The sequence below is a fragment of the Misgurnus anguillicaudatus genome, chromosome 18 (assembly GCF_027580225.2).
Source record: "Misgurnus anguillicaudatus chromosome 18, ASM2758022v2, whole genome shotgun sequence".
In the NCBI taxonomy this organism is placed as follows: Eukaryota; Metazoa; Chordata; class Actinopteri; order Cypriniformes; family Cobitidae; genus Misgurnus; species Misgurnus anguillicaudatus.
Window position 1 is genome coordinate 27,125,454 of NC_073354.2, and position 72,089 is coordinate 27,197,542.

The window sequence follows — 72,089 nt, forward strand, 5'->3', positions numbered from 1 at the left end:
CAAACTAAGCGAACTAACATTAGGTATTAAATTTTTTTGTCAGATGCACATTTTTGCTGATGCAAGTCTGGGTGGAAGTCTCATATATTAATATTTATGACTGCATTATAACATCCCATGTTTAATTCCTCTTGAGAAAATCCCTGTCATGATCATGGTAGTCCATTACAGTATTTAGGCTCAACACCTCAGTTTTGACATCAAAACCACCAGCTATAATGCAAAGTTACATGGACAAAGCAGTTTAAAAGAATTGCATATTAGAGTTTAACTGCATAATACTTGAAACTACCTTCAGTCATAAGCTGTGCCCAAATCAAAGCCGGGAACATGGTCTTCAAAGGACATAGACTGTATTTTAAGCACCCTTCAAATTCGGACTTCAATCAGTCTTGGAGTGCAGCCTTCGAAATGGGACACAGCCAAAGTCTGTGTGTTCACTGTACTATTACGTTTGCATGGGTTGCACCGGTAACAGGCATAACATAAGGGGTGATCGTGGCGTAGTGGTTAAAGAGTCGTGTACCCAGACAGCAGACGACTCTGGGCCGGATCTGCTCCGGATCTTTGCTGTAGTCGGTGCGGATCCTGCTCAGAGTTGTCTGCTGTCTGGGGAAGGTCACTTGTTCGATTCCCAAGACCAGCAGGCAACGACTGAGTTGGCCTTGAGCAAGGCATCTTTCCCCCATTTGCGCCCCAGGTGCGCACTAGGCTACTTCGGTTGTTCACATGGGTGTTCTGCAGCAATAATTTGTAAAATGGGTACAGTAGTACAATATATGTAAAATACAAAACAAGATGAGAGTAAATAAAAAAAAAAATACACTCTTTTATTAAAACATTTAACATTTTATTTTGGGCAATTGTTAGAAAACAAGAAAGTGTAGATAAGACTGAGATATATCTTGTTAAAAATGTGAATAAGTGGCGCTGTCCCGCTCATGGGACACCTAAGTTTACGTCAATATTTTCCATATAAATTTTATGTATATCACAACAAACTATATATTGTTGGAAAGGTCTAAGCCTCTAGAATACATATATCAACAGTTTTTAATAAAATAACTTATGTAGGGAGAGTGATTGATTCAATTTTAAAGAGAGTGTGCCTCAAAACATTTTTAAACTGTATTTAATTATAATACCATAATTATTGGCATGATTTGACTTTCACTTATAACCAAAAAATGATACCGTATCAATAATATCTAGAGTCTACAGTATTTGCACAGCTTTGCTTGTGTTTTAATAAATGAATACCACCCCATACACTTTTTTGTATTTATCATGAAAGATCGAAAGCAGGTAACATACACAGAAAGGAAACACTTTGGAAAGGTTTTCTGGCATTAGATCATGAAGTAGTTAAGGATTAAATGAATTATATGCATCACTGGTGCTGTTTGAAGATGTAACTCCTGAAGTAGCATTTGGTTCAGATACGTTGTACACATCTGCAAATAACATTTTTATGTTACATCATGTATGCAAGTCTACTTGTATTAATAATGGCTTATTTAATCCATCGCAAATTCACACACACAAACATTCACTTACTTCTCCTTGTCTTTGGAAACAAACCCGGTCCACTTGAAGGTTGTCCTCCAGTAGTGCTCTGTAATGTAGACATATTAGATGTGAACTACAGTAAATACATTTATAATGTGGCAACAAAGCTGAGACCATTAAAGCACATGAGACTGATGTTAAGGAGAACTGATGGGTGTGTAGTGTTTTGACATTTACCCTGGTACGGTCAGAGCTGGTAAGGTTCCTCAGTGACAACTTTCCTGCCAATATCTCGCGGATCTGCAATTATAGAATGACAATATGGTTTAAAACTACTTTTCAGACCAAATTTTTAAAACTAATTCATTAAGGGGCAGTTTCCCGTCAGGGTTTTGGTTAATTAGGACTAGATCTTAGTTATATTAGGAAATTTAAGTATTTTTAACATACCTTACAAAAAAACAATAACTTGCACACAACACAAAAACTTGTGTTGTGTGCATCTTGAAAAAAACAATGTCACTGATATATGTTAAGATATGTCAGGGCAAGTATGCCCTGTCTGGAAAACCGCCATTAAAATGTGACCTGTTCTGGCAAATTGAGTTGGAATGAGGCAATAGAAAGTATAAATGTTGATATTGGTTGAAATTAAGGTTCTTATAAACATAAGTAAGCCATTGTCAAGCGATCCAAATGCTCTTAATAGTCATTAAACATCTAAAATAATGTTTCTTCATTTGTACGTTTTCTGGAAGGCGTACTGTCCTAAATGCTTAATCTAATACAATGATGCGTGTCTTTCCACGTGCGCGTCTGACATTTTGGTTTTAAAACATGCAGGAATGAGAAAATAAAGTGCAGGACTTGCTTGATGTTAAACAGCTATTAACAGAGATAAAGTTTGGGCCCTGTTTGATGTTAAAAGAGTTATTAAGAGCGACAAGACTTGAAAACGATTTTCCTTGTGCTGCCTGACACCTCTGAAGCATGCACACAGATGCGTGATATACATACACAGAATGACAGTTTAAAAAAAATCTGTTGTGACAAGAATTCATGAAGATATAACCTGTTAATAATAAAGTTAATTTATAATGAGAATAAAGTCGTAAAATTTCTAGAGTTAAGTCAATGTAATGAGAATAAAGTCGAAAAATTTAAAGAAAATGTATATTGTTAGTGTATAGTAAATTAAGTGAATTAATATCACTCTCTTAATGCATTACACAACATTGAAAATATGCCTAAAGTAAAACTTTATTGTATTTTTCTATTCTGAAACAGATTTTGACCACATCTCCCTCGTTTGCCTGTGTTATTGATGTAAGGCATGTGGTTTGGTACCTATCTTTTGCAGATCTGCTTTTTAACATCACTCCAAACACGTTAATATTATGACTTTATTCTCCTTATACATTGACCTTATTTTTGAAATTGTACAACTTTATTCTCATTATACATTGACTTTATTTTTGAAATTTTACAACTTTATTTTCTTTATAAATTGACTTTATTATTTTACATTTTACAACTTTATTATCTTTATATATTGAATTTATTCTCAACATTTTATGGCTCAGTATCTTCATACTGACTTTCATCATTTGCAATGTTTCTAGTTACTTTAGTGATTTTGCAACTGTTAACTGTGTCTTGTTCAAATAAGTGATTTTTTTTAGTAGTGGAAATGTAAAAACTTGCATGTACTTAAGAGGGTTTTGCAGCTAAAGACAGTTGAATGTGTTAAATTCCAATAAAATGACCAATAACCTTTTCATTGCCATTAAAGTGAAATAAAAAAATTCTCATTTACAAAAAAAAAACACATATCAGTATATAGGAACAAAATGCACTGCAACAAAAACTCATACCTTGCTGTCCAGAAGCACTCCAAACACCAAAATAAAGAATCCCTGTAATATTACAAATATATAAGGAAAATGTTACTTTGCCATTTCATTTTCATAATTATGAAAAAGTTGTCTGGATATTACTTTATTTTCATATACCCTACAGACATTATCATACACCATTGCAAGGCTTTATATTGATATGCAGGTTGCTATTAAATAGTATTGAATATTGTGGGGTATGATGATTGCAGTATTATTATTGGCAAAAACAACAATGTAATTTTACTATGAAGTCAAAAATGCCATACCTGCAGTGAATTAAGGATTGCAAACACCACATGAAGGCCATATTCACGTGAAACCATGGTTCCAATGCCAAATCCCCATGTTAGACCAAAGATAGGAGTCAGAATGGCCACACATCGAGCAATGACCACAAGAGTGTGTTTCTCATCTGATTGAGTTGTACTGGCAACTCCTCTCCTTATCATCTTACACACAACCACAATCAAAGCCACAAGGTTAAAGGCAAGAATGATCAGAGCTGGAATGACAAATGCCAACAGGGCCTTAGATTCATACCAGTTCAGCCAACATGCATTTAATTTTGAAATATAATTTTTAGGTCCGGCTGTGGATGCAACAGTAATAACCGCTATGAGCAAAGGTGCACAATAACCAACAGTGAAGGCAATGACCATCATATTAGTCCTTGACATTTGAGAAAAGACAATGACGGTGCGGTAAAGAAGCAAAAGTGCTGTGATGAACATCCAGAAGAAAACAGCCAGGTAGAAAAAGTGCATGAAGAAAACTACTGGACTGCAGCGACCCACTGAGGTTGGCTGCTCTTGGTCTGCAATCGCAGCGCCGATGATAAAACAGATGTTTGCGATCAGCAGTGACACAGCGATGTTGACTATTGAGACGTGACGCATGTACGACGTGTCATTTCTTGTTGCTGACTTCCATACGATCGCCTCAATAATGAGACATAAAACCAAGCTGGCTAATGAAATAGCTACACCAATGTATGTGATATAGGCTAAGGCAAGGTTGTCAATTGCAAACGGTGACATCAGGATTGAAAAAGAGGTTGTGTGGTCGCATTCACATGTAACTGTTTCATTCCCTGTACCCTTGACTTTACATCCAGTGGAATCCCAATGGTTGAGATGAAAGTTCCAAAAGACACACTGAGGATTTTTCAATGATGTATTCGTAGTATCGAAAGCAAATGAAATGTTATTAATTGCTTCATTAACCCTAACAACAACCACGTCTCCATTGATGTGGTTTTCTGAGGTCTTTTTGTCATTATTAGAAGTATTACGAGTTGGTAAAACATTGTCAAGCTTTGTGAAGATAATAGTGGTTATTAGGGTCGGTTTAAGAACACTTGGTATCACAATCTGAGTAGTTGAGTTTGGCAGTGAAGATGATTCAGTGAATGAGCTTGTTATATTTTTTCTTTGTAACTGAATGGAGGTTTCCTTGATCATATAATCGTCATTAGAGAGACGATCACTCATAGTCTCAATAGCTTGAAGAAGTTCAGTGCTTTTGTTTTCTGTTTTGTTGTCATTGTTTAATTCTATCCATGTGTTTTTAGATGCATCTGATACAATGATGTCCACTGTTTTAAGAAAATCCTTAAAATTAAATAAAAACCATGATTAGAATAATAAATAAAACAAGGAAAAATGTTTAAAATAACTGAATCTATTAAATTAATCTTTTAATATCAGACATTTTGGTTGCACTTTATTTTACAGTATGTGTACTTACCTTGTACATATATGGTAAATAAGTTGTACTTACCGACAAATGTGTGGTACTTACTTTTAGGTATCTACATAGTAATTAATTGGTATCATTACTGTACTTATCAGTAGTACATACTTGGTAGTTATTATGTAACTCTAGGTAAGTACTGGGTAATAACACATACATACTTATAGTGTAGGTATATTGTAACTAAAGAGAAACATTACTGTACTTACAAATAAATGTACAATAAAGTATTTAGTATTTACAGGCAAGTTAGGGTAAATGACAGGTATTTATAGTGTACATATATGATAACTAATATCAAACACTACTGTACTTACAAATTGTATATACGTGATAAGTATGTGGTACCTGTAGGCCAGTGTAAGTTAATGACGGCACATATGGTGTATGTATACTGTAACTAACGAGAAACACTAGTGTACTTACAAATTGTATATACATGATAAGTGTGTGGTACCTGCAGGCAAGTGTAAGTTATACTTATACCATACATATATGATAACTAAGAACAAACATTACTGATGTGCCATTTTGGTACTCAGACTCAGTATCTTTGTCCTTTAAAACAAGCATTAAATAACGGTATGGATTAACTACTAGGTACATTCACTAGTACGTCCATGGCAACTGCATGGAAACAGGACTGTAAAATAAAGTGTTGCTTTTTACACAGTTACACGACCTACCACCTAAGATGTAGCATCATATACATGTCACTGTGAGGCAAACCCAACCATTGACTGTCATACACATTAACTACTGGGTACCTTCACTAGTAAGTCTATGGTAACTGCATGGAAACAGGACTGTAAAATAAAGTGTTGCTTTTTACACAGTTATTAGGACCTACCACCTAAGATATAGCATCAAATACATGTCACTGTCCGGCAAACCCAACCATTGACAATCATACGCATTAACTACTGGGTACATTCACTAGTACACACTTATTGTGTATATACAATTTGTAAGTACAGAAGTGTTTGACATTAGTTATCATATATGTACACTATAAATACCTGTCATTAACCCTAACTTGCCTACTAAATACTTAAATTGTACATTTATTTGTAAGTACAGTAATGTTTCTTGTTAGTTACAGTATACCTACATTATAAGTATGTATCTGTTGTTACCCAGTAATTATTTAGAGTGACATAATAACTACCAAGTATGTACCACTGGACTGGTAAGTAAAGTAATGATACCAGTTACCATGTAGATACCTAAAAGTAAGTACCACACATTTGTCAGTAAGTACAACTTATTTACCATATATGTACAAGGTAAGTACACGTACTGTAAAATAAAGTGCTACCGAAATTTTAATTCTAGATAATCAACAGTTGTTTCATCAGAGTATGAGGCACAATATGACTGATGATGGATGATTGAAAAAAAAATGTAATACAATATATTTGCATTTAAACCTAAATACACATACCTCCATCACAGGCTGACTGATGGTAATATTTTGTGAGATACTAGCAACTGTGGTAAGTATGTTAACAATGGTTTGCACAGTGTCAGCAGATTGTGTTATCGCAGGTTTATCTTGCACTACAGTGTTACTGAGGTTTGACATAAAGACTGGAATCTGTTCCACAAATAAAACCTACATACACAATAAAATACAAAAAAAAAAGAAAGTAATTACTAGAAATTTATAATGGACATTTTTTTTCCATTTGTGAATTAATGTGAGGGATAGATAACCTCAGATTTCCTCTCAAGGTCTTTGATAGCTTGAACAACACAATCTCTCTGTACTTCTGTCCAGTAATATTTGAGATCTGTTGTCTGTTTACATACATACGTTATGAGGCCTTCGTGGCCTTTTTCACACAATCCTGTTACATTGTCACCTATTTTTCCAACTCCAAGTATGTCATCTATACAGTCATACTCTGGAAATTACAAATATTAATGTTCAGAAAAAAAATGTTTATTCAGTTATTTATAACATAAACAGAACAACAAACTTGATACTGAAATATAGATGTAATGCTCACCTCTGACCGTCTGAAGTTGAACTGTCCTGCTGCTATAATCAAATGTTTGTAATTCTGTCATGTTCTTTAGTTGGCATTTTAAGATGTCATTAGACCCACAATTTGTGTTTAAGATATTATGTAGTAATGTGATGCAGCCAGGCCCTAATGATGCATAAAACAGGCAAATACAATTGAATAAATAACACATATAGTAAAATGGGGTCATGGGATTCCACCAATGATAATTATCTTCGATTTTGTCTCTTGCACAAATGTGAGGAATTTGAATCAGATCACTATAACACCTCCCAACACAGATGATAAAACTGCAATTTTATAAATTGAGTTTAATTTTGCAGTTAATGTCAGTTTGACATCATTTGAGCCATAAAGATAAATATGTAACTAACCTGCACTGTTTGCTGCCATAAAAATTTTTGCCGAATCAACTCAGATTTACAAGTCATGTCAAATTAGTTGTCACAACTTATAAAATATAGTTGAGAAAAGTCAACTTAAATTTATAAGTTATAACAACTCACCTGTAGTTATAACAACTCATCTCTAGTCAAGATAAATAATAAGTTGAAATGCCTTGTAGATCCGAGTTGATTCGGCAAGGAAATTTGAGGCAGCAAAGTATTTTTTACAGTGTGCAATTCTATACAGCTTAAAGATACAGACTGCGGTGCATTAAACTATTTTGAAATATTAAAAAATGCTTGGTTGGGTCAAAAAGGAACGAGCCCAGCAGCTGGGTTGAAATGAACCCAGAAAGTGTTTAGATTGAACCCAACAATGGGTTAAAACAACACAGTATTTTTGGTTGAAAAAACAAAGCATGGGTTAAAATACATCCCAGCGGGCTGGGCTCATCCCTTTTTGATCCAACCCAACATTTTTAGAATGTGATTTTGAATCATAAAGTTTAAAGTAAACCAATGTAATAAAATTGAAACCAATAACATCAGTAGCTTTTATATAAAAAAAATAACATCATCCAGTCTACCTGAATTTGTCATGACATCACCATCAACAGTCCCAGACCACTCAACTGAGTAACCATCTGCACAGCATGTCAGTGGGACAGTCTGGTCTTTACACTGAAGCTTTATATCAGTTGTATTCACTATAATATTAGGACGTGGTATAATAGATACTGTTTGCCACTGAATGTAAGGTATTGGGGAGCTTTGTATGATACACGAGTATCTACCTGCAAGTCAACAAAGATAACAATACATATTTATTATTTCATAAACAAAATAAATCATTTTAATTCTACTCAGTTTGGTTCGTTTACGGATTTATAATATGCACCTACACTGTAAAAAAAGATTATATCAACATAAGTGTAGTTGATAAAATGTCATAAAACAGGGGCCCATGGCACTATCTATTTTAACAACCACAAAGAGTCAAGACCTTGGTTTAACGTCTCACTTGTAGGATTGTGCTAGTATAGTGTCCCAATCACTATACTGGGGTGTAGGACCCACACAGACCACAGAGCACCCCCTGCTGGTCTCACTAACACCTGATTTTCCAGGTGGTCTCCCATCCAAGTATTGACAAGGTTTAATGCTACTTCAGTGGGCAACCAGTCTTGGTCTACAGGGTAATATGGCTGCTGGCTACAAAGATAAATCAAGAAACTCACCAGTGTCACTTTCACTTGCAGCTTTTACAATAAGAGTGCTACCAATCTCATCATTTGTAATGGTGTATTTTGCACTGTTTCCTGCAGGATCTTTGTCATTCACACTCCATTTTATTGTTCCCGTAACAGAATTTGGACGTGTACACCTCAGTTCCACATCTTGCAGAGGATAATATTTATCTTTGGTTGTCAGATTTCTTTCCACTGAAAGTAAAAGCAATAAAGCTCATCTCACCTTTCTTATTTTTTTCAAGCAATACTCATGCTCATAATAACATCAAATGTGAGGCAGCAGAATGAACTGTGAGCAATAAACACCAGGAAATAAATTCAAACAGCAAAGGAATCAATCAAAGAAAATATTAATGTTTTAAGATTTTCTACCACTTTCAGCAAAAGCATCCTGAGCTAAAGGGATTCCTGCAGCTGCTAGAGTGTCAGAAACTTGTGTGTTTGCGGCTGTAACATCCAGATTGGTGCTGTTTGCAGAAATGGTGTAGTCTGCTATAATGCTACCAGACCTATGGAGCAAAACACAAACCATGGCAATAAGATGACACTGGATTAACACAAAACTAAATATTTCGAGTGACATTCGAGTATACAGTAGATTCTAGACTTTCATACCTGAAGCCAATAACTTTTACTGAACCTTTATTGTAGTTGGGCAGATTCATGTAACTTTTATCAATCTGTAAAAAAAGCAAAACGATTTAAGGTGTGTAGAGTACAAACAGCAATAAAACAAAATATGCAAATAAAGTGAATACTATATGCAAACATAAAGTACACAAAAACAGTTCATAGTTTATTATATCAAATGTTTAATACTCACTGCGGATTTAATGAGATCTTCATACAATTTGTACTTCTGATTAGCATTGTCGGTGAGGCTGGTCTCAAAATTTTGATTTATCCTCATCGACATTTTAATAACTGAAAAATAAATAACAACAACCCTCAGTACTAAACATCAGCTGTACTTTAAGCTGGATTTGAACAAACCCATTTAAAGAAATCAAGAACAACATCAAGTTATAAGCCACATAAAATGCCATCTGCTTTATTGTTTTTCCCAAAACACAGGTTTCTAGCATTTGTAAGTTTATATCCTGAGCTCAATTGAGTCATTTTAAAATGTTTCACTTGCAAACTTTCTTTAACTCGAAAACACCAACTTAATTTTAAGTTTAAAGGCCAACTAAGCCATCTAAATTTAAGTTAACAGTGTACAGTATGCTAAAAATTCATTAAATATATATTTGTGTTGTATCTCATTTTTACAGTACTACATACCTGTTAGTATTGTTGGTGGTGGTTGTACTGGTTTGACTGTAACTGGTTTTTTGATTGTAGTTGCTGGTTTGGCTAAAGTTGCTGGTTTGGCTGTAGTTGCTCGTTTGGCTGTAGTTGCTGGTTTGGCTGTAGTTACTGGTTTGGCTGTAGTTACTGGTTTGGCTGTAGTTGCTGGTTTGGCTGTAGTTGCTGGTTTGGCTGTAGTTGCTGGTTTGGCTGTAGTTACTGGTTTGGCTGTAGCTGTTATTTTATATATATATATATATATATATATATATTAAATATATTACATTGTGCACTGTATTTAATGCATTTTAAACAGCCCTCAGAACTATGAACTAACCGTCATCATCTAGAATGGGTTTTCAAACTTTTTGTGTGTGTGGACCACTATTTGTAATCAAGAATTTTCACGGACCACCTCATAATACTCATAATATAATATGTCTACACAAAGTCCTGAATTTATCTGCACCTCAGGCTTACTAGCACTAAAACTATAACTAGTCATCACATCAGTACAACAGATTCTTATAACATATTCTTAAAAAAATATTTTTCTTAAAAAAGTTTATTATTTTATATTTTATTTTGCCTTTACCCGGACCAGCTGCAGTACCATCACGGACCAGTAGTGGTCCGTGGACCCCAGTTTGGGAATGGCCAATCTAGATGTTTGAGCTAAATGCTAGATTGTTTTGCGACTATTATTGTTTTTCTTTTGGCGTCCACAAAACATACAGCGCACTAACATAATTTACAAAGAGTTTTCTGTAGTTAATAGAGTAAATGTCCACTGTCTGTGTTTGGTATAATAACAGCTAATAAATCTGCTTCTAGGCAGACAAAGTCAGTCAGACCATCAAAAAGGCATCTAAGATTAATTAATAAATCATCTTTATTCTATTTAACATCACTTCGTCTCCTGTCTCCCATTCATCTCTGTATCTGCACTGTGATGTTAACTCACAACAGAGTTGACTACAGTATCTTTGAATAAAGGACTGAGTCATTTTTCACTGACACGAGAGACATCTAGTGAACTAGATCTATGTAGCAATAGGCGGATCCATCACATGAAAAAGGCAGATATAACAAATCAACAGTTTATAGATCATTTCAGTGAGTAAAAAGCAGTCAATCCTAATCTGAAGTAGCACATTTTATAATTTAATAAATCAAACCTGCCAAGTTCTAGAAAATAAGTCAAATATGAGTTAATGTTGATAGCAAACAGTGATACACGGGGGTCAATGTATAAACAACTGATAGCAAACTTTTGAAGTTTTTCAAGATTGGCCAAAAATGCCTAAAAATGAGACACTGTGATCTTATTGCTGTGGTCCAGACATTATAATTTAATGCAGATTATACATACCTGTTTGCTGACATGTTGTGACATCTTCCAGTTAATATATGCAAATAGATTAAAGATAATTAGTAACAGTTTTTTGTAATAACAATCAGAATGAAATAAAATGGGATTTTTTTCTATTACTTGTTATCTCGCTGATTGGCTGACAGAACTGTCCATTATTTGGATAAGCATTGATGCAGCTGCATGTGTTATTAATGCTGTTATTACAGCTCCCATAATCTGTACATTTGTCACAAGGCCAGAAATACTGATCCTCACAATTACACTGGTAATCAGCGGTGCCTGGTAACATGTTGCAAACTAACAAAGGAACAACAAATAAGTTATTTTTTACAAAGCTGTACAATAGCCATGACAATTGTATTTGTGGTCAAATGGTTATAAGATGTGATATTTACCTGTGGTGAAGCTTAAATCAACTAATGTCAGATTGTCAATCCTGTTATAATTTCGAATGAGATAATTCAGATAAATCTTCATCTCATTGATCACAGAGATGTCTGATGTATTTATCTCAATTTCAGCCACATAGTCATATGGTACTGTGTAAGAGCCAACAAGTACAGCATTGTAAGCATTTTGATTCATTATTATAGAGCATTTTTAATGTAGTAATAGCAACATGTAAATTGATAACCTGTCAGACGTTAACCACAAATTTTTGGCTATTATTTGTACTTTCTTTCATAAATACAGTTAAGTTACAAGGATTTAGCTTTTAACAGTGCATTTGCAATTGCCTTGAAATTCTCTATAAACTGTATCATCATCATATTATTAGGACAGTTTGTACAAGTATACAGAATCATGATTCAGACCTGCTCGTCTTTGTCTTATATGATGCTGTGGTTCATCTATGTAGCCAAACTGAAATAAAATAAAAATACACAGTACATTTATTTCCACACTCAACACAATCTTTTTGCCATTTTAGATTTTAAAAAGCATAATTTTGTATGATTTATAAGCTTGTTTCCTCATGGAGACCAAAAAATGTCGTATGTCATTGTAGGGATTATACCAGGACAGGAACACATACAACAGCAATACAAATACAGTAAAGTTCACCTTTAAAGCCATGTTGGTTTCTTTATGTGTCTCCACCTCAAACAAATTGGTAATCAGGATAGCCATGGTAAGTCCTAAAATCTGTTTTAATAGTTTTCCTGTATAAGGAAAGAAATTAAAGAGAGCTTGATCCAAATCCCAAAGAACTTTCACCCAAAAAAATATTACATGCATTTATGTTATACGATGCAAATATCTAAACAGTGATCTTAAAGACACAAAGAAAGTGGCCCTCAGTCCAACTGCTTGTGCTACAACAACTGCACTGCAGCATCAGTTTGTACAGTATTTAGGTTCAGCACATCACTGAAAAAACATTATTCATTGAATTTAATAAATTTTTTAAGGTAAGTGGTGCAATCAATTTATTTAAACTACATTTAAACAAAAAAAGATTAGTAACGTAAAATAAAATATAAAACTGTGTTTAAATGTAGCTTAAATAAATTGATTGCAACCACTTACCTTAAAAAATTATTAAATTCAATGAATATTTTTTTTCAGTGCACATTGGTGTAACACACATGAATGCTACCATAAAACAAGAAACTCTGTCAGAACTTGCCACATTGTCAATATAAAAATGAGGAAGTAATAAGTTGGTTAAATTTAAAACGCTTCAATCACACATAAACCAGCTCAACTAGTTGGGTTGGATTCACTTAAAAATTACAGCGTTGGAACTAAATACTGCAGGAGGAGATAGAACAAGAAAAAAACTGAGGACCACCAGTTTATGTCAAATTAAATAGTTATGTAAAAACAAACTAAAGTAGTAACAGCAAAGCAAAAGTTATATGTAGTTTAGTTTTCTTTCTCTGGCCATGTTCCTCAATGAAGTATTGAAGTCACAAAGATTTCTGATGAACAAAAGAATTGTGCAGCTTAAGATTTCTGTAAGAAATCGTCCATAAATATCTGTAAAAAAGTAAATAGAATATATCAATAAATATATGAAAAAAAAAATATATAATATGTACATTTATATATATAATATATATATATATATAATATATATATATATATATATTAGGGCTGTCAAAATTAACGCGTTAATAACGCGTTAACGCAAATTCATTTTAACGCCACTAATTTTATTAACGAAGATTAACGCAACGCGCAATTTCTTTTTGACCCTTGGTCCAGCCCATAGTTGAATGAACAGAGACGCAGACAAATGGGATCCTGTCTAAATGATTCAAAGGTTTTCATAGAAATAAGAACATTAACCAAATCGTCTAGCAAATCCAATGCTCTAAATGCTCGTTGGACATCTGAAATGATCTTTATTTATACGTCTGAGAGGTGTAACGCTACCGTCCTCCTAATGCTTAATCTAATGCAAAGATGCGTCTCAATTCATTTTGGTTTCGCTTTTATGCATGACTTAGAAAATAGACTGCAGGACTTGCTTGATGTTAAAATAGTCATTAAGAGAGATAAAGTTCGGTACCTGATTAATGTTAAAGAGTTATTAAGAGCGACAAGACTCAAAAGCGATCCCCTCACGCTGACTGACTGACATCTGAAGCGCGTGCACACAGACGCGCGAGTGCGCGACCCGGATATATAGACATCTACACAAAATTACAGTTTTACAATATCTGTTTTGATAAGAATTCACGCAGGTAGGCTCTATAATCTGTTATGTTTTAAGTAAATGTTTGGTTAACTGTTGGGTAAAACTATCTGATGTATAACATTATATTAGATCACTTAGATTTTAAGCAGTCTGTCTCAATGTCAATCAAACAAAAGGAAAAAAAGTTGAACATACATTGATGATGTTTTTGCTTTGTGTGTGCTAAATCTATTAGTTTAACCAGTGATTTTAAGGTATTGATGTGGTAATATAATGTATGGATGTGAAAATTTTTGTAGTAATTTGACTCTTTCAACTTCAAACACGTGTAGTTCTGTCATATTTTGTTATATTTCAACAAATCATGCATTGTTCTATGTTTAAATAGAGAATGTCAAAATATGAACAACTATTTTTTTAAAATTTGCTAATTCCGACTCAACTTGCCTGCACAGGTCACAAATGATGCAGCAGCAAACAAAAATGGAGAAAGAAAAATCTTCTGAAAGGAAAATTCATATACAAAACAATGGCTGGTGATTCTGTTAAAATGTAAACAGGCTGTTGTTAACATACATTTGCATAAAGCATCTATATATGTATTAGGGCCGGGACTCGATTAAAAAAATTAATCTAATTAATTAGAGGCTTTGTAATTAATTAATCTAAATTAATCGCATTTTAATCGCATATAAATATTTGACCTGAGAACATTAAGAAGTAATTTTTTACATGGATTTTAGTATACACTCTTAGAAAGGATGTGTTAATTTTATACACATCATTGTGCTGTAAGCTTTTAACACATTATGTGTAATTTTAACACATTATGAGTCATTTTGTCTTGATTTTGTGTTCAAGTATAACACATGTTGTGTTAAAAGTAACACAAAATGTGTTGTTTCAATAATAACACAGAGATGGGTGGATTCCAGGACGACGCAGTTAGTGTGTTGTCCCAGAATCAACACTAATGTGTTGTTTTTAACACATTCGTTCTTAGAGTGTACCATGAATAATGACTGAATACATAAGCTTAAGCAACAAAATATTCGGACAGGATTAGTTTTACAGGGGTAGATGGCGTAATGTAATTTTACCACAGGACGTCTGTAATATTAATGGTCAATTCGTACGGGATTAGAAATCTCTGTAAAACATTCAGAAGTGGGAGGGGTAACTCGTTGGCGCAGCGCTTCACCTCTCGTCTTCATGTCCACGTTACCTTGCTTCCAGATATCAGATGTGCAAACAACATGACACAGACAAGGAAAACGCGAAACACTGTGTTTAATTTCAGTTTGGGGAGAACGTCAGTTTCATAAACAGTTCCATGCCTCTGAGAAGTAAATTTGACTTTTTTTTTTTAAAGTTTGTGTCGTGTTTTATTCAGAAACTGACTTGTAACTGACTTGTTTCTCCGTCTAGAACGCAAGTAAATGCTTCTTTAAGCGCTTTTATATTTAAAAGAAACCCGCAAATTAAAAGGAAATGACGCGATTTACGTGTATATTTACAGCTGGTCTATTCGCACTGGATTTGTATTACCTGAGGTAATTTCTCCGGACCTTTTTACAGAAGGTAAAAGACGCCGTAATCTTTACTGACATTGTCCGTAATGATTACTGACATGGAGCATTCGGACTGGACTAAAATCACCGAGAAGCTCTGATAAAAACTTGCTTTACCCCACATCCCTATGTAAAACTAATCCCGTCCGAATAAGTCGTTGTGCCCGGAGTCGGGCTAATGTCCACGCTGCTGTATGTTTTGCATTGAGATGCTCGATGTGCTGTGGTGATATGTGAATTCCTTGTTGCATAGCTTACACACAACCATGCTTTTATCGACGCTTACATCCGTTCGTTTTTTATAAAAAAAATTCCCATCCACGGGGCCAACCAAAGCGATCTCATCAGCCTCTTGGTTCATGTTCACTGTGGTTTGTTGTGAAGTCATGAACGCTAGTTGGTGCTCCAGTATAATCGGTCCGCCGAAACTCATGAGAAATGTTCCGCGGTGCAAAAATAAGTGCGATTAAAATGCGTTAAAAATGTTTAACGCGTTATTTTTGTGTAATTAATTAATCTTAATTAACGCGTTAAAGTCCCGGCCCTAATATGTATATTAGAATATTAAAAACCTGAAAAGTGTTAAATTAGGGTAAATTTAGAATGGATAAAAATGTGCGATTAATTTGCGATTAATCGCAGTTAACTCATGAAATCATGCGATTAATCTAGATTAATTTTTTTAATCTATTGACAGCCCTAATATATATATATATATATATATATATATATATATATATATATATATATATATATATATATATTTATATATATATACAAAATAAAATCTCACGGAAAGTTGCGTTATAGTCATGCAAATTTTGACTAATTAATTCACGTCAATTGCACAAAATTCAAAAAAATGTTGTGCCTTGTCTTTTCGTTACACTTGCACAAATTTCTATAAATAGTTTCTCGTGTCCGTGGCACAACTTTCTTTTCATTTCATTTTATGTATTGTTTTCTCATAGGTTTTTTCCTATTTTCTTACATTCTAAAAGTTGCTGGGTTATTTTTGACCCATAATGGGTAAATATTGGACAGAACACATGCTGGGTTAAAATTACCCAATGTTGTTTTTATACAACCATGGGGTATAATAACCCAGCAGTTGGGTTGAAAGAACCCAGCATTGTTCTGGGTCATACATAACCCAAACATTTTTAGAGTGTACAATTGTCGCTTGGGGTTGGGGTTTGAATTACTTTTTTTTTCGATTTTTAGACATCCTAACCCAAACTCTAACCCCAACTCTAGGCGAGAATAGTTTTAAAAGCGGAAGAAACACATAGAAACCAGACTCTTATATTAGTATTGATTCTGGGATAACGCACTAAATGTAAAAAATGTAAAAAATTAACACATCCTTCGTAAGAGTGCAAAAGCCTACATAAAATTACATCCTAATCCAAACCCCAAATCTAACCCCAACCCAAGCGACAATGATTTAAAAATATGGGGGGGACTTTGAGAAAACAATACATAAAATGAAACGAAAAAGAAGTCGTGCAACCGACACGAGAAACTATTTAAAGAAATTCATGCGGGCCTCACGAAAAAGACATTCATGCTCACGGCACAAAAAAAGCTGCCCAAAAACACAGACAGACATGCTTGTTCACATTCTTTACAAACTGAAAACAAAGAGCTCTGCTCGTCCACATTCTTTATGAATTGAAGTTCTGTGCGTGCCCACATTCTTAAAATGCTGAAACACAGACAATGTTGCACATTCACATTCTTTACTTTATTTATTGTGCTTTTATCAACTTTCGCTGGCATTTCTAATAAATGTATTTGATATAATTGTGACAAAGTTACAAGTTCAAGTTAAATTACGCATAGACATTTCTTGACTCCACAAGAGATGGTTTTTTTCTACGAAGAACCATTTTGTGAAAAAGAAAGATTTTTCCAAGAGTTGAGAAATATTCAACTTTGGGTAAAACTGGGACTCAGCTGGTCAATGTCAGCTCTCACACGCCTGTCCAATCAAAGTGGAGGAGGGGCGGGACAAATATAACAACAACCAACCGACCCATCGTTCATCGACTGATAAACAAAGCAGAAGTATCACAGCAACCAAACCGCTATATTACATGCATTATTTGACTACTTAAAAAAAAGAGTATGTAAACTATTCAAATTAGATTGTAGGTACACTGATTTTTGGCACTTTTTGTATCGAAATGAGAAAAAACAGCATGATTTCACAAGAATTTGTAGATATTTTACGAGTTGGCTAATTCATATTAATTTGTATGAAGTTAACATACAATTTTCATAAAAAACAATATTAAAAGCACATCCCTAACCTTAAATGTACTAATGTGGTCATACCAATAATACAAATTAGCCACCTCGTAAAATATGTTCAAATTGCCATGAGATAGCATTGGAATAGAAGAGTAGTCAGTGAATGCATATTTTGCCAAAGCAATAATAAATGATCCAAAGTTAAAGCTCACACAGACATCTGTTGGAGTTTTGCAAAAGGCATAATGAACAATACAAGCCTTAATAAAAATATAAAAAGTAAAAATACTGGGCTTTTGTCTTACATATCAAAACTAACAATACCGAGATAATAAGGAAGCGTAGTTTGTAAGAGAGATAGAAAACATGACTGAGCATGTGTGAGTATGTTTGTGTACCTGTTTCTGCTGTGACACATTCACTGATGAAGTTAATATCTTTGCTATAGTATCGCTATTTAGTGGTTATGTGACATTATTGTCCCACTGCTGTTAGGTTGTATAGCAGCACTTTCAGTTGCCTCTGTTTAAATCAAATTTGAATTCTGGTATTCAAATCTGTACAGTACAATCTGTAAATATACAAGAGATTGATATATAACAAACACAACCAGTGGCGGTTCTAGACAAATTTCACTAGGGGGGCCAAGGAGGGGCCAGTGTTTTACCAGAGGGGCACATAAAAAAATGGCAAGAAATTATATTTAAAGATAATAGGGGTGGTTACAGGAATTAGTTTAAGACAGGACTAGGCCTTATAGTTTAATTAGGAAATATAACTAGTTTTAACAAACATGCCTTACTAAATACATTACTTGTGTGCATTTTGAAGCAAAACAAAGTGCACTGGTGTATTTTAAGATATGGCATTGCAAGTTGTTTTCAGTTTGGACAGCTCTTACTTTTATTTTAGTCTAGGACTAGTCTAATCCCTTTCCGGGAAACTGCCCGTAAACTTTATTTTACTCTACAATCATATAAATATCTATTTAATACAAGAGTGAGTGCAGGTGCAAAAGGGGAGCTTGGCTCTTTTCTAAAGCCCCCCAACCGAAAATCATGCGAGCCTACTCAATAAACTTTATGAAATGCAAACTTTTATAAAGACAAACGTTTGTTTTAGTTTACATATAAACACACATCTAATCAGTATTTAAAATAATATTTATTTTAAATTGTGAACATTTTTATATGTAACATTTAATTAAATTCCTCCAATTGTATGCACGTATATGTAAGAGCATAATTACAGCGCTTTTTACAATGTGTAAACTTTAAAAAGTTAGCGAGATGTTGGTTTTACCGGTTGTTGATGAGTAACAGCTGTGAATGATCACCGCCGCTTAAGCAGCCACGTCACAGGAGAAAAAGTGAACAGTGTCCCAATGTCAAGTCAGCTAGAGTTCTTACCAGTGCCCGAACCTGCATACACATTCTCAACATGGGGAGATGGGAACAAATTCGCCCAGCATCACCCGCAGTGATTGGGAGAGCCGCTCTAATTTGCCCTTGTAGAACGTTGCGTCGTATTAGTTCCGCTTTTGGCGCTCGCGTGTAAAATTTAAATAAATGTATACTTTTTTATTTGGTCAGCACGGGGTGGCAACAGGGGTGGCCAGGGACATGTCTACAGAGGCACGGGCCACCCTTGGCCTCCGTGTAGAACCGCCACTGAACACAACATTAATACATTACAGTAATGTCCAGACCCTGTCATCATAAGCTAAGATAAAATAAATAAATAAACATCTGAACAGCAGCATAAACTACCAAGCACTACATTTTTTCAAAAATAAAATAAACAATCACAATAAACATTTACAATAGTTTACAACTAGGCTAAAGATTTCAAAAGAGGTTAACAGCACAAACATTTTAAAACAATAGTTGAATTAATATCTGGCACTCTGAACTTACCTGGGTGTAACATCATGAAGTGACATCATTAGTGTGCCGACATCTCACTACTAGGGCTCTGAGGACTTTCTGTTGATGTTGACTGATCCACCCATAAAGTATCTTTGTAGTCACCACAGCACTTGTAGGTCATCTACAGACTAAACTAGTTTGTTTCTTTTGACTTTTTTCATGTTCAGTTGCTCTACGTTAATAGGCAGAGGAACCTAAGCTATGCACAGCAAAAAATTATAATTATTTCCTTGTTCTGCATGATGCACATGTATGTACATACCTGTAACTGCCTTTGTTCACATACAAGAAGGGAGTGTTCACTGATTATAAAAGTGAAAATACTTTTGCATGAATTTGTTATGACTCCACTTAGGCTACTTAAAGCTTGTTGAACAGGCTAAATATTTCATAAGCTGTGGTTTTACAGGGATTATTTTGTATATTGCCTGTACAGTTTGTGTTCAGAGGAGAAAAGTTTGTCATTATAATCCAAACACACACACAAACCTCTTAAGAACGTTCATCTGTGAACATCAGTCCTCCCCACACATACTACACATAATCTTGTCCATTTCTGTTTTTAAATAAATATGTTGCCCTATTTAGTAAAACACCAATGAGAGAGTAGTGCTCTCCTATCCGGGGACGGCACAGTGTCTAAGTATGGTATGTAACAAGGCCCTTCTTCAAGTCTCGGCTGGGTTGGGACCAGTTTTAAAGGGGCTTTTCCCCCCGTCTGTCCTCAACTCAAAATATGTTTTAGTGGTATACTTTTATGATAGGGGCGGCAGTGGCTCATAGGTTGTCTACAAACCTGAAGATTGGTGGTTCAATCCCCGGCTCCACCGGACCAAGTGTCGCGGTGTCCTTGAGCAAGACACCTAACCCCAGCTCCCGTTGAGCTGGCTGGCACCTTGCATGGCTGACACTGCCGTCGGTGTATGAATGTGGGAGTGAATGGGTCAATGTGAGGCAAATTGTAAAGCGCTTTGGATAGCCATAGGTCTGTTTAAAGCACTATATAAATGCAGTCCATTTACCATGAAATAATTTTAAAAAATCACAAAATGCAAGCAGTCAATGAAAAAGAGTAACAACAAGCAGTTTCAGTCCAGTTGAAGTTGTTATGTATTCTGTGCACCATGGTAGCCCTTCGTAAAGTTAGTGCATCGCCGGTTGAGTCGTAAAGTGCAAGTCCTGACCCAAAGACAGCGGCAAACTCAACTCAAAATCCCTGTTTCATGCCTAGATGCTCATAGAAGATATTTTATCTGATGTTTATATTTGTTTTCTAGCCTGCACTAAAACTTCTACTGTAATAGTAGTTGTTTATTTTTTTGACTGAATATAAGTAAATATAAGTGAATATAAGTCATAAGTGTTTGGAACTTTATGAGATAACAATTCTGTTTATAGTAATGCTGGTTCTTATTTACAAAAATAGCCTACTCTGGTCTAAAGACATGAAGGTTAGGTGAATTGGAGATAACAAGTTGTCCTTGTAGATCAACATGTAAATTAACCGGTTCTTATCCTAGACATAGATGCCGGAATGGCATTAATAAAACAAGTTTCATCTGACCTAGATATGCTGTAAAATTGATAGACAGATGCTTTTAGGCGATACGATTTTTTTTCTTTTGAATATGTTACGTGACTTTTCATAGAGAATAATTAATTATAAAATAAATACCACATTTTTGCATGACACAACTATAACATTTAGTTACGACATCAGCAAACACAATAAAAGAGAAACAAAAACTGACTTAGTATTGCCTTAAGGCCTAAATTTCTTATCAACACTTTTTTCAGTTTCTAAATTCCATCTTCTATTGTCTACTTATCCCTTCTGACGTCACAGCACAACGTGTCAAGCCATTGTAAGAAGGTTTTTCATATGCAGGATCACTGTAAAAAAATCTTTGCTGCCTTATTTTTTTTTAATCCAGAAGTACCTTAGCGATCTGTGGGTAATTTTTTTTTTAAAGTATTAGGAGCATAACTTGAAACCAATGAGACATCTGTTTTTTATGTGAACTTTCACAACTGTTATTGTACATCTGCCCAAGTATCCAATAACTTAAAGCTCAGATTATGCTGACATATAATCGCCACCCCTTTGGATTTATTTGAAGCTGGGGAGCAAGCAAGAACAAGGAAAAACGATTTAACATGCAATTTGTATCCCTTTTTACCAGATGAGTCTCTTGTAAGAAGGTTATATTTATTTTTTGTTTCCACAAAAAAAAATCCAAAGTAGCAACTCGTTTTACTGGTTTATTCAGGCCCCATACATTAAGGCTGAGAAAGTTCAACTTGACACCATCAGCCATTTAAGCGTCAATAAAAAGTTAAACAATGTAGCAAACAGGAAAAACAAACTATACATAGGAGAAAAAGGTTTATACGCAAGAAAGCTCTCCCATATCTTTTTGCTGACCACCCATCATTAGTTTGAACATATATGGATCATAGAGAAAAAAAGAGATATATCTTTTGTAAAGACCAACAGTCATCACAAACCTAAAGATAAGAATTGACATATTACTGTCCATAAAAGTTTTGGCATCTTTCAGGTCCCTGAACATTTTCTGTATGCCGTTCGCCTTGAAGATAAACACCGCGGATGCCTTTCTCATTAAGTTCAGGGCAGATCGGGTTGAAGGCTCTCCTCGTGGCATGAACTGTAGGTGAAATGTCAGGAGCAATACGAAGAAGTTGATCCTCATACTGAAGCTGGCCTAAGCGCCTAGCTGCGATCAGAATTGTAGCGATGTTTCTGAAGCGATGAATCTTGATAATAACAGGCCATCTGTAGGCGTAACAAGCCCTCGGTGTGCGCTGTCAATTGCTACCGATAGGACTGGCAACTCAAGCATTTTTGGATGAAGAATTCTAAGAAAATTAAAGGATCAATTCCATCAATGAACTCCTTCAGGTTTAGGATTCTGATATTGTCTCGCCTGGAACGACCCTTCAGATCTATAACCATCTCCATAAGTGCCATGTTATGTTTCTCGAGTGTAGCCAGTTTCACTGTTAGCAGAGCAATGTCAACTTCCAAGTTGGAGATACTGTTTCAGCCTGGCGAGTCGCGAGGGAGTCGGAGATCGCAGCAAAATCATTGATGCGTTTGGTGATACTGTCAACGTTCGCGTCCAGCCCATACTCCAGGAGTGCGTTTCTTGAACAACGACGTAACTCGCTGCTGAACCAACATAGTCCGATGCATAGTTGGAGAAACAAACTACCTTGTCACGACTGTTTCCCAAAAGCATAGTAATTTTGTCGCACATTCGTCGTTTGAACCATGCTGGTTTAACAACATAGTTGATGATGTCACGTGGGAGGTGAATTTATTAATCTGTGCAAATTGATTTAATGTCAGATTATTGCTGTACATAACATATATTGTATTGGAAGACTGATTTTGTTATCATGATTTAGTTATCTGTTGTTTATTTTCAAGATATTCAATTCATGCGCAAGTTCCCTCTTACATCACCCCTCCCATGGATTCCCCAGGGTCTTAAAGCTTGTATGACTTTGCACATGCACAGTTTTCAAATGCAACGCTTTAATTCTGCTTACAAATCTATAGACGTAAAATAAAATTTTAATATATTTAGAATGATGGATATAGAGTGTACTACATGTGTTTTGCTTATTTTGTTCAAAAGCATGATCAACGTAAGTCTACATATCATAATAACAAGGAACGATGCTTCTAACGACAGGTGCCGAGCTGTCATTCAAACTACACAAGTTTGCGATGCAGCTTGCGAATTTTCATTTGAACTATGGTTTCGGGAAACACCAAATCGATGAACTTTGTCAGTAACAACAAAACTTACGACAGTAGTTGGCTAACGATGCTTTAGGGCAGGGGTCGGCAACAGGCGGCCCGCGGGCCAAAAGTGGCCCGCCAGCAATATTTTCTGGCCGCCGGATTAATTTGAAGTCCGCTTTTAAATTTTTTTTTTAATCAGACTTTTTTATTTTGCAATAACAGTTTACAAAAATGGCCCCGTGTATCATTCCTTCATTCGTTTTTTCAAATCAAAACCAAAAAGAAAATAAAGAAAAACGACTTGTTTTTCTATTATTTATTTCCTGAACTCGTTTTCTGAATGTGCGCTCAGATCAAAAATAAAAAAAGGAATGAAAACGGGTTCGGACAAATTTTAATTGAACACCTTAGCAGACATATACCAATGAAATAAATTTAAACAGATCAGGTACTCACAGATTACATTTTAATAAGGATTTTAATAAGGGTTTGAATAGCAACCATGCTTTCCTGTAAGTCTCATTCGCTTACAGTCCGACTTTTGAACTTTTTTCATTATTATTTATTTGCGTATAACACACTGACAAATAGCAAGAATGTCCTGAAAAAAATGCGTATACTAGCTATCTTAACGGGCCGCTTTTTCTCGTTCTCTTTCTCTACCAGCGCATCCACGATCATAACTGTCATTAGAGTTTGAGCATACTTCTAAAACACAATCGATCAAATAATTGCAGAGGTATGACTTCATGAATCATTTGCAAATTTACCTCGTAAATCATGTCAATTCATCACGCGTGAAGACGTTAAACTCCGTGACATCGCAAATTACTGAAAAGTAATTGCTGGCTTTTAGAAACCACTACAAAATATGATAAAAATAAACTCTTTTACTGCAGTAATATTTTAACTAATACACTTTTAAAGTAGATTTGAAAGGAATACTGTTGTGTTCTGCTACTTGAACTGGGGGCTCGAGCCCGACCTAAGGTTCGACCTGCCTTCGAAAACAGCAAGTCAAGTTCGTTTACCGTTAATTATTAAGACTAAATGGGCAGGTAAATTCGTTAAAAAAAGGAAAGTAATCCGCCAAAATATGGTTTTACATGTCTATTAAAATAAAGCCATTATTAATTTTCCTAACGCATAGTTCTTTGATCTATACCTCCGTTTAAAACGTTATAAATTTGGCAAAGGAGGATGTTCAGCAATTTGAACAGCAACTCCGCAACCAACTATGGTTTCGGTTTATGGTGGTGAGAAATTTGAGTGAGAGGCTTTGTCCTATTTAATTTATTATTTATATTTCATTATAAATACAATGAATACAATGTTAAAATAATATTTTTATTGGCACGAACACAATTTTTGTATAACATTTAAAATTATCTGTCTCTTTTCGTTAGAGACATTTGAATGTGAGATTCTGGAAACGTGACGTTAAGTTTTGCAGACCCGTCAGGTCGGGAAATAAAGCGGGTGAACACAAAGTGTATGAATGTATGAATAGAACCTTGTCAGAGCTGGACAAAAAACAGTCCAGCGGAGACCTCCTTAAACCTTAGGTGTGTATGTGTGTGTCCCGGATAAATATTAATAAAAAAAGGAATAGTTCAAAAGTCGGACTGTAAGAGCATTTCATGAGAGCACAAATGCCTGTAATATTACCACTATAGTACTTGATCTGTTTAAAATGATTTCATTGATATATTATGCCTATAAAGGAGTTAAATAAAAAAATGTCTAATCCAGTAATTAATTTTTTTATCTGAGCACACAATCAGAAAACCCGTGGTGGTTAATTTTTTCATTTTTATGTTTTTAATTTGAAAAAAAAAAAAACGATTGAACGAATGATACACAGACCCATTACCATGTTTTTAGCAAATTTTAATGCTGTCTTTCGTCTTTTAAATAGGAAATAAAGACAATGTTTCTTGACAAAAGATCAGATAGCCTATACTAGGCTAATTCAAAATAAGACGTAAGTGTGCCAACAACAGTTGGCCCGCCATCTACTGGCTAAAAAAAAATATTGGCCCGCGGCCAAAGTTACTTGCCGACCCCTGCTCTAGGGAAACACACCCCAGCTTAGTGAAAGAGTCATTTATCATCTTTTGCGTTCACTGACCTTTTTCTGCAACGACTTCAGCAATGTTTTTAAGTAAAGCTCTCATGGCTAGCTGCATGGCCGCTGCTAGCACTAGCCTCGGTAGAATCAGTCAAATCTTCTGTTAAGCCTCGGGAATGGTCTGGTATGTTCTGTTTTAACGGCTTGGACATGATAAGCTAACTATGAAACAACTAAATAATGTATTTAAGAAAGATGAGTGGTGGAAAATAATGAAAACAGTAACGTAGACGGTGAGAGGTGAAAAACATGACTGATCACTCTGTCGCCATTACTGGAAGCTAAAAGGTTTGTTTTTTAACAAATTCTTAATCTAATTTACTTTATTCGTAATAATAAGGGAAACACGGCTAACACGTCACTACGGCAAGCATAAGGTTTCTTCAACTCCACCCTTGATTGCAAGCGGCAAACCTCGCCAATCGTCTGCAGCGCCGCATGAACTTGAACACACATAAAATCTGCAGGACGGTAGCTCACCAGTAGCAGGGTTGGAGACCCCTGGCCTACTGCTTTGTTAAATTTGGCAACCTGGTTCATTTGTTAAAAAAGCACAACCAATATTAAATGCTTTAAATCAAACAGCTACTTGAAAATTAATCACTGTTTTATTAAACTAAAAACATGATTCTAGGTGGATTGATTAACATTTAAAAACAGCTTTACCCTAAAATCATGGGTAAACTATGGCTACCAAAACTATTTGTGGTTTTATGTGTAAACCATAGTTGTAGTAAAAATACACTAGTCTGTTTAGGTTGATCTGGACCCAGCGCTTTAACCTTAAGATTCAGATTTGAGGATGTTGATTGGCTTCATTTTATGTCATATGTGTTTATTTCTTGAATCAGCAAAATTAGCTAAACATCCTGTGGGCAATATCTCAACAGCCCCACAGCTGAACTTAAGATGTGCAGACAGGCAGAGGGGACACATGGGGATAGCAAATATTTTTCACATTTTTTATCATGCCACGTCATTCAAACATCTATTCAAAATATATTCTTTTAGAGCAGGGTTTTGTTGGTCAATTTTAGCATCCAAACTAAAACTCTAAAAAAGTTTAACACAAAAAAACAAGAACAATATAAATCACACTGACATACATTTAGTATATATTGAACTATATTGTGACACACTACTGTGACAATATGCTTCACTATAAGCACCATATTGAATTTAAGGTGTGTGTATTAACTATAAACATACTGTTAACAACAACAACATATATTGTACATTTTTTAAAAATGTATTCCATTTTAGAAATCCATCCATCTATTCCTTTTTTAAGTGTCTTCTGGAGGTTCATTCCATATAGGCAGAGTTTGGGGGCGGGGCAGACCAGAGGCAATTTCATATTTTCTTATTTTGCTTGTCTGAACATTTTACTGGGTAGACTGAGTAACTTAAGGCTACAATATTTCACATTTATTTAAAAACCAGGAAATCTCTCGTTAATGTCAAAGTATTGCAGTCCCATTGTCTGCCAGTAGGCGCCCCAGCAAGCACAAATCCCAGCATCTTGTATAGGATATGTAACAGTAATTTTACTTCTTGAGACTGTTGCCCGGAGTTAATACTGTAGTTAATCATTCATTCATGAAGGTATCGGATCCACTGGAAGCCTCAGATGTAGAACTAGATCATTTCTGTAAATAGTTGATTTTGTGTTAGTCAAAGTACTGCTGTATTGTTTTATACATTTATTAATTTTGAAGACATCAATAGTAAGAATAGGCTACATGTAAGAAGAGACATTATTGCCAATGTATGGCAACCCATACTTGAAACGTGATTTCTCCATTTAACCCTTTCCAGCCCGACTGCATTTATCCCACAACTGCCCCATATTTCCAAAATTAAGTTATAATATATACACAACCTGTCAACATGTTAGGGTCACTAAGGCTGGCCATACACTTGAAGATTTTAAAGCTAGATTTTGACAGAAAAATCTGTCCTTTACATTTCTTTAAATGTACATGACTTAAGAAAATTGCAATTACAAAAAGCGCAAGTAAACTTGATTGACAGAGTACCTTTTGTAACAAAAGTGTACCTCTACAGTCTGGCCATTAACATCAGTGAGCGCTTGCATCTTTTGTGATAGCTGTGCATGAGTGTTTCAGATGTCTTTAATACGAAAAGATGAATCTCAGTCACTACCGGAAAGGGGTCAAATATACAAAAGATGCTGGAAAAGCAAAGAGTGTGTAGGACTGGAGGATTTTTTTGTCAGTGGACAGTTTAATGGCTCACATCAAACAAGACACTCATGAACAACTCTCACAAAACATAAAACAGTCATTGATCATCCAAGTTGCATGAAGAATCAAGACTATGTGACCCTTTTGAACTGGATTAATTTGTAAATTAAGTTATTATTTTGATATACGTTTGTGAATATCTATTTTTAAATAGTATACACTGTATATACTTACTTCTCCATGGCATTATTATGGGAAATGACCGCTGTAATTTAGATATATCAGAGTCAAGTTATAGTCTACTCAAAATGACGAATTTAGCATAATTAAGAATCAAATTATTCACACATTATTCAAATAGAGATGTTTTCTTTATATAATGTAATTTACCGGAGTATTTCTTGAACAGCTTTGCTGGCAGTGACTCTTGAACCTGAAACCGAAAATGACACCAAGACTTAAGACTTGTTTGCTTTAAAGGTCACGTTCTTCTTGATCTCATTTTACAAACTTTATTTAGTGTGTAATGTTGCTATAATAGCATAAATAATACCTGCAAAATGATAAAGCCATGCGATATATTTTCTTTAAAAGAATTCCCCTTTAAAAGCCTACAGCAAAAGGCCGGTTTGGACTACAGGTCTCTACTTCCCGGTTGAATAACGTCAACTCATTACATATTTCTAAAGGAGGGACTTCATAAAACAAGGAAGACATCAGCCCATTTTTAGGACAGTGAAAACAGTGGTATACAGATAAGTAAAGTGTGTGAAAAAAAAAAACAAGTTTTTTACACATGAAACATGAACACATGTTATATTGCACACTGTAAACACAATCAAAGCTTCAAAAACACAGAAAGAATGGGACCTTTAATACTTTTTATTTGCCTTCTATTACTAAAAAACATTCATAGAAACATTTTCAAATATTTCATTACTTGAAAATTTTGATCTGAGGAAAACGCCTTGTTCATTCTGTGTTGATGAAGTGTAAAGGTTGTCGCAAAATATTACTTCACTTTACTATAGTAAATAATGTGTCTACTATACTTTTTCATGTGAGAATGTTTAACTCCACAATCCCACCTTTTAGTTCTCAGATCTTAATTTTGATTATCTTTCATTTGTATGTTTTCTGTATTGTTCATTATTTATGTTTCCATCTATTGTATTTAATGTTTTATATATGTTTGGTTTAAATAATTAATTGCATCTAATCGTTGGATTTGATATGAAATGTTGAAAAGGATCATATGTTTTACATAATACTTGTTATTAATGATGGATTGTTAAAAAATTTAATGTTTTGATTATAGTAGCATTGACAGAAAATAGGCTTTATAGTTTCTGTTTAAAAAAAGTATTGGTTTTGCAACAGGTTTTTGTCAAAGTAGATAAAGTAACAGAATAAACTCATACCTTTCGGTCTAAAAGCGTCCCAAACACCAAAACAAAGAAACCCTTTAAAAGAAACGTTACACATAAATTAAGATAAAACAACATTACACTTGTATTGCTATAGCTGCAATATTTTTCAGTCAAACAGTGTTCATTAGTTTTTTTACTAGACTCCATGTTAAACATGCTATGTAAGGTATAATGTACTATACTGTTAAATAAATATTGTATCACACTAAAGGAGTTTTAATGACATTAGTACTTATTACACAGTTATATGAATAACTAAACAGACATAAAACACTGATCGATGTTAAAAATACATACCTGCAGTGAATTGAGGATTGCAAACACCACATGAATGCCAAAGTTAGATGACACCATGGTTCCAATGCCAAATCCCCATGTTAGACCAAAGATAGGAGTCAGAATGACCAGACATCGTCGAATGACCACAAGAGTATGTCTCTCATTTGATTGAGCACCAACTTCTCTCGGTAATTTCTTAGGCACAACCACAATATAAACCAGGAGGTTAAAGGCAACAATGGTCAGAGCTGGAATCACAAAAGCCAGCAGGGCCTTAGATTCAAACCAGTTCAGCCAACATGCATCTCTCGTCCAAATATATTTACCAGCTCCAGCTGTGGATGCGACGGTAATAACTGCTATGAGAAAAGGTGCACAATAACCAACTGTGAAGGCAATGGACATCATTTTAGTCCTGGATATTTGAGATGAAGCCATGGTAGTGTGGTTTAAGAGCAAAAGTGCTGAAATGAACATCCAGAAGAAAAGAGCCAGGTAAAAAAAGTGAATGAAGAAAACCACTGCACTGCAGGGATTCACTGGTGTAGGTTGTCCTGGATTTGCAGTTGCAGCTCCGATGATAAACCAGATGTCTGTGATCAACAGTGACACAGCGACGTTGACTATTGAAGTGTGACGCATGTATGACGTGTCATTTCCTGTGACTGACTTCCATACGATCGCCTCAATAATGAGACATAAAACCAAGCTGGCCATTGAAATAGCTACACCAATGTATGTTATATAGTCTAAGGCTGGGTTATCAATTGGAGCTGGTGACATCAGGATTGAAAAAGAGGTTGTGTGGTTGCATTCACATGTAACCATGTCCATCCCTGAAGGCTTGACTTTACATCCGGTGGGATCCCAGTGATCGAGATCAAAGTTCCAAAAGACACACTGAGGATTTTTCAATAATGTATTTGTAATGTCAAAAGTAAATGAAATATTGTTAATATTTTCATGAACCTTTATTATTACCACATCTCCATTGATGCTGTTTTCTGATGTCTTGTTGTCATTATTAGAAGTATTTCGAGTTGGTAAAACATTGTCAAGTTTTGTGAAGATAATAATGGTTATGAGGGTCGGTTCAACATTTGGTATCATAATCTGAGTAGTTGAGTTTGGTAGTAGAGATGTTGCAGTAAATGAGTTTTCCATTGTTGTTCTAGTTAACTGAATGGAGGATTGACTAATAACAAAACTGTCACTGGAAAGACAATCACTTATAGTTTCAATAGCTTGCAGAAGTTTGGTACTTTTATTTCCTGTTGTGTTACCATTGTTCAATTTTCCCCATGTGTTTTTAGATTCATCTGATACAATGATGTCCACTGTTTTAAGAAAATCCTACAAAAAATAAAAGAAAATTATGACTAGTATATATGGGTATTTTTTTAAATATATTTTTTATCAAAATCTAAAAATGTATGTTAATGAGTTTAAAATGAGCAAATAATGCTTTGGTTTCAGTTTTTTATAAATTGGGTAAAGCCATTTAGTGGATAATCGTGGTATTGCAGATTAACATGAAATTAATCAGGAACACGTTTTTTTTTATGCAAATGTTTTCTATTAATTGACAAGATAACTCATCAATGGTGGAGAAAGTAAAAAAAAGTTAATGTCATGCATTTTGAACATCAATGTACATCAAGAGAGTCATCATGAGAGAATATATGAGGCATAATGACTGATCATGGCACAAACAAGCATAATTCAATGTAATACGGAATAAACTTGCATAAAAACCTGAATACATACCTCCATCACAGGTTGACTGATGGTAATAGTGTGAGAGATACTAGCAATTTTGTAGAGTATGTCAACAATTGTTTGGACCGTGTCAGCAGATTGTGTTATCTCAATATGATTTTGCTCTGTAGCATTACTGAGGTCTGCCATAAACACTGGAATCTCCTCCACAAATAAAACCTTTATTACATTAATAAGTAAACATTAGAAACATTAATATAAGAAATATGTTTGTGAATCAATATAGTTAAAATAGATTACCTCAGCTTTCCTTTCAAGATCTTTGATAGCTTGAACAACACAATCTCTCTGTATAGGTATCCAGTCATATTTGAGATCTGATATTGGTTTACATTCGTAAGTTATGAGGCCTTCCAGGTCTTTCTCACACAGGCCCGTAACAATGTCCCCTATTTTTCCAACTCCAAGTGTGTCATTTGTACAGTTATACTCTGGAATTTGAAAATATTAACAGATATATTAGAAAGTTTGGAAAAAATCATTAATTTCATTTATTTCAACTAACAGATGCAAAATAAGAAACTCTATAGATTTAACACTCACCTCTAACTGTCTGAACTTGGATTCTGCTCCCACTATATTGAGATGTTTGTAATCCTGTCATTTTCTTTAGTTGACATGTGAAGATTGCATTTCCACCACAATCTGTGCTTAAAATTTTATGTTGTAATGTGATGCATCTAGATCCTATAACAGTACAGAGTAGATCACAATAAGACTTTACTCCCAACACTGGTGGTCATGTACAATTACACTTTCATTGTTCATGTCTACATTGCTGTGTTCACACCGCAACGTTTTAGAAAGAATAACTGCAGTGATAAATTTAATGTTGTTTAAAACATGATTCGCACTTGAAACGGTGGTGATTGACAAAGGTGAAACACTGCTACTTGGGTGGAGTGATTTGCTCACAACACCTGAGAAGCCCTGTGGTGAGGAGCAGAGAGTTTGCTCAGAGTTGGAGTAATCATTATGCCCAAGTAGCAGTGCTTCGCTTTCTGAGAATATAGTTCCCAGTTTGTATTGTTGTTAAAAGATGGCTGTATCTCCTATGACCTTGTTATTTGTACACGCTGTGTTTTCTAATTGCTTTTTAAAACAATTTGTTATATTTGCGCAAAGTCTGTATGGACATAGATAATAATGAGCTCAGCAAGTTTGTTGAAATGCTTATGTTTTCCTGAATTCTTGTCATTACAGATGTTTTTAACTATTCTGTGTATAGACGGTTTCAGCAGTAACAACCTAAACAAGTGGCTGTAGTGGTCCACACGTAACTTCCGGTAAACTCTTAGTAACTTTCTATAACAGGGACTATTTTCGGTTACTGCATAATATCATTGCACTTCCTGCAGCCATGGTACAGCAGCAAAGTATAGTTCCTAGCCATATCTGCTAAATGGTCTACATCCAATGGATTGTGCTAAGCTATGCTAAAAGTGGCAGCGCCAGACCCGAAAATTGGCTGAATGGATTCCAAAACGGTAAAAATCAAATGTTTAGCTCTAGGGGAGCTGAAGTATATTTTCAAAAAAGTGGAGTATCCCTTTAAGCAGAGACAATGAATGGGTTTCATTGAACTTGCTGTCAAGGCCGATTTTCAAATTTGCTTAGAGAAGTCTAGGATCAGCTCTGCCAATGAGACATAAAAATTTCAGCATTTACTAATAGACATTCTATTGGCGTACTGCATTTCGGTGTGGACTCCTAAAAACAATGCATTAAAAAAAAAGTTTTGCACGGGAGTTATACATTCAGTTACTTTTATAAGAATATACAACCTGAAATTTTCACTTCATCACCAGGAGGAGTCCAGGCCCACTCAATTGGGTAACCATCTGCACAGCATTCTAATGGAACAGTCTGGTCTTTACACTGAAACTTTATTGCAGTTGGGTCCACTATGATATTAGGCTGTGGTTGAATAGATACTGTTTGCCACTGAATGTAAGGTATTGTGGACCTTTCTATGATACATGAATATCTACCTGCAAGTGAACAAAGATATCAATACATATGTGATATTTTAAAAAGCACGGACAATCACATTTTCTGGTTTTATATAGGCCTACAGTATACAAAAAAAATGTAATTCAGACCAATGCCGTCATACTATAGTGTAGTATAGACTTTTAGGGCCCTATCATACACCCGGCGCAATGCAGCGCAATGCGTGACGCAACTGTCTTTTGATAGTTTCAACCCGGCGCAATGATCATTGTCATGCTTAGCACTGCGTTATTTAAGTAGCAAATGCACTTGTGCCCAATTTTGCACCCATGGGCGTTCTGGTCTGAAAACAAAGTGTGTTCAGGCGCATTGTTGCTATTTTTAAGGCAACTAAAATAGACTACGCCATTGACCATCAAAAACTGCTCTAAAGTCAATAGCACCATATTTTTTTGTTATTTAATGAGCGTGTTTGTAATACAGGACAACAATGCTCGTTTGCTTATCCCACACATGGATGCGCAGCAAAACAAAACACTTTTTATAATATGAAAAATTAAAGGATTAAAATGAAAATGATTATTATTGAGTCTTTCTATTATTGAGGACTGATTATAATACGCCAGAAGGTGTAAAGAGCAGCTTCACCTGTAGCCACCATGTTTTGCTTTAAACAAATGCAAATATTGCATTTATTTTGAAATGTTTTTTTTAAAAGCTACCCCACGGATTTATTGTATATGATGACTCTGTACCTGTGGATATGGTGAGATGAGAAACATTTTTAAGTAATCCTTTAAAAAACGTTTAGGTACTCATGTAACCATGGTTCCATGAAATAACGGGAACACGCAGGCAAGAAAGGGTGGGCTTACGCTCTATATAAGTGCTGGTAGAACACTATTTCGCTTACCTTATTCGACTGAAGTGTGAAGCTGAATAAAGCTCACTACAATGGCGTTTATAGCATGGCCAGATATGCAATGCTTATTCCCGTTATTTCAGGGAACCATGGTAATGTGAGTAACCTAAACGTTCCCTTTCAATACGATTCACTTCGCATTGCATCAGTTGCTGACGCTATGGGGGAACATCATCCCATCACGCCGTGCATATACAACAGTTCACTGGTGAGACGGTGAATAGGGCCTGATTATCAGTCTATACACGGCTTCATGCTGAAGCTTCAAGCACCATAATGATACGCAGTGAAGCCTTTGACGCACCGCGATGCATCAAAATAAAAATTTCAATACAAATGAAAACAACACAATTATTTAACATCAATCTTAAACTGGGGGTCTTCTTCCTCCGCATAGTTTTTCAGTTTACAAAGTCCGTCATCTAAATAGGGATTAGACATAGCGCCAGCGCAACTGGCTTTTAAAGGGGATGAGAGATAAGACTCTCATTGGTTGATTGCACGTTATGCCCAAAACACACCCATTACTCATTACAAGAATAGGAACAACCCTTTAGGCCGTGCACTTGGCGCACAACCCATTTTTCCTGTCATTAAAGGCGGAGTCCACGATGTTTGAAAGCCAATGTTGATATTTGAAATCACCCAAACAAACACGCCCCTACCCCAATAGAATCTGGACCTTCTGTTGATAGACCCGTCCCACACATACGCAACCCGGCATTTGATTTGATTTGATTGGCTATACGTGTGTTTTGGTAGTCGGCCCGTCTCCTTTTCCACTGCGTTTTACAAACATCGTGGACTCCGCCTTTAAATTAGAAGAAGTGGATTTGGCTATGGCAATTTAGACCGTGCACTTCAGACCATGCGCTTAAATCGTTAAAATAGCGGCCCTTAGAGTCCTTTCAGCAGAATCTACTCATAGCCGCTTTGTCATACATTATAGGACTTACTGACAAAGATAAATCACATAACTCACCAGTGTCACTTTCACTGGCGTCATTCACAATAAGAGTGCTATTCTCATTTGTAATGGTGTATTTTGCACTGTTTTCTGCAGGATCTTTGTCATTCACTCTCCATTTCATTGTTCCCGCAACAGAATTTGGACGCGTACACCTCAGTTCCACATTTTGGTGAGCATAAAATTTATCTTTGGTTGTCAGGATTTTTTCCTCTATAAAAGTAAAAGAAATACAGCTCATCTCACCATTATTATTTTTACAAGCAGTATACATTCTCATAATAATATTTAATTCATTTATTTTTATTTGAGGCAATATTCAACATTTATGCATTTGGCAGATGCTTATATCCAAAGCAACTTACAGTATGTACTGTACATAACTATTGAGAGTGAGGAGTCACGTGCCGATTTGGGTGGGGTCTGAGCCGGTCGGCCGTGACGGTAGGAGACGGTAGGAGACAGTTTCTAAACACTAGATTGTAACGAGATGTTCAATGTACACAAACGTTTCCAACATGTTTTGATGGAGAATATTTAGGTATTTAGTTGTAATTTGATTTTAGCCCAATGACCAGGTTTTTGTGTTGGGGGCTGCAAAGTGGACAAACCAGTTCTGGGTTGGCTATGGTAGTTATATCTGTGATTGCAAGATGTAAATGATTAAAGATTAAAGCCATTAACAGTGTGGGTAACACTTTACTTGAAGGGGTGTGCCTAAGACTGACATAAAACCTTCATAATTATTTATGACATGACACATGTCACGAATATAAAGGAGGTTTTATGCATGTTTATGACAATTGTAAGTGTCATTTGTTCAATTATTACATTTTTAATACAAAGATGCTATTGTTTGAGATGTCTTTGTTATGCATAATGGTGTCTTCATTTCGGTAACCTAAAAAACTGTATTCCATTGTTCGTATATTTTCCACATGTATCATGTGAGGTACTGGAGCAGTTTTTAACACAGCAGTAAATGCGAGGCATTGTAAAACAGTGTAGAATTGCGAAAAACTACTCTACTACCGAGCTAAGAACACACGTAAACAATCACGTTCTGCCGCCGGATTCCTGCCAACATGGCGGAAAGGGGGAGGGGCTCTGTACCATGACGACAGCTCCTCACTCTCAATAGGTACATGAACATTTGTGCACAGAATTAACTATATAAAATACAAAGCCCCAGAAAATGCAAAGAGATTCATATATGAGAAATTTCATACCACTTTCAGCAAAAGCATCCTGAACTAAAGGGATTCCTGCTTTGAAGAGAGCGTCAGAAACCTGTGTGTTTACCAATGAAACATCCAAATAGCTGTTGTTTGCTGTAATTGTGTAGTCTGCGATAATGCTACCTGACCTTAGGAGCAAAACACAAACCAAAACGAAAAGACACTGGATTAACTCAAGGGATAAAAACAACAATAGCACATTTCGAGTTTATCTGTAGATTCTAAACTTTTATACCTGAAGCGGGTGACTTTTACAGAACCTTGAATGTAACCATGCAAATTCTTGTAACTTTTGTCAATCTGTAAAAAGCAAACATAGCCAATGCACATTGTTTTAGTGTAGTATACACACCCCAAAGTACACAAAAGTAAAATAAAGTGTAGAAAATGGATTCCTGTACTGCTCAGATGAAATGACTGTAAATCAGGGCTGGATTACTGGTGGATCGATACACTTTGGGGCTAATACAGTGGGGGTTTTTTGCTTAGTTTTTTTTTGTCAAGACCTATCCTGCAGGGACAGCGGTCCATTTGTTTGTTTTCTGTATTGATAGCGTAAACCACTACAATGCAATATAATTCAATAATGGGCCGTTAATTGCTGTTATTGATATACCCGAGAGTAAGTCAAGCGCAAGTGAGTACACTGGTTAACTTAAACACAGAAGGCATACACACACGTAAACTAGTACACACAGAAGGCATGCACACATGTAAACTAGTAAGTACTGTAAGTAAAGTTTATTTAGAACATTTAGCACAGCAGCGCTGACCAAAGTGCTGAACAAAGCAGAAATATAAAACAGGCAACACAGAAAAACATCATTAAAGGGATAGTTCGGCCAAAAACGATATCAAACCCATGATCCACTCACCCCCAAGCCGTCCGAGCCGCACACGTCCATCGTTTTTCAGACAAACACATTTTCGGATATTTTAGAAAATATTTTAGATCTTTCTGTTCATTAAAGGGGGGGTTTAATGGTATTTCAAGCATTCTGACTTATTAACACAGTTATAGAGTTGTTTCCTCATGCTAAACGTAGGCAAAGTGTCAAAAATGCAGTTGGGCGTGTTTCAGAGTATTTCTGTGCCGAATGCACTTCGCCAGGGTTTCGGCTAATTTTTTTCGATTACGGTTCTAACTGACGTTTAAGGGGTTTTCGATACGTATCACTTCTTTATATGGGCTTCCGCCGGAAAACTTCCCCCGGAAAACCCCGCCCAGCCGTCAGTCAGCGGGAGACGCTAGAGCTTGCTAACAGCTTATCACGCCACTCAGCTTTGTTTAATTTCAAAAGTCAACAATGGCACAACAAGAAGTGTGTTTTTGGATGTAAGGAGAAGACATCCAGCCTTATGAAAACAATGGATATAGTTTATTATCCGGATTAGCAGCGGAGTTTTGCGTGTGTGTTTGATGCGGTGGAACCGGGTCATGACGAGTTACACGTGGTAAGTAAGACTTCTGTCTTATGTTGGAAATAGGCGCGTGTATATTATATAAATGACACGAACATGTAGTGAATCATACGTTATAAGTGTTGTATAGTGTTGCATGACTCGTACTCGCTCCTCCCGTGTTATAACTCGTCCTTCTTCATTTTTTCGTACGTTATCGGAAAGACTCGGTTAAGCTAATCTTTCTTTTATAAATCTGATTAAACTAAAGACTCTTCAGAGATATAAAGGATGTCATACTACTCTATAGGTACTCCAGATTGATATCAGAAATGCAGAAACAGCGTGTGTTACGTGAGCTTTAAATGTAATGTTACGGGGTCCAGCAATAGTCCACGACCTTCAAGTCCAAAAAAGTGCGTCCATCCTTCACAAATTAAATCCAAACGGCTCCAGGATGATAAACAAAGGTCTTCTGTGGGTAATCCGTGCGGTGTTGTTGTAGAAATATCCATATTTAAAATGTTATTATCGTTATAAACTACCTTCCGGTAGCGCCGCCATTTTGGAGTGATGCGCATTCAGGATGAGAGCTTACGCAGCGTACAGAGTTTCTCTGCTGCTGCTCTGTGCCCCGCCCTCCGAATTTGTTATACGTCACTAAGAAAAGTGCGTAGCCTACGCTAATACTCTCTCCTGAGTCTAAGATGGCGGCGCTACCGGAAGGTAGCTTATAACGTTAATAACATTTTAAATATGGATATTTCTACAACAACACCGCACAGAACCCACAGAAGACTTTGTTTATCATCCTGGAGCCGTTTGGATTTAATTTGTGAAGGATGGACGCACTTTTTTGGACTTGAAGGTCGTGGACTATTGCTGGACCCCGTAACATTACATTTAATGAACAGAAAGATCTAAAAAATTTTCTAAAATATCCGAAAATGTGTTTGTCTGAAAAACGATGGACATATGCAACTCGGACAGCTTGGGGGTGAGCAAATCATGGGTTCAACATCGTCCCTGGCCGAACTATCCCTCTAAAACAACAATATTAAAAAAGACTGGGAGTACAAGTAGGTTTTCAACAATGTTTTAAAAGTTACAACATCAAGTGCAACAGAAGGCATACAGACGTAGTTTTTGGTGAAATGATAGTGTAAACATATGAATGGTGTCCTTGATATGGTGTCGATATTGGATTGTAGTGGTGGGCTGCCTTGACCAAAAAAAAAAAAAAAATGCCAGGGTCGATTTATAGTCCCAGTCCAGCCCTGTGTTAAAGCTGTTTTTTATGCAAACAAAAACAATCAATAGATTTAACACTTGAAATATGTAATACTCACTGCGGATCTAATGTTTTTTACATAGTATTTGTACTTCCATCCAGTTTTGCTCATGAGATTGGTGTCAAAAGTTTGGTTTATTCGCATTGACATGTAAAAAACTTAAAAAAAAAACATACATAAATAAATTATGTGTGCATAGCAAAAATACATTTACACAACAATTCTCAGTACTAACACAAAACATCATCACACTGTACTTTAAAGTGAATTTGAACAAACCTATTTAAGGGATCTTCAAAAAGAAGTTTATATTAATCCGGGGCAGACACTACTTGAGTATTTTAAATAAATTTTCCAAGCATCTGTGCTTTATCAGAGTGTTTGTCTTGGGACAAAAGTACTTTTTACTTAAGTAAAAGTAAAAAAAATACTAGATGTTTAATGTACTTAAAAATTAAATATACACCAAAAACTTGAAATAATGAAATGTAGTGGATTAAAAATTATGATAATATGCTTTGGAATGTATGTTTTCCAAAGAAAAACACTGATAAAATATGAATACTTAAAAATGTACTTTTATGTAGAAAGTAAAAATACTTAAGTAGTGCCCGCCTCTGACATTAATTCACATAAAATTTCATCTGTTTATTGTTTTTCCCAGAACAAGTTTCTAGTATTTGTCTAATTTGATTTCCTCAACTTAATTGTAAAAGTTATGAAAAGGGAATTTTGAAATGTTTTATTCATATAATTTCTTTAAAGGGACAGTTCACGAAAATTGAAAAATCTGTCGTTATTTAATCACTTTCATGTTTTCTAAACCTGTATGAGTTCTGTAAATGACCGAATTTTGTTCTTTTTGCGTAAACTATCTCCTTAAGTTTATAAAATTATTCAAATTTGGGACAAATTTGGGATAAACACCTTAAAGTCAAGATGCTTTTACTGGCATTTAGAACAATGTAAAACATACAGTGTGGTAAATATTCATCATCATTAAATATATGAGGAACTCAGATGCAAAAGCTGCTAAACACTAAATCCGTCAACAATTAGATAATGACATTGACCTAATGCTATTGACACAAATTATATACATCAAATAATTTTGTGTCAAATCTGCTTAATCCCAGGCTCAGTTTGTGTCTGATGGTTGTGCATCTGAGCTCTTTATATATTTGTTGTGTATCTCATTATTATTATTACAGTACATACTACCTGTTAGTTGTTGTACAGTTGGTGTTGTTGGTGGTTTTATTGTTTTTGGTGGTGATGGTGTTGTTGTTGTTGGTGGTGGTGATGGTGGTGTTGTTGATGGTGGTGGTGTTGGTGGTTTTACTATAACTGTAAAATGTAGTGTTGCATTAGTTATTAGTTATAACTTGTATAAAGTTATATAAAAAATAATACATTGTACTAGAGTTCTCAACGGGTCGGGGCCCGCATTTCAAAAAATATAAAAATATAAGCAAATCAGACCTCGGCTTAATCTTATCCGCTCAGTGAACTTTTTATTTATTTATCATCGCTGCTGTTCACCATAAAGAAAGTCTGACTGCTGCGTGCAAAGTGCATTATGGGAGGGCAGACCTGACGCTGCTGCGTGCACACTTTTAGCCTGGAGAAGAAGATGTAGAAAAGTAAACTTGCCGCTGGTGAATTCACTGTCGCTACTACAGGAGGGGTAGCCGCTGGCTGGGTACTTGAGTTCTTTTTATTAATTATTGAGTGATTTTTACTTAAGGCATATTTATATAGCCTATTTATATATTTTAAGTTTTTAGTTTCAGTTGTTTGTATTGTTTGTATTATTAAATACAATCCAAAAACGCGGCATTGCGTTTGAACGTGTTTTCTCCTTATCATAGCAGAATCAACTTAAAGGTGCAATTTGTAAGATATTTGCAGTAAAATGTCCAAAAACCACTAGGCCAGTGTTATATATTTTGTCCAGCTGATTACTATCGATATCTGTAATGTTTTCAACTACTTGTAAACCGTGAGAAAATTTCCATTCAAAACATTGACACGGGGCAGTGCAATCTCCTGTCAATGACGTAAATATCCATGTGACCCTTTGTCACCGCCTTTACTGACGTAACCCACATGAGAACACTGGTCGAGCTCGAAAAAATAAAATGCCGGCCAAGAAAGATGCTGGAGCACAAATTTAGTGTAAATAAAGGTAGATTTTCACTTTTTACACATTTTAATTGCATTTCTAGCGAGAAATTAGTATTGTAGTTTTCAAATATGTGATTAGTTATCACAAAGGCGCTCTCTGTTTATATTTAAAACACGCTGCCTTTGAAGTGTATCCGAAAGCCTTTCTCTGAGCTGCCTTCATGCCTCCGAAGTCATTTCCTCATGAGGCAGCGAGGCAACAAGTCACTGCCTTGAGTTTTCGGACGCAGCCAGTGTCGTAGACAAATGCGGAACTATGCATAAGCGCCTGTCGGGCTACGCGCTTGCTTATGGACTTATGGATACTCTTCACCGTCTGCCGCTGGTTGTGTCATCAAACACAGCTCCTGTAAGCGTACGGGCCAACCAAACAACCCAAGAAGAGTTTGGAACAAAATGAGAGAAAGAATGAGGATCAATTTGGTGTTGCATTATCTGGATGGAGAGAGCTTCGCGACAACATTTAACTAGCAGAGATTCTGATCCTGCTTGTGTTTTACATGATGGGTGAGTTGTTTTGATTCGTAACCCTTTAAAAAAACATATGCTATTATATTGATCACAACATTGGTGTGTAATCAGTGCGTCTTCCCACGGATGATATGCACATCAAGAGGTATTGTACAGCAATATAAATGGTCATTTTAAGACACTTCACAATAAGATTTGTACTGTCAATATATAATGTGAAAAATCATTGTAGATTGCAAGTTGAAAACGTAATTCTGTGCTGTGTTAACCATCGAATTTGGACTAATACTGTAACATCTATGACTAACAATTTCGTTTTGAACATCACATCAGAGTCCTGCAACGGCATAAAAGTGTCTCCAACGGGTGGATTGTGACATTCCTAAAATTCACGGGCAGGGTCGCGGGCGGATAATTAACTCCGCGTGGGCGGGTAGTAGTGCAATTGAAAATATGTGCAAAATTTGTATGTCTAAGGATGTGCACACCAAACTTTGAAACACGGCTGTTTTTTCAGCCAAGCGCTTTTTAGCTGTGATACTTAAGCTGTGAGCCGGTTGGTTGTTGTGATACTTGTCCCGCCCTTCCTCCACTGTGATTGGACGGCCGTGTGACAACTGACAACTGACATTGACGAGCGGAGCATTTCACCCAAACTTTAATCTCTTTCAACTCTCGACGCTCAGCGCCGAGCGCGGAAAAAACGCTGACCGCCGGCTTAACACGCGGAACATATGACATTTGACCCATCACATCACCACCACTACAACAGTGCGCGACCAGTTTGTTGATTCTTCTCGTAGCCTAGTTGGAGCAAGCGTTGCAGGACTTTGGCATAAAGTTTTGCTGTTGATAGCCGGAAGCTGAACGTCTTCTCTTAGAAAGCATTTCGAGACGAGACTTAGGAGCACAGCAGGGGTTGTGTAGGTAGGTTGTTCTTTTTTCTTGTTTTTTTATTAATATGTCTATTTCTGTATAGTTATCAGGTTCCATTTGTGCCGATAGGCTACTTAAATGGCACAAAACAGAGCGCACTTTAGCCTGTTTCATTAGCCTATTCATGACGCTGTTGTGATGTTGAGAGAGGTACGAGATAAAAAATAAAGCACTTTAATTGGAATGATTTTAACGTGTGTGATTTATGCGGGTACGGGTCGGGTAACGTGCCAAATATTAACGGGTCCGGGCGGGTGCGGATTTAATTTTGATATTATCATGGGTGACGGGTCGGATCTGGTGCTGAACTTTGCGGGTATGGACGGGAACGGGTCTCCAAAAATGGACCCGTGCAGGACTCTGTGTCACATATAAACTTACATAATGAAATAAACGATGTCATCAAACGCGACATTTATAAGACTTGATTACCTTATCCATCAACGTGATTTCTCGTTCGCGTCTGATTGATGGCCATCAGCGGTTGAGTTAAAAACTACAAATCCCATAAGTCCACGCTCATTCACAGCGTCATTAAACAACGTCATTGTTATTGATTTTATCTGGCGCCATCTAGCGGCGCAGATAATACAAATTGCATCTCTAAAATACTCCATCATTAATAATAAAACACTTACGTGTTTGACAGCATTTAAAACTGTGAAGGGTCTTCTTTAATTTGTGTACATTCACAATAACAACAGATCTTTGTGTTTTTGTCAAATGAAGAAAAAAAATAGGGTCCGCATTCAGACATTTCCGCCAGCTGTCTCTCAAAACAGGTTACAAAAATCAATTGAAACTCCAGAAATACTCGTAACACAAACATGATAGACATATCCAAAGAATGCCTGAAATGTCTACTTTTAAACAAGCTATTTATAATCAAAAACAGATATTGCCTGTTTATATAATCTGCATTGAAGTAAAGAGAGTACAGCTTTTCCTGTCCGACTTTATTATCTCTGATGCGGTCACGCCCAGAGGCGGTACCTGCTGTTCACATGGTAATGAACAGATGAACAGTTCAAACAATAACAAACAAAGCCTAGAGTTTTATCAGATTTAAAGACTTTACCACATGTTTGGATGATAAACTTTAGACACACCCGTGAAGAAGATCTTTATTTATGTCTGGACAAGGAGGAAGAGAACCGTTTATCTTTAACGTTACCTAAGAAGAAGAACATTGGAGGACACACTGGAGGAGGATATATTCCAAAAGTAAGTAACAGTTAATTTATCCTGATTTATATTTGCTATCATGTAATATGCTTATGGTTTAGCCTACATAAGCAACCTCAGCAGACTGCTCGCATTGTTTACAAACGAGGACACGTGAACTCGCGTAATGGTGGATCTACATTCCATACAGTGTTAGACACAGTAATTCACTCTCGTATCCTTCATGGCAACTTTCAGTTAGGCTGCACTGCAGGATCTTTTAAGTGTGTGCTATGAACTATGAAGTGGAAAAGCATTCACACTTTTTGGACATAAAGTTATATGGTTACATAAGCCACATGAAGTTTACAGCTCTGTTGTGTATCAGTTTCTTAGTTTCTTAGTTTTTAGTTTTTCAAAAAAAAAAAACGAGCATAGCTAACTCCTCCCCTCCCGTCTATGCTTTCTGAAAGAGTCATGAACGCGCCCAACCCCCACTCCCAAATCCTTATTTTCGTTTATTGGCTGGAACACTTTGTTATGTTTTGTGATGGTAGGTTTGACCACTTTGTTTTTGATGCAGTTTGCGAAGCCTGGGCTGTCAGAGGCCGCGTTTTTTTATAGTGTGTTCAGGGGACAGGCAGCAAATAGTGAGATGTTTACTGTATGAAACAAAAAAGGTTTTATTGCCTAAAACGTGTGAATTCGCTTAGAGAACCTTTAAAAGCCACAGGCCTGGTCGGGTTGTAATTTTCAGGCCCGTTGAAAACTCTACATTGCACACTATGTGCACTTTCAAGCAACTGCCTTCAAAACCAAGAACTCACCATCATCATCTACATGTTTGAGTCAGTGGCGCCTATGACTTCTCTTTAGAGTGGCGCAAATTCAAAATATGTGTTCGGAGTGTTGTGTGTTGCTCATGATTTCAAAATATGTTTGTTCCTTCATGTGAACCATGTGCATCATGCATCATGTCAAAATACATGCCTGCTGCACACACTTCGAAAGGATTTATGATAAAACAAAAGTACACGTTTACAAAATACTCGCAAGACACTCAGTTAACACTAAACTCTGATTACACATGAGATTCAGCAAGTATCTGGCAAACGTGAGTGTCTCTTTCATCATAAACCCCTTTGAAGCGTCTGCAGCAGACATGTATTTGGACATGACGCGTGAAGCACATAAGTTTACATGACGCGGCACATATTTTGACATGAGGACCCACACAGATGACAAGCTAAATACATGTTGTGACGTGCTTTATATTGTGCGCCCTTGAATAAGTCACCAGCCACCACTGGTTTGAGCTAAATGCCAGATTGTTCCCTTTCAGTCAGTCACTACGAAGTCACGTCGTAACCGACGAATTGGGAACTCGCTTAGAGAGACCAATATACCTTGAGAAACTACTAAAACACCAATGAACTTGGCATGCAGGTATTTGTATTTGCCATCGCCGCCCCACCGCGTGGGTTTATAAGCATCAGGTGCACATAACTTAATTAGCTTTTTTCGAAAGCCAGCAGTAATCTGCTATTGAGAAACTACCTGCTCTGACGGAGTAAACTATTTGCCAAAGTTGGTTGGACAAGCAGTACCACAGCAGACGCTCGTGGTTTCCATTTCTTTCTCTTTCCTTTTTGAGTTTAAGTGTGTGCGTTGCCCCTCCCCTGTGTGAATCATCAACTGGCACCTGTAGAGTGTAATTTCCCTAAAAGAGTCCACGAGTTGAGCTTTGTGTCTTTTTAAAGGCAGCCACTCTCTCGTGTTGCGGAGATTTGCTTCTTTTTAAAGATGTCATTTCGTCCATGCAGCCTTGGATGTGGCAAGAATCTGGGACCTAGGAATGGTCATGAACGTTGTCTCTCATGTCTGGGCCTGGAGCACACTGAAGCAGCGTTTGTGGGGGGTTCATGTACTCACTGCAAGTCCAAGACCTTCTTGGATCTGTGGAGACGGGTGTCGTTCTTTCGGGAGCGGTGCTCACGTTCTCCGAATGCTGGCAAAGTGCGATCGCAAGGCTCTCAAAGGACGACCTCCAAATCACCATATCACCACCAATCAATGCTGAGTAAGTCGTCAGGTCCTTCCTTCGGCTCCACCTCTGCCTCCTGTAAGGACCAGCCGACCCTTCCTTCATGGGCTTGTAACCAGTCGTCCGGTCTCACTGCAGCTGCGCACCAGGCCTGTGGAAACGCGGCTTCCGCCCTGCATGCGATGGCACTGCTGCAGGTTCACCAGGCCAAGGCTTTAAGGGACCTGCATGAGGGAGGACACGCCTCACCTGCCTTCTCAGAGCTCCGGGTGGCCACTGACTTGGCACTGAGGGCGACCAAGGTCACTACCCAGGCAGTCAGTTTGCCAGATACTTGTCAGTGTTAAACCACAAACTGTCGATGTTCATGCTGCTATGGCGCACACAACGATAGCCACCTCCTTTCCCCTCGGCTGCCCGACCGCAGGTACATTGGCACATGTACTGCTTGCGGAGTTGCTGTCTTACTGGCGAAGGACGCGATAGAGCAGGTCCTTCCAAGCGAGATGATGTCAGGGTTTTACAGCCAAAAACAGCGATGGGTTACAACTGACCTTGAATTTACATGTACTGAACCGTGCACTTCTAAAAAATGCCCTTCAGGATGATAATGGCGAAAATTATTTTCCAATGTTTTCACTCCAAAGATTGGTTTGCAGCCATAGACATGAAAGACGCGAACTTTCATGTGTCCCTTCTCCCTCGCCACAGGCCGTTTCTCCCCTTTGCGCTCGAGGGGAGGACATATCAGTACAAAGTTTGCCAGCGTGGTGCAGCGGCGTACAACGTGTAGTCATTACACCTGCATGCCATCTCACTTTCACTCCGTGGATAGACCCAGTGTTTTTCCAGCTGGTGTGCCCTTGAGACACGTCTCCAGACAAGCTGTAGTACACACACATGCCTCCAACACGGGATGCACCCTAACTGCATTGGCACATCAATTGCCACGAGCCGTGGGCTGTATATCTGGCACTCGTTTGTCTTGTCTCAGAGCTATGCGCAGTTCGCACAGACAACATTGTGAATGTTGCATATATCAATCGCCAAGGTGGTTTGCACTCTTGTCACCTGTCGCATCTCGCAAATAGATCTGTTTGCATCATCAGACACAACCCATTGTCGCTTGTTTTATTCACTAACCAATGTCTCACTCGGTGTGGATGCATTGGCACACAGCTGGCCGTGGGGTCTGGGCAAATATGCGTTTCCCCCAGTGAGCCTTCTCGCACAGACACTGGATGGAGATAACATTTTATTGGTTGCTCCTTATTGGCCCACTAGGAACTGCTTTCCCGAACTCATGCTACTAGCGACAGCCCCTCCCTGGCCAATTCCCCTGAGGAAGGCCTTCTTTCTCAAGGAGGGGGCACGTTATGGCACCTGCGGCCCGACCTGGGAAATCTCCACGTTTGGTCCCTCAACGCGTGAAGGATTTAAGTGTTTTTTCTAACACTATTGCTGCAGCCATCTACGAGACACACTTACACGCTAAAATGGAACCTGTTCATCGACTGGTGTTCTTCTAAATGAGAAAACCCCTGAGAATGCCCCATCAGTGTCGTGCTTTCATACCTTTAGCATCGGTTGGATGGTAGGCTGTCACCCTCCACCATTAAAGTTGATATTGCTGCGATATCTGCTGATCATACCCTGATAAACGGTAGATCAGTGGGTCAGCACAACCTGGTTATTAGGTTTTTAAGAGGTGCCCAAAGGCTAAACACTTCACTGCCCTCCTCTATCCCTCCTTGGGACCTGTCCATGGTGCTGAAAGCCCTGCAGGACACTCCTTTTGATCCTTTGCAGTCTGTGAGTTTCTCACATTGAAAACTCTGACCCTGCTCGCTTTGGCTTCTGTTAAGAGGGTAGGGGACCTCCATGCATTTTCGGTCAACGATTCGTGCCTTCAGTTTGGACCTGCTGTCTCTAGTGTAACACTAAGACCCAGACCAGGTTATGTGCCCAAAGTTCCCACCACTCCTTTTAGAGATCAGTTGGTGAGCTTGCAAGCACTTCCCAGAGGAGGCAGACCCAACCATGGCTTTGTTATGTCCCGTACGCGCACTGCGCCTCTATGTGGAACTTTATTTCCATCTCCTTAGTGAATTTGGAGGGTTTCTGCCGGCACTGGAAGGGTTAGCTTTAATGACGCTTTGTTTGGGATTCTCAATTCATCTGTCACGTCGTAGTGACCGACTAAAGGGGAACGTCTCGGTTAAGGATGTAACCCTCGTTCCCTAAAGGAAGGGAAAGGAGGGGTTACGTCCCGTCGCCACAGTTTGCTCGACTTTCTCAGCAAAAATAGCTAATTAGGTAATGTGCGGGGTGGCGCCAGCAGATGCAAATACCTGCATGCAAAGTTCATTGGTGTTTTAGTAGTTTCTCGAAGTAGATTGGTCTTTCTAAGCGAGTTCCTAAATCGTTGGTCACAACGTCATGTCTCTGTTCCCTTCCTTCAGGGAATGAGGGTTAAATCCGTAACAGAGACGTTTTAAAAAACATATTACTATTAAAACTGCAATTGAGAAAAAAATGAAAATGAAGTTACACGCCCATTACTCAATTTTCTACTGAAAGCAATAACTCTTAATCATACCTCTGCATGGGTTACTGATGTTTATAGGGAGGTTCGGGTCTGTTACTTTATATCCACTCATACACGAGCAATTGTAACTCCCATCAGTGTTGTTGCAGATTGCGTTTGGACCGCAGACCTCAGGTGTCTTATCACATTCATTCACATCTTAAAAAACAAATGAAAAACAGTGAATAATATTACCCTCAAGCAACAACCAAATGATTTCCATAAAACGACACATGAAATCATAAAACCTTATCAAAACATACCAATGCATGGGTTACTGCTGCTTATAGAACCGGTTGGGTCTTTTACATTATACCCACGCATACACGAGCAATCATAACTCTCAGAAGTGTTTTTGCACCTTGAGTTTGGACCACAGACCTCAGGAATCTCCTCACATGCATTCATATCTTTATAAACAAATGAAAAACAGTAAATAATAATACTCTCATGCAACAACCAAATGATTTCCATAAAACAACACATGAAATCATAAAACCTTATCAAAACATACCCATGGAACTGCACATTTTTCCTTTGCAGCTCCGACCTAAAAAAAGGGCACCCCCCCAAAAAAAAAATCCAAGTCACTGATAAGTTTCTCCAAATGTAATAACTGAAAATGTGAAAAATTATGGACATATGCATCTCAGACGGCTTAGGGGTGAGTAAATCATGGGATTGATATTTTGGCTGAACTATCCCTTTAACCATTTTGAATAAAATTATTAATTTGATGCATTACATCAATCATTCATTCTTCTTGCTTAAACGAAATGTGAAAAACTAACCATCAGCAGGCATGTTTGTGCATACCAAGAAATAGTTGCCTAGGCTGCTTGTCTGTAAGCTATGATGGCTAGCTGCTATCTGTCTGATTATTTAGTCTAAACGTGGCAAACTCAGCCTGGCTTCATGAAGATTTTAACAGAGGTGGAAAGAGTAGCCAAAAACTTTACTTAAGCTAAAGTAACTAAATAAATAATTACCAGTTAAAGATTTAAAAATGTACTTGAGTGAAAGTAAAAAAAAAGTATGCAATGAAAATGATATTCAAGTAGCGAGTTACTAGTTACTCTTGAAAAAAACTGTGTGTGTATGTGCATGTATGTATATATATATATATATATATATATATATATATATATATATATATATACACAGTCTTGTTCAAAATAATAGCAGTACAATGTGACTAACCAGAATAATCAAGGTTTTTAGTATATTTTTTATTGCTACGTGGCAAACAAGTTACCAGTAGGTTCAGTAGATTCTCAGAAAACAAACAAGACCCGGCGTTCATGGTGTGCACGCTCCCAAGGCTGTGCAATTGGGCAATTGGTTGAAAGGGGTGTGTTCAAAAAAAACAGCAGTGTCTACCTTTGACTGTACAAACTCAAAACTATTTTGTACAAACATTTTTTTTTTCTGGGATTTAGCAATCCTGTGAATCACTACACTAATATTTAGTTGTATGACCACAGTTTTTTAAAACTGCTTGACATCTGTGTGGCATGGAGTCAACCAACTTGTGGCACCTCTCAGCTGTTATTCCACTCCATGATTCTTTAACAACATTCCACAATTCATTCACATTTCTTGGTTTTACAGCATTTTTGATATCACCCCACAAGTTCTCAATTGGATTAAGGTCTGGAGATTGGGCTGGCCACTCCATAACATTAATTTTGTTGGCTTGGAACCAAGACTTTGCCCGTTTACTAGTGTGTTTTGGGTCATTGTCTTGTTGAAACAACCATTTCAAGGGCATGTCCTCTTCAGCATAGGGCAACATGACCTCTTCAAGTATTTTAACATATGCAAACTGATCCATGATCCCTGGTATGCGATAAATAGGCCCAACACCATAGTAGGAGAAACATGCCCATATCATGCTCCATGCTTCACTGTCTTCAGTGTGTACTGTGGCTTGAATTCAGAGTTTGGGGGTCGTCTCACAAACTGCCTGTGGCCCTTGGACCCAAAAAGAACAATTTTACTCTCATCAGTCCACAAAATGTTCCTCCATTTCTCTTTAGGCCAGTTGATGTGTTCTTTGGCAAATTGTAACCTCTTCTGCACATGCCTTTTTTTAACAGAGGGACTTTGCGGGGGATTCTTGAAAATAGATTAGCTTCACACAGACGTCTTCTAACTGTCACAGTACTTACAGGTAACTCCAGACTGTCTTTGATCATCCTGGAGGTGATCACTGGCTGAGCCTTTGCCATTCTGGTTATTCTTCTATTCATTTTGATGGTTGTCTTCCGTTTTCTTCCACGTCTCTCTGGTTTTGCTCTCCATTTTAAGGCATTGGAGATCATTTTAGCTGAACAGCCTATCATTTTTTGCACCTCTTTATAGGTTTTTCCCTCTCCAATCAACTTTTTAATCAAAGTACGCTGCTCTTCTGAACAATGTCTTGAACGACCCATTTTCCTCAGCTTTCAAATGCATGTTCAACAAGTGTTGGCTTCATCCTTAAATAGGGGCCACCTGATTCACACCTGTTTCTTCACAAAATTGATGACCTCAGTGATTGAATGCCACACTGCTATTTTTTTGAACACACCCCTTTCAACTAATTGCCCAATTGCACAGCCTTAAGAGCGTGCATATCATGAATGCTGGGTCTCATTTGTTTTCTGAGAATCTACTGAACCTACTGGTAACTTGTTTGCCACGTAGCAATAAAAAATATACTAAAAACCTTGATTATTCTGGTTAGTCACATTGTACTGCTATTATTTTGAACAAGACTGTATATGTATGTATGTTGTTCAATTGAGGTGGAATATTGTCTATGTTACAACAGGTAAAACATTTAATGTGACAGATCTGTACTTTTGTCTCATGTTCATCTTTGAATGTTTAGACATTTCTTAGCAAACAGAGGAATTTTGCCTGTTTTTCCCAATACTTATGAATGGCACTTATACAGTATGTATGTGTAAAACTGCAACATACACAAACAGTACAGAAAAAAAGAATACAAAACACAGAATAGGCAAGCATTTCAAATTAACTCTAGTCTCAATGTTGATGTAGATTATGTAAACTGACAAAAGCTTATAAAACATTTTACTATTAAAACTGCAATTGAGAAAAAAATGAAAATGAAGTTACACTACCCATTACTCAATTTTCTACTGAAAGCAATAACTCTTGATCATACCTCTGCATGGGTTACTGCTGCTTATAGGGAGGTTCGGGTCTTTTACTTTATATCCACTCATACACAAGCAATTGTAACTCCCATCAGTGTTGTTGCAGATTGCGTTTGGACCACAGACCTCAGGTCTCTTATCACATTCATTCAGATCTTAAAAAACAAATGAAAAACAGTGAATAATATTACCCTCATACAACAACCAAATGATGCATTAAACAACACTTGAAATTATAAAACCTTATCAAAAACATACCAATGCATGGGTTACTGATGTTTATAGGGAAGTTCGGGTCTGTTACTTTATATCCACTCATACACGAGCAATTGTAACTCCCAGCAGTGTTGTTGCAGATTGAGTTTGGACCACAGACCTCGGTTCTCTTATCACATTCATTCACATCTTAAAAAACAAATGAAAAACAGTGAATAATATTACCCTCAAGCAACAACCAAATGATTTCCATAAAACGACACATGAAATCATAAAACCAAAACACACCAATGCATGGGTTACTGCTGCTTATAGAACCGGTTGGGTCTGTTACATTATATCCACTCCAACACGAGCAATCATAACTCTCAGAAGTGTTTTTGCAGATTGCGTTTGGACCACAGACCGCAGGAATCTCCTCACATGCATTCAGATCTTAAAAAACAAATGAAAAACAGTGAATAATATTACCCTCATGCAACAACCAAATGTTCTTTTTCTAACTTCGCTCGGTGTTTCACTATGGGAATCGCTTTGGGCGTGACCAACTGCGGAAGCTCTAATGACACCACGTCTGTCTTTGACAGACAGGTCGACCTGTGACCAGGCTCCGCCCTACCTATATCAGCCAGGTCGACTCCTGCCTACGTCATTCGCGCTTTCTTCCCGTGGGAGACTGCAGCAAGCTCTCTCAGCACATCCCGACTTGCTGATTTCGTTTAACTGTTCAACAGGCGGATCGTCATTGGATTCCGGCACCGAACGCGACATCAGTGGAGGGATTGTGTTGAGTGACAACTTTTAATATTGGAATAGCGTCCGCGTCGTGGCGAGCTATTCTGATCTTCCTATTGCGTATTTAGTTACAGCGGTAGGTCACATCTGGTTTTAACTTTCTGGGTTCACGCGTCAAGGCGGACCTGTCGAAGGTTTAATTACCTATTTTTAGCAGACTAACGTGTTGTGACGAGTCTAGTGATTGCGCTATGTCGACGGCGACTACCCCCGCCAAAGGGCACGAACCGAAGACTAAAGAGGCTGCATCCCGCCCTTGTCCATCCTCATGTGGAGCTACCATCTCGGGCAGGGACCCTCACCCTATGTGCATCGTGTGTATGGGCCCGAAACACGCTCAAACGTCGCTAGCGGACCCGCAGACATGCGCTCACTGTGCGTCAATGCCGGTGAAAAATTTGGAACGGAGGCTGAAAGTGTCGGTGGCTAACAAGCAGGACCCTTGCCTGTCTGGAGCTGCCTCGACAGTGACCGATCATCTCCCGCGAGCGAGTGCTAGCTGGGCGGAAATGATGGAAGCTGAATCCCCCGACATGCCTCCGCTGTTCGAGGGCCTGCTCACGCCGGAGGATGGCGAACTGGGGGACGAGGACGCAGATGGTGATGCAAATTCTGACCTCCTCGATCTGGATATGGACGACGAAGAGGAGGAAGACAATTCCCTCTTCCCGGCCCAGCAGTCCAGACCACCTAGCGCAAACGATTCGGCCCCTCCTGCTGACAACAATCTACATGAGGTGTGCAAACGAGCCGCGGCTAAGTTGGGCCTAGCCTGGCCAGCCGCTAAAGACGCCGAAGGAGCCGTGAGAGACCTTTATGATGGGAAAAGGCTGCCGCCGGCCCACTCAACAGCGAGACAGCTCCTGCCTGCCATGCCTGCGTGTATGAAGGAGATGTCTCGCTATTGGTCTAGCCCCTTTAAGAGTAAGCTCCCCACCAAGGGACATTCGATGCTGGAGATTCAGGGAATGGAGGAGCTGGGGTTGGCCGGACCCCCAGCTGTGGAGCCTTCAGTGGCTTATCACCTCCATCCGAATCGTCGATCTATTTCTGCCTCATCGCAGATTTCACTGCCGAGTAAGATGGAACGACTGACCGCCGCATCTTTTCAGAGGATGTACAAATACACGGGTCAATCCGTGTGCTCACTGAATGCTGTTACTTTACTGTCAGCATACCTAGCGGAGATTTTGGAAGAGATGGGGTGGCAGTTGGACTCAGGAGCACCGAACCCGGTGCTCTGGGACGAGATTTGTGTGGTGAAAGATCTGATACTACGCTCCTCACGTGGCGCGGTTCAGGGCTGCGGTCGTGTGATGGGTTTGGCCGTATCAGGTGAGAGAGCGTTATGGTTAAACCTGTCAGGCCTGGGCGACGCTCAGAAAGCGGAGGTGATGGATGCCCCTTACGACCCGACTAAGGGTTTATTCGGGCCCGCTCTCGAGAAGATGAGAGAAACCAGCACCCTCAGGAAACAAGAGGATGAAGCTTTCAACCTCGGCTTGCCACGCAAACAGGCGACGCGACCGCTTTCTCAACCGACGCGACAGGGCTTCGCAGCAGCCGCGGCGGCGAGAGGGAGGCCGATGAACGTGAGAGCTGTAGGACCTGCTCACAATGGACAACAGGCCGGCCAACGTTCACGACCGGATGGCTCCGGACCTTGGGGAAAACATTCATTTGCAGCCGCGGCGGCTAGGAACCGCCCGCCCCACCCCGAGGACAGGAAGAAGAAGCGTGCGACCTAACACGCCGGTATTCTCCTGCCTTTCTCTCTCCGCCTGCAAAGAGAAGAAGGTGGGAATACAGCCCTTCGGTTCTGAGTTCAGTAAGGGCTCATTATGTTCGCTCTCCTCTCGTTCAGACAAAACAAAGAGGTTTGAGCCAGTGTCACCAAGCACTCACTCACACAGGGGAATTGAAAATAAAACATGCATTTTCGCAGCCAAGCCACGGGCTGAGGGCGATATGCTCCCCGAGTTCAAAAAGTATGAAAATAAAAATAAATGTTGCACTATCGCAGCCAGGCATACAGCCGAGGGCGATATGTTTAAAAAATCCCATAAAATGCCAACACACAAATTGCACTTTCCCAGTTCCACCGCTGGGGGGAGCGCTCGCCCCTTCAGCGGGAGACCGCACGGTGCACGTGATGACGTCATCACTGCGGGCCTTCTCTCTGCCCGCATAGCCAGCTGGCGTGCATGCGCGGTTCATCCGTGGGTTTTAGCAACAGTTTCACGGGGATACAGACTACAATTTGCCATAAAACCGCCTCGTTTCAACGGGGTAATTATGTCTGTGGCAGAGGGAGAATCGGCTCGGGTTTTGACGGCCGAAATCGAAACCCTTCTGAGCAAACAGGCAATCAGAGTGGTGCACGAGGAAGAGAGCCGTCAGGGTTTTTACTCCCGTTATTTCGTAGTTCCAAAGAAAGGCGGCTCAGCCCTCCGCCCTATTTTGGATCTACGCATATTAAACATGCACCTAAGAAAGTATTCATTCAAAATGTTGACACACAAGGTACTTTGTCAATCGATTCGCCCAAACGATTGGTTTGTGACAATAGACCTGTCAGACGCATACTTTCACATAGACATTTACCCCTCTCACAGGAAATTCCTCAGGTTTGCATACCGGGGCACAGCATACGAATTTCAAACTATACCGTTCGGGCTATCTTTAGCTCCGAGGGTTTTTACCAAATGTGTGGAGGCAGCTCTGTTCCCGCTGAGGGACAGGGGAATAAGAATATTGTCTTACATAGACGATTATCTGATATGCTCGTCATCAAGAGAGCAAGCCATAAAGGACGCAGAGACGGTCCTGAATCACCTCAGCGATTTGGGTTTCAGAATAAACATGATAAAGAGCCGGTTAGTGCCCTCTCAGCAAACGGCATATCTGGGGCTCAATTTAAACTCCCTATCGTATCGAGTCACATTGACGGAAGAGAGAATAGCGTCTTTCACACAATGTCTCGCCCGTTTTCAAGGGAAAAGTGGTTCCGTACAGGCTGTGCTTGCGAATGCTGGGGCTTATGGCTTCAGTGATCGCCGTGGTACATTTGGGGCTTCTCAAAATGAGGGATTTCCAGCGCTGGATCGCGCGTTTACATCTGTGCTCTCGCCGGCATCTCAGCCGACCAGTGAGAATCGATCATATGTGCGCCGTAGCACTCAGACACTGGGTGAACCCTATGACGCTCAGGACGGGGATTCCCCTAGGGGCGGTGTCGTCCAGGGTAACCATGACGACAGACGCATCGTTAAAGGGCTGGGGAGCAACCTTAATGGGCAGAGCGGTGAACGGCGTGTGGCCGCCACAGCTGATGCACAAACACATAAATTATTTGGAGCTATTAGCAGTGTGGTTAGCACTGAAACACTTTCTGAGTTTCCTCAACGGTCAGCATGTTTTAGTGAAAACAGACAACTCCACAGTGGTTGCTTACATCAACCGACAGGGGGGCACACGCTCTCTTCAACTGCATCGGTTGGCAGAGAAACTGATCGTGTGGAGCGACACACGACTTCTATCTCTCAGAGCAACCCACGTTCCGGGGGTTTTAAACAGGGGGGCAGATTTACTGTCCAGGGGAAACCCTCTCTACGGGGAGTGGAAACTCCATCCTCAGGTGGTGAGCCAGTTATGGCAAAGGTACGGTCAGGCTGCCGTAGATCTCTTTGCCTCGCAAGAAAACGCTCAATGCCCTCTGTACTTCTCTCTGGCGGACGCAAATGCACCGCTGGGTGTGGATGCTCTAGCCCACCGATGGCCAAACGTGCTTCTGTATGCGTTTCCCCCTCTGAGCTTAATCTCCCCCACTCTAGCCAGAGTGAGGTAACAATATCTGTCACTAATTCTGATAGCCCCGCGCTGGCCATCTCGACATTGGGTGGCCGAGATAGTTCAACTCTTGTCAGGTCAGCCGTGGCCCCTCCCCCCACGGAGGGACCTCCTGTCTCAGGCGGGGGGGGGGAATTTACCATCCTCGTCCAGACATGTTAGCCCTCTGGGCTTGGCCCGTGAGAGGTGGAATCTGAATGCGGCTGGTCTGCCCTCGTCAGTCATAAACACTATTCAAAGTGCAAGAGCTTCATCTACCCGCACACTTTATGGTAATAAGTGGCGTGTTTTTGAAGGATGGTGTGAGCGGAGAGTGGTTATTCCTTTTCAGTGCTCTGTTAAGGATATTTTATGCTTTCTCCAGGATCTGTTGGATAAAGGGAAGGCTTTCTCCACCATTAAAGTGTACCTGGCTGCTATTTCAGCCTGCCATATAGGTTTTGGTGAAAAATCGGCAGGTCAGCACCCTTTAATAAGTCGTTTTATGAAGGGGGCGTGCCGCATACGGCCAGTATCTAAGCAGATGGTCCCATTATGGGATCTACCTATCGTCTTAGAAGCATTATCTCAACATCCATTTGAGCCGATAGAAGCGGTGAGTCTTAAGTATCTTTCTCTTAAAACAGCACTGCTTCTGGCTCTAATGACAGCTAAGCGTGTAAGTGATTTACATGCTTTGTCCGTTAGCCCGTCTTGTTTGCAATTTGCTCCGGGGCTTACTAAAGTTTCTTTTCGTCCTAACCCTGCTTTCGTGCCTAAGGTTATGGAATCGGCATATAGATGCCCGGCTACGGAATTGGCAGCTTTTCATCCTCCCCCGTTTTCTTCTCCGGAGTATCAGAAGCTTAATGCGTTATGCCCGGTGCGCGCTCTTCAGGTGTATGTGGAGAGGACAGCGGGTTTCAGAACTTGCGACCAGCTGTTTGTGTCTTGGGCTACTCCTCACATAGGGAAGCCATTATCTCGACAGCGGTTATCTCATTGGATTGTGGAGGCTATATCTGTCCCTTATAGTAGCAGGGGGCTTCAGCCCCCTAGGGGCTTGAGAGCTCATTCCACAAGAGGTATGGCCACATCATGGGCTTTATTCAGAGGGGTTTCTGTTCAGGACATTTGCTCGGCGGCGAGTTGGGCAACACTGCATACGTTTGTGCGATTCTATAGGCTGGACGTTTCAGAGCCGTCTTTAGCACATGCTGTGCTGGGAGCTGGCAATTCTATACCCATTTTAAGATAATATGGGTGCAATCCGGGAGTGGTCTAAATCTCCCATAGTGAAACACCGAGCGAAGTTAGAAAAAGAACGTTGGGTTACTTAACGTAAGCCCCGGTTCTTTGATAACAGAGTGAGGTGTTTCACCAGCACTTCCCTCCTTGGCTGATATAGGTAGGGCGGAGCCTGGTCACAGGTCGACCTGTCTGTCAAAGACAGACGTGGTGTCATTAGAGCTTCCGCAGTTGGTCACGCCCAAAGCGATTCCCATAGTGAAACACCTCACTCTGCCATCAAAGAACCGGGGCTTACGCCAAGCAACCCAACGATTCCCATTAAACAACACTTGAAATTATAAAACCTTATCAAAAACATACCAATGCATGGGTTACTGATGTTTATAGGGAAGTTGTATAAATTGAATAAAATTATTAATTTGATGCATTACATCAATCATTCATTCTTCTTGCTTAAACAAAATGTGAGAAACTAACCATCAGCAGACATGTTTGTGCCTGCTGTGCAAGAAATAGTTGCCTAGGCTGCTTGTCTGTAAGCTATGATAGCTAGCTGCTATTTGTCTGATTATTTAGTCTAAACGTGGCAAACTCAGCCTGGATTCATGAATATTTTAACAGAGGTGGAAAGAGTAGCCAAAAACTTTACTTAAGTTAAAGTAACTAAATAAATAATAACCAGGTAAAGATTTAAAAATTTACTTGAGTGAAAGTAAAAAAAAAGTATTCAATGAAAATAATATTCAAGTAGCGAGTTACTAGTTACTCTTGAAAAAAAACTGTGTGTGTATGTGCATATATATATATGTATATATGTTGTTCAATTGAGTTGGAATATTGTCTATGTTACAACAGGTAAAAAAATTATTTGACAGATTCTGTCCTTTTGTCTCATGTTCATCTTTGAATGTTTAGACATTTCTTAGCAAACAGAGGAATTTTGCCTGTTTTTCCCAATACTTATGAAGGGCACTAATACAGTATGTATGTGTAAAACTGCAACATACACAAACAGTACAGAAATAGTATACAAACAGACAAGCATTTCAAATTAACAAATTAACTCTAGTCTCAATGTTGATGTAGATTATGTAAACTGACAAAAGCTTATAAAACATTTTACTATTAAAACTGCAATTGAGAAAAAAATGAAAATGAAGTTACACTACCCATTACTCAATTTTCTACTGAAAGCAATAACTCTTAATCATACCTCTGCATGGGTTACTGCTGCTTATAGGGAGGTTTGGGTCTTTTACTTTATATCCACTCATACACGAGCAATTGTAACTCCCATCAGTGTTGTTGCAGATTGCGTTTGGACCACAGACCTCAGGAATCTCAACACATTCATTTACATCTTAAAAAACAAAGGAAAAACAGTGAATAATATTACCCTCATGCAACAACCAAATGATTCCCATTAAACAACACTTGAAATTATAAAACCTTATCAAAAACATACCAATGCATGGGTTACTGATGTTTAAATGAAGGTTCGGGTCTGTTACTTTATATCCACTCATACACAAGCAATTGTAACTTCCAGCACTGTTGATGCAGATTGAGTTTGAACCACAGATCCCAAGAATCTCAACACATTCATCCACATCTGCATTACAGCAAGGACAACAATGTTAGAAAAACTGTTTGCTTTTGGTATCTATAATTTAGCACACAAATCATAAAGCATACATGTGGGAGTACGAAGTAAAAATACATCTTAAAATAAAATAAAATTTAAACAATCTTTAATCTTCCTACAACCTAGGACTGACAGTAAAAACTGTCTAGAATTTTGGCTGTCAGATATACCTGTGCATGGGATACTGATGATTATATTTGGGTCTGGTTTAGGTCTGTTACATTATATCCACTTATACACAAGCAAGTGTAACTCTTTAAATTTAATATACTTTTTAAATGTATGCAACATCGTAAAGACGACAACTTTTTTAGTAACAAAACATTCAAAAACATACCAGTGCATGGGTTACTGTTACTAATATTTTGAGATACTTCAGTGATGTTATATCCTACCCAACAAGAACACGAGTAACTTCCATTGTTATTGTGACAGTAAGCGTTCGGCCCACACATTGATGATGGGTCAAGACATTCATTAATATCTGAAAGAAAATATTAATTATTGGTAAAGTTTAAATTGTGACTCCTCAGATGAGTCAATAGAGGCTGATCCGCCTTAAAAATAATGAAAAGTGATTGTAAGTACGCAGGGGCGCCGTTGGGGAGGGGGTTCAGAGTATGCCAGGCCAACCCTATATCACGCAAGTGCGTGACTGTTTCGCGTGTGGACCAACGTGAAGGGGCCAGTTTTGCCCGCGTTTGAGCGTGAGCATGTCACGTTTCCTTTTTGTGTCGCTTTCACGTTTTGGTTGCTCAACTTTTTTGTCCTATTTTCAAACCATTTTCGCTCCGGTTTAGGGTTAGATTTGGTGCTTTTGTTATATGTCACTTTAAGTATTTGTCACTTTAAGTTTTGGTTTATAAAAAAAAGATACAAGACTTATTCTTTTATATTTTCTAAACTTTAACCAATTGTCCCCGAAGTTGGGGTTAGAGTTTGTTTAGGTAAGGATGTCATTTTATGTAAATCTAACCCTAAACCGAAGCGACAATGGTAAGAAATTAGGACAACAAAGTTGAGTAACCGAAACGTGAAAGTGACACAAAAAGGAAACGTGACATGCTCACGTTCAAACGCGGTAAAACGTGTCATTTTCACATTGGTCCATACGTGAAATAGTCACGTATTTGCGTGATATTGGGTTGGCCAGGCATATGGGCCCATAAGTACGCTAGGGGGCCCCACCGTCATCACTTTTCCGTTTTTTTTTATTGTACACGTTTAAATATTAACACTGTAGTAAAATGTAAAGTAAATTAATATAAAACTTCTGTGAATGACTTTGTGTTAAGTAAAAGTGAGACACTTTAAAAAAAAACAGCGTGCAAGCATGACGATGCAATTACATATTTGTCGGTTCTTGTGGTTTTTAATTTGATTGTGCGGGTATGGATATGGGTGAGTAGGCAACATTTTGGTTTGGAATCAGTTTGGTGGGTTTGCTATGCAAAGTTACCACAAATGGTCGACAGCCCAGTTTGACATTTCAAGGTAAGATCTCACATGCCACAAAAAAGCGTTCATGCTGATCCCAAACTGTATGTTTCATGAAAAATGAAAAATATTTATGTTAATACAATATTAGCATAGCGACTGCTGACAACTATTGCATTTTTAAGACGGACAATAACTTAATAGGAGGAGTTAAAAATAGTATTTCCTAAATAAACATGAAATAGGAGAATTGTCTAAGCCATAATTGAGTTAAATTTTAAATGACTAAGAGCTGGTTTTAATGTAACAGCGCATCATTTTCAAAGTGAAAGTGATTCATTTTTATTCAGGTTTGCAACGGAGGTTTTGCCCAAAATAGTAAGTGCAGCTATTATAAACGCTATATCAGATTGTTTTTAACACGTATCCTAATAGAGAATGTCTTTATATTTATGCTTGAGTATTATTGTGTTTAAATATTGTTGTAATGTTGTTAATGTTTTGTTTTAATTTAATTTGATTATTAAGACTCTAATTTTAAACGCCATTGGGCGTTGTAATGGATTGAAGGCTAATATAACGATACAAATGGGGTTATAAGACATAATTTTAAGTTTAAATTAGGTTTTGTTTGCTTCAAATGTTTGCTTCAAATGAATTTCGTTTAATATAATTTGCCTCTTAATTTTAATCAATGTTTTGTTGATAAGTGTTGTGATATTAAAGAAAAAGAACATAAAAAAACACTGTGCATCTCATTACGTAACAAATATAAACTACTGCAATATACTACGAAATGCCAAAACATGCAGTATTATCTTTAATTGCTTTTCAAAAAAACAGCCTTCAGTGCACAGAAATTAAATTTGCATGCCCATCAGCAGCACATTTGATTGCGGCATGCTTTTGACTTTTAAAAATCAACGTCATATTTAAAACTTTAGCCGATTGTGCTTTTTGCAATTTCTGTGTCACTGGCGAAGGGCGTGCGCGTGCGAAGCGCATACTCTTAAAGATCAACATAATATTAATTTAAATTTTGCCGGCCACGCTTTTTTGTCATGAGCGGAGGACGGAATACCACACATACATACAGAGAACAGCAACATAAGAGAATTTAAGTTATTTGGTGTTTTTCTGATGAATACAGTCAGTTCGTAAGAACATTTTTAAATGGACTAAAAGATCATCAATATGAACTCTGAAGAATGAACTATTATAGGCTAAACATAATTGTACACATTTAGCTTCTAAAACCGCGCAGAAAACTCGACTGCCGTGAATTTCAAAGCACCTTCCATAGGATTTCCATAAATTCAGAAATGCCTCTCCATTCAGATTATGTAAACTGACAAAAGCTTATAAAACATATTACTATTAAAACTGCAATTGAGAAAATGAAGTTACACTACCCATTACTCAATTTTCTACTGAAAGCAATAACTCTTAATCATACCTCTGCATGGGTTACTGCTGCTTATAGGGAGGTTTGGGTCTTTTACTTTATATCCACTCATACACGAGCAATTGTAACTCCCATCAGTGTTGTTGCAGATTGCGTTTGGACCACAGACCTCAGTTCTCTTATCACATTCATCCACATCTTAAAAAAAAGGAAAAACAGTGAATAATATTTCCCTCATGCAACAACCAAATGATTTCCATAAAACAACACATGAAATCATAAAACCTTATCAAAAACATACCAATGCATGGGTTACTGATGTTTATATGGAGGTTCAGGTCTGTTACTTTATATCCACTCATGCACGAGCAATTGTAACTTCCAGCACTGTTGTTGCAGATTGAGTTTGAACCACAGATCCCAAGAATCTCAACACATTCATCCACATCTGCATTACAGCAAGGACAACAATGTTAGAAAACCTGTTTGCTTTGGGTATCTATAATTTAGCGCACAAATCATAAAGCATACATGTGGGAGTACGAAGTAAAAATACATCTTAAAATAAAATAAAATTTAAGCAATCTTTAACTTGTGCTACAACCTCGGACTGACAGTAAAAACTGTCTAGAACTTTAGCTGTCAGTTACCTGTGCATGGGTTACTGATGATTATATTTGGGTCTGGTTTAGGTCTGTTACATTATATCCACTTATACACAAGCAATTGTAACTCTTTAAATTTAATGTACTATTTAAATTTATGCAACATTGTAAAGATGACAACTTTTTTAGTAACAAAACATTCAAAAACATACCAGTGCATGGGTTACTGTTACTAATATTTTGAGATACATCAGTGATGTTATATCCTTCCCAACAAGAACACGAGTAACTTCCATTGTTATTGTGACAGTAAGCGTTCGGCCCACACATTGATGATGGGTCAAGACATTCATTAATATCTGAAAGAAAATATTAATTATTGGTAAAGTTTAAATTGTGACTCCTCAGATGAGTCAATAGAGGCTGATCCGCCTTAAAAATAATGAAAAGTGATTGTAAGTACGCAGGGGCGCCGTTGGGGAGGGGGTTCAGAGTATGCCAGGCCAACCCTATATCACGCAAATACGTGACTATTTCACGTATGGACCAACGTGAAAATGACACGTTTTGCCCGCGTTTGAACGTGAGCATGTCACGTTTCCTTTTTGTGTCACTTTCACGTTTTGGTTACTCAACTTTTTTGTCCTATTTTCAAACCATTCTCGCTCCGGTTTAGGGTTAGATTTGGTGCTTTTGTTATATGTCACTTTAAGTATTTGTCACTTTAAGTTTTGGTTTATAAAAAAAAGATACAAGACTTATTCTTTTATATTTTCTAAACTTTAACCAATTGTCCCCGAAGTTGGGGTTAGAGTTTGTTTAGGTAAGGATGTCATTTTATGTAAATCTAACCCTAAACCGAAGCGACAATGGTAAGAAATTAGGACAACAAAGTTGAGTAACCGAAACGTGAAAGTGACACAAAAAGGAAACGTGACATGCTCACGTTCAAACGCGGTAAAACGTGTCATTTTCACGTTGGTCCATACGTGAAATAGTCACGTATTTGCGTGATATTGGGTTGGCCAGGCATATGGGCCCATAAGTACGCTAGGGGGCCCCACCGTCATCACTTTTCCGTTTTTTTTATTGTACACGTTTAAATATTAACACTGTAGTAAAATGTAAAGTAAATTAATATAAAACTTCTGTGAATGACTTTGTGTTAAGTAAAAGTGAGACACTTTAAAAAAAAACAGCGTGCAAGCATGACGATGCAATTACATATTTGTCGGTTCTGGTGGTTTTTAATTTGATTGTGCGGGTATGGATATGGGTGAGTAGGCAACATTTTGGTTTGGAATCAGTTTGGTGGGTTTGCTATGCAAAGTTACCACAAATAGTCGACAGCCCAGTTTGACATTTCAAGGTAAGATCTCACATGCCACAAAAAAGCGTTCATGCTGATCCCAAACTGTATGTTTCATGAAAAATGAAAAATATTTATGTTAATACAATATTAGCATAGCGACTGCTGACAACTATTGCATTTTTAAGACGGACAATAACTTAATAGGCGGAGTTAAAAATAGTATTTCCTAAATAAACATGAAATAGGAGAATTGTCTAAGCCATAATTGAGTTAAATTTTAAATGACTAAGAGCTGGTTTTAATGTAACAGCGCATCATTTTCAAAGTGAAAGTGATTCATTTTTATTCAGGTTTGCAACGGAGGTTTTGCCCAAAATAGTAAGTGCAGCTATTATAAACGCTATATCAGATTGTTTTTAACACGTATCCTAATAGAGAATGTCTTTATATTTATGCTTGAGTATTATTGTGTTTAAATATTGTTGTAATGTTGTTAATGTTTTGTTTTAATTTAATTTGATTATTAAGACTCTAATTTTAAACGCCATTGGGCGTTGTAATGGATTGAAGGCTAATATAACGATACAAATGGGGTTATAAGACATAATTTTAAGTTTAAATTAGGTTTTGTTTGCTTCAAATGTTTGCTTCAAAAGAATTTCGTTTAATATAATTTGTCTCTTAATTTTAATCAATGTTTTGTTGATAAGTGTTGTGAATATTAAAGAAAAGGAACATAAAAAAAACACTGTGCATCTCATTACGTAACAAATATAAACTACTGCAATATACTACGAAATGCCAAAACATGCAGTATTATCTTTAATCGCTTTTCAAAAAACAGCCTTCAGTGCACAGAAATTACATTTGCATGCCCATCAGCAGCACATTTGATTGCGGCATGATTTTGACTTTTAAAAATCAACGTCATATTTAAAACTTTAGCCGATTGTGCTTTTTGCAATTTCTGTGTCACTGGCGAAGGGCGTGCGCGTGCGAAGCGCATACTCTTAAAGATCAACGTAATATTAATTTTAATTTTGCCGGCCACGCTTTTTTGTCATGAGCGGAGGACGGAATACCACACATACATACAGAGAACAGCAACATAAAGAGAATTTAAGTTATTTGGTGTTTTTCTGATGAATACAGTCAGTTCGTAAGAACATTTTTAAATGGACTAAAAGATCATCAATATGAACTCTGAAGAATGAACTATTATAGGCTAAACATAATTGTACACATTTAGCTTCTAAAACCGCGCAGAAAACTCGACTGCCGTGAATTTCAAAGCACCTTCCATAGGATTTCCATAAATTCAGAAATGCCTCTCCATTCATTATTCTTCTTTTAGTGATCTATTTAAAATCACGTGAATGTTTTCTGCCTTTCCAGATTAAAATGGTATTCGTTTTCCGAATAAATCTTTTTTTTGCTTCATGCATTTTAGTTGCAAATGTGACCTGTAAAATTAAATAAACGCACTCAACTGAGTAATTTTATATAGCTACACATTATGGTATAAAAATCAAACAATCATCTAAAGGAAGGGGCCCAAAATTCTGTCTTGCATACCCCTCTTGAAACTGTTCATTGCGCCCCTGTAAGTACACTGTCAGAAAAACATAGGTTTAAGAAGGTACAAAAGTTGTAACTGGGACGGAACCTTTTTAAAAGGTTTTAATATGTACCGTTTTGTTACAGATATGCACCTTTAAGGTAAAAAAGTGTGCTACCCCCAGTGACTTTTGTACCTTCTTGTAGATTTATTTCTAAAAGTGTAAAGCAATTCAAAGCAATTCAAGTCATAGTCTGTAGATGGCACTGATGTAATTTATTCTAATACTTTTTTTACATTGACAAGTGTTTGTGATTTGAAATATGTTTTCAGCTATCTAGTCATTGTATATATTTGCTTACAAAACTGTAATTAAAACTGTGATTAACCCAAGTCTGATATCATTTTGTTATAACTAATGATCAATTTCAACTTACATCTTAGCCTTATGAGAAAATTCCCTCACGAGTCACCATTGCAGTTTAGAAAAGATTCAGACGGAGAACTTAAACTGTCAATCATACCTCTGCATGGGTTACTGCTGCTTATGTGGAAGTTCGGGTCTGTTACATTATATCCGCTCATACACCAGCAATCGTAACTCCCATCAGTGTTGTTGCAGATTGAGTTTGGACCACAGATCTCAGGAATCTCAACACATTCATTTACATCTATGACTAAAGAAAGGAAAAATGTTCCATAAGAAATCTGCAGTTGGTTGTGGAAAAAAGTTGAGTAAACAGTTAAAATAAACAAATGTATAAATGATACTAACAGACACACGAGTTGTTGCGGCTCACAGGAATGTCTGGATTTAAGGGAGCAAATCCACTCCAGCATGAACAAATGTGACTCCCAATGGTGTTAACACACTCTGAGTTTTGACCACACACTGACTGTGCATCTTTACATTCATTAATGTCTGCCAAGGATTAAGAAAGAAAAACATAAATATTAAAAACTGATGTTTTCAGTGTGTTAAGTGAATCACAGATCAAACTAGTCAGTTTTTAACAATCACATTCAGTTTATTTATGTTTAATTGTGATTTCTCACCTCTCTGGCAAAGTTGACCCTCTGAAGGGAGACCTTGAATACATCCACAAGGTCCTCCCACAATCCCATCACACACCTGATAGACCTCACAGGTGTCATTGGACCAGACATGATGCTCCTCACACTTACACTCATATTCTGTGCCATTTAATCCACATACTGTCATACAATGATGAGATAAAACATAACAGTTATACATTTACATCTATTTATATACTTGTGTTTAAACAAACATAATTTATTAAACTTAACATTTAACTGATCATGTTATTCAACTTGCGTGTAGCAGTGCAATATATATATATCATTTAATATATATACCAAGTGTCGAGTTGTCCTTGAGCAAGACACCTAACCTCAGCTGCTCCCGACAAGCTGGATGGCGCCTTGCATGGCTGACACCGCCGTCGGTGTAAGAATGTGTGAGTGAATGGGTGAATGTAAGCCAATATGTTAAGTGCTTTGGATGGCCATTGGTCTATAAAAGGGCTATATAAATGCAGTCCATTTACCATATTGTACCTGGTAAGGGCTCAGTCACACCAAAAGCGTTTATGGCAGTTGCAGGCGCCTTTTTTGAATGATATTCTATGGGCAGGGCGCGTTTGCGCGCTGTTTATGCGCGCCGAGCGCCTTGCGGTTTTCTGCCGCCTGCCGCGCACACGTTTTTGAAGGAGCGCTGAGAGCGGAGGAGCGCCTGACGTCATTCGCGTCTTCCATTGTCCAATCGAATGAGGGGAGAGGCGGGCCTTACGTTGTGGCGAGGAAAGTTTACAGTTGCTTTGAAGAACCGGACTCCACTCGCTCACACTCTCCTGCGTGTTTGTGCTCCTCTTATCCTCAAACAAGGTCAGAGCAATCGCCCTCTTTTTAAAGTTTCTGCTAATATGACAGTTAACAGCAAAAGAGCGCTCACGCTTCAATATTTGATTGACAAGACAGCTGACTCGGTGGTTGCTTAGCAATATGAAAAGCCCGCGCTGCACTGCTCTTTTTTAAAAAAGGCAGTGCGTCGCGCCTTGCGTTTGCAAGCGTTTAAAGCGCTTTTGGTGTGACTGAGCCCTTAGTGTGTAGTAAGGGGACTTAAGTTACATTGTATGTATATGATAACTAACAACAAACAAGACTGATGTGACATTTTTGTACTAAGTATCTTTGTCCTTTATTGTACCCTTTAAACCCTTAAATACTGTATGCATTAACAGGACCTACCACCTAAGATATAGCATATAATCGGACCATAAAATAAGATTCATTGTTGGGTTTAAAGTGTAAAATGAAGGACAAAGACACTGAGTACAAAATGGCACATCAGTAATGTTTGTTATTAGTTATCATATATGTACACCATGGGCCCTATCTTGCACCCAGCGCAATTGACTTTGTCAGTGACGCATGTATCATTTTGTATTTTGCACTGGCGCACAGCGGGTTTTTCCCTCCACAGACGCATGTCGGCAAACTAGGGAATGAACTTGCGCTCCCTGGGCGGTTCAGCGCAAAAAAGGAGGCGTGCTCCGGCGCAAACCATCTCTTATGCTATTTTGCAGTTTCAAAAAACAATTGCGCTACTAACCAAAAAAAACTAGTCTAAAGTCAGTGGCGCGTTGCGCGTGGCTCATTATGCTATTTTAAGGGCGCATGCTTGACTATAGGGTGCACAACGCGCATTGCTTATCTAATCTACACAGATGCAACAGTTATTTTTACAAATCATAAATTGTTTCAATAAAAAAATAAGATAAGGGAAATCATTAAATCATAAATTGTTACAATAAAAATATTAACACATGAGATAAGTGAAATCATTGTGGTGAGCATTGTGGTGATAGTTTTTATTTATTTTGTGTGGCTGCGTTAAACAATTATCATGCAAATAACGATTAAAATATTTTCATAAGTTTGTTGTGTGGCTGTATTAAGTTTATTTTATCTAAATAATAATTAAAATGTTTTCATAAGAAACCTTCATGTATGTGAACTTGATTTGTAAGTGTACTTTGGGGTTGAACCTTGCTTGCGTTTCTTGTGTCCGATTTCAAAGCCCCCAAACCCTTTCAGCGGTGAGGGTGGACGCAGCGATGTCCTCCTGTGTGCCCAGCGTGCCCGATTTATGCTGGCAAGCTTGGGATCCCCCCGTCTCCTGACATCATAGTGCTTGGCGCAGCTGATGAGACAATTGCGGCTATTTCCTCTCACGCCTGTTTAACCGACGCTGATTTGGGCGGGTTTCTCCCATCCCCATACAAAACAACTTCTCTGTCTTTGACTGCTCTTACAAGAACGTCGGTCTCATCGGCTGTGAACCGCTCCTGGTGTGCGCCTATCAAATCCGTCATAATAATAGCAACCCGCCATGGAACTTGCGCCCTTGCGTTTAAAGGGAATGTTGGATAGCGTTCTGATTGTTTATTTGACGTTACGCCCAAACCACACCTATGAATAATGAACCTACTTCAGACCAACCCCTTATTGATTTGCGCCCGGCGCAAGACTTATTTCTCCCGCCGGGAAAATAGCAACAGCGCCCATGATCCGCCCACTAAGTCACTTGCGCTTTGCGCTTCGGACTTGCGTTTCAGATCGTTAAAATAGGGCCCCATAAGTACATGTCATTAATTACATTGGCCTGTAAGTGTCACAATGTCTGGTTGGTGTCCCCCAGGTGGCCACTAGAGGCCTCTTCCCCACACTGTCTTATTCACCTAGAACTGCATTTCCCATCATCCTGTCTGTCATCAATGATCATTGCACTCTCTGTTCCCACTCACCTTGTTAGTGTTTGTGTATTTAAACCCTGTCTGTTCAGTTAATTTTATGGAGTCCTTGTTTTATGTTATACGGCCTCTCTGTATCTTCTTCATGTTCGTTTCTTGTCTTGTTTGTTTTTGTATGATTGTTTTTGTGATTACCCTAATAATCTGCAATTGGATCTTACTTGTGAGTATCATGAAAGAAAGTACTACACACTTACAGTACCATCTACATAAAATTTGTAAGTACAGTAGTGTTTGTTAATGGTTATCATATATGTACACTATAAGTACCTTTCATTAACCCATGCTTGCCTGTAAATTCTAAATAGAAATACTGGACTGTACATTCATTTATTTGTAGAGTTACATAATAACTACAACTATTTACCAGTTGTAAATACAGTAATGATTCAATTTATTTACCATGTAGATGCTCTTTAAGTACAACATAATACCATGTATGTACAAGGTAAGTACACATACTGTAAAATAAAGTGCTAAAAATTTGTTTCTACTGTTTTACTGTTTTACTGTTCTCATTTCAAGTCATTTATATGAAATCAAGTTTAATATTTTTGACATGAAACCATTACATGAAATATTGGGCTCTTACCAGTAGTCATGTCGATATCTGTGACATTTATGTTGTTACTCAGAGCGAGAGGAAGGGTGATATTTGTGACCAGATATCGTAAGTAGTTCACAAGAGACGAATCAAAGAATCTCACATCAACATCAATCATGTAGTTTGAAGTCGGTCCTGCAAGAACAAACAGAAGCGGTTTCAGTGTGACAATATAATTATTTTTTAAAAACATTTAAGTTATGTATCTACCCAATAGCTTACGGTTAAATAATCATAATTGCTCAACATCTGTAAAATGCTTGAAACAAAAATTTTAAAAAATATTGTTAATGTAACAAATTACGTCAGTGTCCCACCTTTGTTTAACTGGCAGAACTGTCCATTGTTTGGAAGAGCATTGATACATGTACACACACCATCAGTGATGTTATCACAGGTCTCATATGAATGACACGTGTCAATTGGCCAAACAAACAGACCCTCACATTTACACTGATATCCCATTTCATTCAAAGAACAGACTGAAAAACAGAGAAGAAGATTAAAAATCACATCTCATCATTTATTGCACTATCAATGTTGTTCTGTATAAAGCGTTTAAACTATAAAACATCATAAAGAAGAGACAGAGTAGATACCAGTAGTTATGTTGATTTCTGTAATGTTAGTGTTGTCAGTGAGTGTGTAGGGTAAATTAAAAGACATCAGAAGGCTCCTCAACTGATCAATGATGGCAGGATTCAGGGTATTTATCTCAATTTCTATCAGATATTCAGTTAAAGGTTGAGTCCCTGAAGAAAAGATAAAAACATCAAAAATTTTGACTATACCTTATAAATACAAATGACACATTGTGATATAATACTGTAAAGAGAATTTTTTAACCCATAGGGCTTAATGCAACAGTTTAGGGAGGTTTAAGTCTGTTATGTTATGTACACTAATGCATGTTAGGGCTGGACAATAATTCAAGTCTATATGCTCATGTGGGCTGTAAAATGGTCTATTACATTACTTATGAACAGTTAAACACACTGTCTACATAACTAGTAACATACCTGTATATTATTGATGCTGCTTGATTGATAGCAAAATTATATTTTCTCTTTCATTTTATAGCAATCATTTAGATTGACCATTGACATTTTAATAACTGCAAAAATATGTTTTATATGTGCACTGTATTGTTAACGGGTTGAAGCAGCAATCATATCAAATACATTTAACAATGTATATTTTGTATAGTTCATAGATTCAATTCAATTCAATTCAATTTTATTTATATAGCGCTTTTCACAATACTCAATTGTTTCAAAGCAGCTTTACATTAATAGAAGCAGTAAAAGCACAGAAAAATGACAGATAGCACAACATAATACACAATAGCATAAGCTGTCAAATTTGCTGAGGCTATGACTCGACATTATGAACGAGCGTATTACTAATGTAACGTCTAGGAGAAGAAGCTAAATTTAGCCCAAGCAGGCTACCTCCCCGGGGTAAAAAACCCCCTAGGAGAAAAAAAACAAAAACCCCGGGTTGTTGAGCCGAGGAAAAAAAAATAAAAAGTCCTAGGAGGGAAAAACCCTTGGGAGATATATATGTATATAAACACATATAAACGGATAAGGAGATTAAGCGGGGATTAAGCGGGGTTTAAGCGGGTTCTGCCGGTGGTCATTGGTCAGGCATCAGCTGGGCATCACAGTGATGGACGACCAGTAGATCAGAGGTGAGTCAACTTTCACATCTACCGGAACTGGGTCTGTTTGTCCCATTGTCCTCAGGGTCGAGGACAGGACAGGGAGAGAAAAACA

The 72,089-nt window shown here is 37.8% G+C and overlaps 3 protein-coding genes across 3 annotated transcripts in view; all 3 read right to left on the minus strand.

Moving 5' to 3' along the window:
- Window positions 1-1,116: 1,116 nt before the first annotated feature.
- LOC129429680 (adhesion G protein-coupled receptor F4-like) lies at window positions 1,117-20,204 on the minus strand. Its single transcript, XM_073856236.1, has 22 exons — window positions 19,881-20,204; window positions 18,363-18,535; window positions 13,361-13,473; window positions 12,556-12,645; window positions 12,306-12,354; window positions 11,886-12,029; window positions 11,608-11,787; window positions 11,488-11,511; window positions 10,110-10,349; window positions 9,649-9,749; window positions 9,441-9,505; window positions 9,198-9,334; window positions 8,814-9,017; window positions 8,163-8,369; window positions 7,172-7,315; window positions 6,876-7,066; window positions 6,604-6,774; window positions 3,674-5,017; window positions 3,384-3,425; window positions 1,747-1,809; window positions 1,558-1,615; window positions 1,117-1,454 (listed from the first exon to the last, which is right to left on the minus strand). Exons 3-22 carry the CDS (start codon window positions 13,379-13,381, stop codon window positions 1,366-1,368), a joined length of 3,564 nt encoding a protein of 1,187 aa, XP_073712337.1. The 5' UTR covers window positions 13,382-13,473; window positions 18,363-18,535; window positions 19,881-20,204; the 3' UTR covers window positions 1,117-1,365.
- Window positions 20,205-28,339: 8,135 nt separating this feature from the next.
- Window positions 28,340-59,248, minus strand: LOC129429681 (adhesion G protein-coupled receptor F5). Its single transcript, XM_073856235.1, has 19 exons — window positions 59,126-59,248; window positions 52,327-52,473; window positions 52,081-52,227; window positions 51,831-51,977; window positions 49,170-49,205; window positions 48,919-49,065; window positions 48,668-48,814; window positions 40,488-40,613; window positions 39,324-39,424; window positions 36,809-36,873; window positions 36,565-36,701; window positions 35,351-35,548; window positions 33,278-33,484; window positions 32,037-32,180; window positions 31,734-31,924; window positions 31,482-31,652; window positions 29,733-31,067; window positions 29,427-29,468; window positions 28,340-28,438 (listed from the first exon to the last, which is right to left on the minus strand). Exons 1-19 carry the CDS (start codon window positions 59,184-59,186, stop codon window positions 28,355-28,357), a joined length of 3,633 nt encoding a protein of 1,210 aa, XP_073712336.1. The 5' UTR covers window positions 59,187-59,248; the 3' UTR covers window positions 28,340-28,354.
- An 11,363-nt stretch (window positions 59,249-70,611) lies between these two features.
- Window positions 70,612-72,089, minus strand: part of LOC129429180 (uncharacterized) — a 5,068-nt gene continuing 3,590 nt past the window's right edge. Inside the window, exons 3-4 of the mRNA XM_073855439.1 lie at window positions 70,911-71,063; window positions 70,612-70,793 (exon numbers count right to left, since the gene is read on the minus strand). Of these exons, the coding sequence (XP_073711540.1) occupies window positions 70,612-70,793; window positions 70,911-71,063 (335 nt within the window). The remainder of the gene's footprint in view (window positions 70,794-70,910; window positions 71,064-72,089) is intronic.

What these genes read in the sequence shown, in the direction of transcription:
- LOC129429680 (XM_073856236.1), bottom strand. Translation starts at nt 13,381, where the DNA reads ATGGCCAGAGAAAGAAAACTA. An exon ending in GGATGCTTTTGCTGAAAGTG is followed by an intron (nt 9,018 to 9,197) that starts GTAGAAAATCTT and finishes TTTTACTTTCAG; the next exon opens with TGGAAAGAAATCTGACAACC. An exon ending in TGCAAGTGAAAGTGACACTG is followed by an intron (nt 8,370 to 8,813) that starts GTGAGTTTCTTG and finishes GTTGACTTGCAG; the next exon opens with GTAGATACTCGTGTATCATA.
- LOC129429681 (XM_073856235.1), bottom strand. Translation starts at nt 59,186, where the DNA reads ATGAGTGGATATAAAGTAAAAGACCCAAACCTCCCTATAAGCAGCAGT. An exon ending in CAGCAGTAACCCATGCATTG is followed by an intron (nt 48,815 to 48,918) that starts GTATGTTTTGAT and finishes TTGTTTTTTAAG; the next exon opens with ATGTGAATGAATGTGATAAG. An exon ending in CATCAGTAACCCATGCAGAG is followed by an intron (nt 40,614 to 48,667) that starts GTATGATTAAGA and finishes TACATTTTACAG; the next exon opens with TTATAGTAAAACCACCAACA.